The sequence below is a fragment of the Sinocyclocheilus grahami genome, unplaced genomic scaffold (genome assembly GCF_001515645.1).
Source record: "Sinocyclocheilus grahami isolate Dianchi unplaced genomic scaffold, SAMN03320097.WGS_v1.1 scaffold1180.1, whole genome shotgun sequence".
NCBI classification, from domain to species: domain Eukaryota; kingdom Metazoa; phylum Chordata; class Actinopteri; order Cypriniformes; family Cyprinidae; genus Sinocyclocheilus; species Sinocyclocheilus grahami.
Window position 1 is genome coordinate 122,998 of NW_015506359.1, and position 70,826 is coordinate 193,823.

Consider the following 70,826-nt stretch of genomic DNA (forward strand, 5'->3'; position numbering starts at 1 on the left):
GTGAGAGTGTGTTTGTGTGAGTGTGTGTGTGTGTGTGTGTGTGTGTGAGTGAGGGAGTGTGAGTGAGTGTGTTTGTGTGTGTATGAGAGTGTGTTTGTGTGAATGTGTGTGTGTGAGTGAGTGTGCGTGAGTGTGTGTGTGTGAGTGGAGTGAGTGGGTGTGCGTGAGTGAGTGTGTGTGTGTGTGTGCGTGAGTGAGCGTGTGTGTGTGTGTGTGTGTGTGTGTGAGAAATAGGCCTCTGGACAACCTAAGAAAGAAAATCTCTTCTTGAATGATTTTCTTCAGTGATTGGCCTGCTGAAATCCCACAGTAATTAGTATTTAGTTTCTCTGCTCTAGGTGGCTTCATCAGTTTCAGCGGCTCATGGCGTGTGCAGGGCGTTCTTACCATGTCACGTTCACTCGGCGACTACCCGCTGAAGAAGCTGAACGTGCTGATCCCTGACCCCGCGCGTGAGTGAGCGTGTGTGTGTGTGTGTGTGTGTGTGTGAGAAATAGGCCTCTGGACAACCTAAGAAAGAAAATCTCTTCTTGAATGATTTTCTTCAGTGATTGGCCTGCTAAAATCCCACAGTAATTAGTATTTAGTTTCTCTGCTCTAGGTGGCTTCATCAGTTTCAGCGGCTCATGGCGTGTGCAGGGCGTTCTTACCATGTCACGTTCACTCGGCGACTACCCGCTGAAGAAGCTGAACGTGCTGATCCCTGACCCCGACGTGCTGACCTTTGACCTGGACAAACTACAGCCTCAGTTCATGATTCTATGTATTATTTTACATATCGATGTCTCTCTGAGACGAAGAATAACAAAATGAATGTTTATATTAAATATTAACACAAGATGAAATGTAAATGATGCATCATACTCTTCTTTAGTTCATGACTGAAAAAAAGGCTTTTATGAGCAATCCATTAAAATGCTGTTTGTGCTGAAGAATGGTTGAGTACAGTTTTTTCGTTGCATTAATGAATGCAGTGTGTTATCTATTCTATGTATTTTTATATCCATATGTTGAGGTTTGCTTACTATGCTCTATGGTCTCCATCCGCTCTTACAAGAAACACAGTATTTATCATTTTATTTGGGAAGTTATCAAACGACTTTTTTTAGACTTATTTAGTTTAATATAGGCTGTACAGACAAATATAACTATGTATTTACATATTACAACAAGCATTTAATGCTTTAACAGCACACTTGAATCTTCAGTTTAATCAGCGATGTAATTTCCTCATTATCTTCAGCTGGGATGTTCCCGTGATAACGCAGCACGGTGTCCGTCATATATATATATATGTGTGACCACCCTGTATGTAAACAAGTGCATACCTGAAGTGAAACTGAAGGACATTTCTGAGGCAACAGAAGCTCCAGATGGCCTACAGCTTGTGGAAGCCAATGGGACCAGTATGCCTTATGTTGGATGGGTAGAGATAACTTTCAAATTGGCTTCTCCTGGTGATAGCATAAAAGAGTTAGTCATTCCTGTCCTAGTCTTAAAAGATCAAAGGTTATCCAAACCAATCATCGGCTACAATGTGAATGAACAAGTGATGAGATAGATTGAAGCGAATGAAGACAGTGAAGTGAGTAACGGACGTTTGCACGAGATTGTCAAGTATGCCTTCCCTGGCATGAAGAAAAATAAGATACAGACCTTCATTAATCTTGTGACTACTGAGAATCCGGGTGAATATTTGGAGATAACGATGAAAGACCCTGTGAACATACCAAAATGCACAGTTATGCAGATACCGTGTCAAGTTAAAGTGCCATATATGAAGCAAGACACTGTTTTCTTGTTCGAACCACATGTAAACCCACAGTGTCCAGATGGTCTGGAACCTCTGGAAACCCTAGTAACTCTCCAGAAAGGAAGTCGTCCAGTGGTCAAGATCAGCGTACAGAACATCACAGGGCATGATATCAGGCTTGCAGGGAAAATTGAGCTTGGGACAATGCAATCAATAAAATCTGTACTACCAGCATCGCATTGTCCAACAACAGCCATGATCAGTGAGGTTAAAAAAACCCCACCAATGCTAATGAAAGTAACAGTGAAGGTCAAAAAGTAGACCTTCTTCAAAGCAGTGGCGGTCAGCTAATCCCACAGTTAAAGGTCTAATTCGTGAGTGGGACAAGTTGGTGTTGGACGAGTATGGCATACTGCACCGCAAAACATCACAACGAATGCAGCTAGTGTTGCCTGCCCAGTTTAAGAGTACTGTCTTAAGGGAACTGCATGATGTGATGGGTCACCAAGGTCTTGACCGCACAACCAGCCTCATCAGAGATCGTTTCTTCTGGCCCTACATGCAAAAGGAGATCGAACACAATGTGCTGAGAACCTGTTCATGCATAAAACAAAACAAAAAAAACATGCAGAGAGATAAGGGCACCCCTCAAAGAGCATCAAGACGACATATCCATTTGAGTTAACATCCATTGACTTTCTTCACTTGGACAAGTGCAAAGGGGGTTACGAGTACATCCTTGTTATTATTGACCATTTCACTCGATTCGTGAAAGCATATGCTACAACTTCAAAATCTGGAAAGACTGAAGCAGATCGAACTCTTCGATCAGCTCCGAAAAATATAGCGACATCGCTGGCTCTAGAAAGACCCCATACCACCCGCAAGGAAACGGACAAGTAGAAAGATTCAATCGGACCATTCTGCAAATGCTCAAAACTCTCACAGAGAAACAGAAATAGAATTGGAATTGAATAAGCTAGTGTTTGCCTACAATTGTACTAAAAGCGAAGTCACTGGATTCTCACCTTTCTACCTAATGTTCGGGCACTCTCCAAGGCTTCCAATTGATGCATGGTTTGGCCTCAATCCAGACAAGGGCTCCATTGACCACAATGGATATGTGGAGAGGTGGACAAAGGGTATGCAAGAGGCTTATGAGATTGCCAGTGAGCATGCAAAGAAGTGTACTGAGAGAAACAAAAGAAATGATGACCAAAAAGTCAGATGTACTCATCGTGGGGGAAGTCGTGGCCTAATGGTTAGAGAGTCGGACTCGTAACCTCGTGCCGGCAGGGATTGTAGGTGGGGGAGTGAATGTACAGCGCTCTCTCCCACCTTCAATACCACGACTGAGGTGCCCTTGAGCAAGGCACCGAACCCCCAACTGCTCCCCGGGCGCCGCAGCAGTGTGTTCACCGAACCCCCAACTGCTCCCCGGGCGCCGCAGCAGTGTGTTCACCGAACCCCCAACTGCTACCTGGGCGCCGCAGCATAAATGGCTGCCCACCGCTCCGGGTGGGTGTTCACGGTGTGTGTGTGTGCACTTTGGATGGGATAAATGCAGAGCACTAATTCCGAGTATGGGTCACCATACTTGGCCACATGTCACATGTCACGTCACTATTTCCTGGCAATAGAGTTCTGGTGAGAAATCTGACTCAAAAAGGGGGCCCAGGAAAAGTTAGAAATTTCTGGGAGGATGAAGTCCACATTGTCACTGAGGATACTCCAATCTATGAAGTGAAACCAGAGAAAAGGCAGATGAAGAGTGTAGCATCGCAATCATCTTCTACCCTGTGATCACTTACCTCAAAATACTACACTAAAGCACAAACACCAACAGAAAAGCACAGCTGCTGAGAGGAACATGAGCCACAGAATGACAGTGAAAGTGATGAAGAGTACTATGTACAAGTTGATCCCCACCGGTTCAGAATACAGCCGAATAGTCATAATCAGATGGAAACCGAGGGGTTGTGACGTCATTAGCAGGCGACACTATGGACACGCTCCGTGTCACGAGTTAAAACTGCTTATTTCTCTGGATTTAAACATTTGGGATAATGCAAGTGCACAAGTCAGCAAAATATATAACACCGTTCTAGTGGTTTTGGGGTATTTTAATAAAAAAATTGTACATATTGTGCCTTTAACTGTTGCCAACTAAGGGACTGTAATACTCACACGGAATGAACTGTTGTTGGGCCGAAAAGAAAAAAGAGCATGCACTGTTTAAAGGCCTAGACAAATGAAATGAACTGAACAGTGTGAAGTATTTGTTGCACTTGAACTTGACTGTTTGCTGCGTGGACTTGATTCTTAATGAACATTCCTTAGTGCCTTGATTCTGGGACTGATGCTTGGGGCACTAGCTCATTGATCTTGAATTCAGAAGAGCTGATAATCAGCCAACAAGGACTGTCTGTGAAACAGAAACATGATGTGCGATTATTGAATGAAAAAAAAAATGTGTGAAAATTGAGAAGATGTATTGAAAAGCGATCACATGTGACCTGGTACCTTTACACGTGCACTGTAAAATCTAATTAGTTGGGCTTACTTAAAAAAAGCATGCAAACCGATTGCCTTGAAAAAACTAAGTAAAGTGAAATAGCAATAGTATGTTGTACTGACAGATGCTTAGTTAGTATAGCTTACTTACACGAGAGTTAGTAACTAAAAAAGAACAAGTGCGTGTTTATTAGCAGCCGTCAGAATGCGCGCTGGGAGCGGCTCGGGTCGGGCGGGATTAGTGATTCTGGACGGGGTTTGTGTGGGTGTGGTGTCCGAGTCCTCTCCGGGCACATCACGCGGGTGTTAGCATGAGCTCTGCTAACCGCTAGCATGCTCCAGACGCGCTTCTGCGGCGTGCTTGTGTTCAGACGCCCCAAGAGAGTGTGTGTGAATGAGAGAGTGTGTGAATGAGAGTGTGTGTGAGAGTGTGTGTGAATGAGAGAGTGTGTGTGAGAGAGTGTGAGTGTGTGTGAGAGTGTGTGTGTGTGTGTGAATGAGAGAGTGTGTGTGAGAGTGTGTGAGTGTGTGTGTGTGTGAATGAGAGAGTGTGTGTGAGAGTGTGTGTGAATGAGAGAGTGTGTGTGTGTGTGAATGAGAGAGTGTGTGTGTGTGTGAATGAGAGAGTGTGTGTGTGTGAGTTCGCAGTGAGCTCAAGTGCATGCATCACTTCAGCCTGTGTTGGAGACTGTTGATTGGCTTTCTGATGCACTCAGGTTTGGCTCAATGACACTAATTGTGGTATGTTTTTAATAGTCTTGCAATACACCGGTGTTCACCAGAGGCCTCGTCATTTGAAGCTCAATCTAAGTGAAGCACAATGTATACACGACACAGATTTTTCAATAAGGGCTGGAAACACTGCCTGACATTATCAGGTTAAATGATCTCTGTAGGTTGGGTGGGTCACTGTAGACTTGCATACAGAATTGAGTTGATGTTTAATCACAGGGCATGTGTGTGTGTGTGTGTGTGTGTGTGTGTGTGTGTGTAATTACTGATCATTCTGGTTTCTCCTGTACAGACGATGAGAAGACAGCGGACGGAGGTGGTGGTGGAGCTCAGAAAAGTCAGACGTGTTCACGCTTGCTGAGAGTGAGCCATGGGAACGCTTGCTAATACCTGCTGTGTTTCCCGCAGAATAAGAGAGACGAGCACCTGCTGAAGCGCAGGAACGTGCCGCATGAGGATGCCTGTGACGAGTCTGACGCCGTGATTGAGTTGGTGTGTTAAGAGTCTAATCTTTTGTTTTTGTCCCCCCCTCTGTTCTGTAGCCCGTCTCTGCAGTTTGAGGCGGCCTGGGCTTTGACCAACATCGCGTCGGGCACATCTGAGCAGACTCAGGCCGTGGTGCAGTCCAGTACGTGCACCTGATGCTCTCTGCACTCGCGCTCGTTCAGAATCCTAGTTCGTGCATTGTAGGACACAAGTGTTTTAGCATCTGTTGTGCTGGCTAGAAGTTTTCAGTGCTGCCTTCACTGTTTGAGTTCCTGCCCGCGTCTAATAGCAGAAACTGACAGGGGATCATAAGTCATGGTTGACTAGTCATCTAAAAAAAACAAAGTCAAAGCAGGCGATTAGGGTTCAGTTTGATTCATTTAAAGCAGCAACTTCTGAGTTTTTTTTATTTATTTATTTTTTAAGCTGCTTGTAATGTGCACTTATCTACTTTGACATTCACATAATTTCCAGCATTTTTGTGGATGGAAAATTACTGCATTTTCACCAGATTAGTAACGAGAATGTTTAGTATTATTATTTATATATATATTTTTTGTATGATTTAAGTGCACTCAAACCTTTTTTTCTGTACACAAACCACATACAAATTGCATGTCACATTTGCAGTACAATGTTTTTGGCCAAATTGTGCTACTGTTATTGTTATTGCAGATTTAGCTTGTCTGGGTTCCGAATAACAATCTGAAAATGGTAACTACAGTTGACCAAAAAGAGAAATATGTAAAATGTTAACACACAAAAAGTTAGTGGTATGTGTTAGTTAACTATCAGCCAGAGTGTAAGTGTGCAGTGTGTTCACCTGCGTGTCTTATTGTTTATCTGTGTGATTGTGTAGATGCGGTTCCTCTGTTCCTGCGTCTGCTGCATTCTCCGCATCAGAACGTGTGCGAGCAGGCGGTCTGGGCTTTAGGGAACATCATCGGTAAGTGATTAACTCTGTGAGTGTTACTCGATGTACTGGAGCATTATCATGAGCTGATTATTAAAGATCCAGCATGTAGGGTCCTATGAAATCCGTTCTATTTTTCCCAAATTCCAAATTTTTTTTTTCCGGTTAAATTTTTCTGGATTTTTTTTTTCTTTTTTTTTCTAGACTCTGCTTTAATGATTAAATAAAAAAATATAAATCAAAAAGCATGTCTAATGAATTGAAAACACAATTGAACCGCAATTTTAAGAAAAAGTTTAACAAAAATCAATTTTAAAGCCCTATGAAATACGTTTTATTTTTTCCTCAATCAGTTTTATGCATTTTATTTTTTTTTACCAAATTCTGTTTTCCATTATTGTCTAGATTCCATTTGAATGGTTTCATTAAATTTGAAAAATCAAAAGCATCTCTAAATAGATTTTATAAGAGAAAAAAAAATATATATTTTATTTCTTTTTTCAGAAATACTTTGTGTAAATTTTTTTCTGGTAAATATTCCTTAAAAGATAATGTTTTAATATTTGTATTACAAGTAGTATTATCATTACATTAAGGTATCTATTTCTGTCACCGTTTCATCAAGTTAAACCAAACGTTTATTTTGACGGGTTGCTGTTAAGACATTTAAGTTTAAGTAAAATACTCATGAAGTGACTCTCGGAGCAGTTCTAGAGATTGTTTGTTCATGTGCTCATATATTATTGAGGCGGCACGAAACGAAGCCACACGTCTGCGCCCTTCATTCACAGAGACACGCAGAATTCATATTTAAATAGTATTTAGTCCAAATTGCGTTTTGATGTAAGTGTACTGAGCTACTTTTGATGTATTCATCCAAAATTTGGCAAATTCCGTGACCTTCTGCATTATACGCTAAATTCCATCTTTATGACTGGAATCCTGTGCGTGTTCTCCACACCACAGAAATCACAGCCCTAAGCATGTAGCATTTTGAGTTTCTGATGGTAGGTCATTGTCACACCATTCATCTCAGCGGTTGTGCTTCTCATCCTGATTGTCATGTGGTTCGGCTCATGTTCACACTCATGGGGAAGCGGTTTGTCTGATGTCGAACACCGTGTGAAGCGGCGCTCTGTAGCAGCTGAAGGGGTTGATGGGTGCTCATGTTTCGCTGGTGGTGATGGGTGTCATGATTAGGAGTGCTGTGTCAGATGAATGGTCGCTGTGCTGTTACAGGTGACGGTCCTCAGTGCAGAGATTACGTCATCAGTCTGGGAGTGGTTAAGCCGCTCCTGTCCTTCATCAGCCCCTCCATACCCATCAGCTTCCTCCGCAACGTCACTTGGGTCATGGTCAACCTGTGCCGCCACAAGGACCCGCCCCCGCCCATGGAGACCATCCAGGAGGTATGAGAGTGACGCATCTGTGATCATAGTGAGCTTGTACCTGAGCGTCAGACAGGCAGGGTTCATACGGGTGCGCATATGTTTAAAACGTAGACTAAATCCTGGAGTAGCTTCCTGTAATGTCCGCTTTTACATCATTGGAGAGTGCGCTTTCAAGCCATGTAAAAGGTTAGCCGTAGAGTTTTATTAGGGCAATTACGTTTTTTTTTAAATTATGGGGTAATTTTCATTATCCTTTTGAGCACTCACCCTCAAGCCATCCTAGGTGTGCATGACTTTCTTCTTTCAGATAAATCCAATCGGAGTTATATTAAAAAAATGTTCTGGCTTATCCAAGCTTTATAATGGCAGTGAATGGGTGATATTTCTCAATAGTCCAAAAGTCGTCAAATAAAGCACATCCAACCGTAATAAAAAGTGTCCCACACGGCTCTGGGGGGGTGAATAAAGGCCTTCTGTAGCAAGGCAATGCGTTTGTGTAAGAAAAAAAGTCTTTAAATATTTAAAATGTTATAACCAGTAATCTCTAGCTTCCGCTAACTGTTGTACGCGCGTACACAATGGAACGCTGTTCCGGCGGATGACGTGGGATGTAGGCGTAGCGTAAGGTCCGGTGAGAATATGCTAGTCTTGTGAGAAAGCAGCAATTACTAATGCAAAATGTTATGAGTAGTGTTTTAAATATAATTTAGAAATATGAAATGCTTTTAAATGATACTAAAGCCTCCTGTAGGTGGTGGCAAGTGACTGCTTGCTTTTATGAATGGGTCATTGCATCATTCACTCAACGGAGTCATTCAAAAATGCCAATTCATACATGAGTGAACACGTGTATTGATCAGAGACGCGCATCGGTATTGCTGTGGTTGTTTTTGTTAGAAACCGAACAGACATTGACTATTGTTTGAAATTTAATTATCTTCCAGTTTATGTAAGTTGTACAATATCATAATCAAATTTGCAGTTGCATTTGAGGCGTTTATATTTGTTTTGGTGATATTTTGCTGTTAATTTCCATCCCTGATCTACATTGACCAGTGACACTTTTTTTATATATATATATATATATATGTGTGTATATATGTTGAACACATTGCCGTAATGTAAGAGTATTACTCAGTCTGTGAACAAAAATTAGTTCAATATCGATCAAAACTCAAGAGTTGAGCATCTCTCCCTGGGCGTTGTATTCATGCACTCAATGGATGTGTTTGCAGTAACTTATAGTACTGAGCGCTGCAAAGCACACAAAAAGCTGTGCAGTCAGTGTAGTGTTTAGCTTAGTGTAGTCTACTCTTCAGCACAATGGGAACCGCAAAACTTCAACGTAGCAGAAATTCTTATAAATGTCAAACATAACTGGATTGAACACTAGCAGGTCTTTCCCTTCACTAAAAACACAATGTTTATTCTCCTTATCCAGTCCTGTGCAAAGCATGCAAAGGGAACTAGAAATCTACTACTTAATTCCTGGTTCAAGAATTACTATAACTTTTTTATTTTTATTTTTTTTCTGATCTTGTGTCTGTCTTCATACAGATTCTTCCTGCGCTGTGCGTGCTCATCCACCACACTGATGTCAACGTAAGTGCTGCTCTCGCTCCTCGTGTGTATATGCACCGCTCGGGTGGCAGATGGGTTTAACTGTGTTCTGTGCAGATCCTGGTGGACACGGTCTGGGCACTGTCTTATCTCACCGACGCTGGCAATGAGCAGATCCAGATGGTCATTGATTCTGGGATTGTACCTTACCTCGTGCCCCTACTGAGCCACCAGGAGGTCAAAGTTCAGGTACAGAAGAGCCTTTGGTATTGATGTCACTTCAGAGACGTGCCCTGCGCTCATTTAAGTGTTTAGCGTGATGAGTGGCCTCTCTAATGTTCTGCTTTATGCCTCTAGACGGCAGCTCTGAGAGCGGTGGGGAATATTGTGACGGGAACTGATGAACAGACTCAGGTGGTGCTCAACTGTGACGCTCTGGGTCACTTCCCAGCCCTCCTCACGCACCCCAAAGAGAAGATCAACAAGGTAACCAGTGCCCATGCTGAATCTCACAACATCCGCCGGTCACGTTTCACCCCCAAATCTTTAAGAAATGACTTTGCTTCAAGTAAATGTAAGTGTATTTTTCGGATCGATGAGGGTTTTTAGTTACTTTTGGTTACAGTCATAAGTGTTTTGAGGGTTAATTTAACAACGCTTAAGCTTGTTTTTAGGGGCCAGTACCATTTTCTTTGTGAAACGTTTGTATTTATTTTGGGGTGAAATGCTGATCTTTGGATGCTCCCAAAAGTAATATCAAGGCATAAATTATGTGCTTTGGTGTTGGATATGATGACAGCTGAGCTGTGGTGCTGGTGTGAGTGACAGCTGAGTAGAAACAGTAACATGGTGTTTAGATTAATGTGTATTTTAAAAAGTGTATTTTAGCTCGGTATAGTGTGTGTGTGTGTGTGTGTGTGTGTGTGGGGCTGATGGGTGGGGGTGTCAGATATCAGTGCTGATACAGGAGTGCATCTGAGGCGGGCCGCTCACACAGAGGCTTCTCTGCGGTCTGGCTGATGATTAGAGCCTCAGTATCATCCTCACCCTCAGCCGCCGGCGCCACAATCTCAGCAGGGCCCGTGATCCGTCACAAAAGCCCTGTGATCTGATCCGACCGCCCGTGTCTCTCTCACAACGCCATCAGCTCTGATGCTGAAGTAATGAGTCTGAATGCTTTTGCAGGAGGCTGTGTGGTTCCTGTCCAACATCACAGCAGGAAACCAGCAGCAGGTTCAGGCCGTCATTGATGCCAATCTAGTGCCCATGATCGTTCTGCTGCTGGATAAGGTGGGTGACCTGAAAACAGTGGCATGTAGAGCTCTTAGAGTGCTAGTAATGGCGTATACAGTGTTAATGTAGCAGTAACAGTTTAGTTTTTGCTGTGCTATTAACATGGGTAGAGAATGGTGAATGTTAACTGGTATTGATTTAAATGTTGATGACACTAGTGCTCAAAATTACATGATGTGTCTCTCAGGGAGATTTTGGCACTCAGAAGGAGGCGGCGTGGGCCATCAGCAACCTAACCATCAGCGGCAGAAAGGAACAGGTGTGTTATACATTCATACACGTATTATTGTGAGCGTAAAAGAGGGCCATGTTCAGATGTTGTGGTCTCGTCCTGTAGGTGGCGTACCTGATCCAGCAGCAGGTGATTCCTCCCTTCTGTAACTTGCTGATTGTCAAAGATGCTCAGGTGGTGCAGGTGGTTCTGGACGGACTCAGTAATATCCTCAAGATGGCTGATGACGAAGCAGAGACTATTTCCAACCTGATCGAGGAGTGTGGAGGTGAGCAGAGGATGAGACGGGTGTAGCTGCTGGCGGCGACGAGAAACGCTGCTTTAGTAGACTTATGCATGATGAGCTGTAGTCTAACTTAACTTGAAAACTGCATGCAACACTTGAGTTTTTTTTTATTTATTTTTTTCTCATTGTGGCAAGTGTTTTTGAGGATGGCAATCATTTGTTTGCTCAGGTTTGGAGAAAATCGAGCAACTGCAGAACCATGAAAATGAGGACATCTACAAACTGGCTTATGAAATAATCGATCAGTTCTTCTCATCTGATGATGTAAGTTTCTGGATGCGTTTCCTTTTTGACATGCATGCTGTAACGGAGCAGTAGTTAGAGGAAAATGTATATCTTTTACTTAGCTGTTAATGTAAACTTTTTTTTAATTTTGTTACCTCTTCAGTGATTCTTCAAGTGATCTTTTCATGAGTAGTTAGATCGGTTCTTGCAGGCAAATGCAGGTCTTGATGGCGTCGTTCTTTACATCCGTTGGCACATTTCTTTCTTTTAGATTGACGAGGACTCCAACCTGGTTCCCGAAGCGATCCAAGGAGGAACGTACAGCTTCAATTCTTCTACCAACGTGCCAGCAGAAGGGTTCCAGTTCTAGACGCGACGGGAAACCTGGAGTTTTGTTTGTGATGCAGCACTCTGTTCAACATTAAAAATAATTAGAGAGAAAGCGAGCGAGAGAGAGAGCGCGAGAGAGTGTGAGAATTATTAAATCCGTTGTGCTTGGCTGATGGGATCCAGCTGCATCTGATCCGAGAGAAATTGAGTGGAGCTCCTTCTGAAGGAAGCGTCCAGACGGCTTTGAGTGGATGCGAGTGAGAGTGAGTGGCTGACTACTACGTTTCAAAACATGATCATCTAAACCGAACGCGTGTCTTTTCAACAAAACAAACCGAACCAATGGGAATAACGAAGACGTCTCGCGTGAATAATCTGAGGTAAGAACGCAAAAGGAGAACCTCACCGCCAACAACAAAGAGACACGAACACACTTCTGAGGTGGCCTGAGGCGCACGTGTGTGTGTGTGTGTGTGTGTGTGTGTGTGTGTGTGTGTGAGTGAGTGGCCCCTGAGCTGAGGGGCCGCGTTCATCTGATGTGCTGGAGAATGGACCCAGCAGACCAGAGCCCTCTCTCTGCACTCTAGCGGCACCTCATTGTGCTGCGTGTGCGCAAGTGAATGGACGTGAAGGTGTGTGTGCTTGTCTGACTGACTGACTGGTGAAATGCAGGACTGAATGTAACGAACGCGGCGAGTCGACATCGTGTGGAAGGTGACCGATCTGGGAATTCAATGGGAAATTGTGGAATAGCCTGGAAGAGGAGGCTAAATGAATAATAATAAAAAAAAATAAAAAAATCACCTTCAATGGAACGACTGGACATCAGTGATCTAAAGAAGACAAATGTCATGACTTTAATTTTCCCTTTTAGATATTACTTAGTGTTGATGACACTGGACTGAGCTTTGGGTGTTGCGTCGAGGAGATCGTTTGGGGACGTGCATTCTGTCCCAGTGTGCTTTGTTTTTCCCTCCTTTTTTCTTTTGGTCCCCACCCCCCTGTTTCAGCTTTTATTTTTCAGTGCTGGTGTAAATACATGTAATACACATTGTGCACTGTTGTACCTTTGCAGAAATATGGGCTGTTGTACATTTAGACCTATACCGCTTTCTGCTTTCATGATGAGTTTCCCCCTTTTCTGTTCTTGGGAATAAATCCAGCTCCATCTGGGGCCCGATGGCTTTGAGCCGTCACGTGATCATGTGAGGAGGTGTTTTATGTGTGAGAGGTTTCAGACATATCCTTTGCATGTGCTAAACTGCGGCATAGTTCATTTTAGTGGGTTTTAGTTTTGAAAGTGTAAGCTGTTTTTTTTCTTTTCTTTATTTTTACAAGTACCTACTGTAATGTTTGTGACTTGTTTTTTTCTGTCCATTTATGCCCGTCACCGTTAATGACCGACAAGCAATTCTCCACCGTTTTGCTCACTGCAGCATTGGAGGAGTGTAAACAATAGCAAGATGGACAAAACCCAGAACTCCTACTTGTAGTGCAAATACAGAGTCCATCTTTATTTGTAGATATTCGTGTTCCATGTTGAGCGTGTTTCTGGTGGACTGTGCTGTGCCTTTCATCTTAAAGCACGTACAGGTGACGGTATAAAAGCGCTGTTTTCTACTATAGGTTTACCATCCTTTTGTTTCTTAATTTTAGTTGACTGTAGAGCTGTCTCTGTTTTGCATAACCTCTTGATGGCTACATTATGTTTTATTTACAGCCCACCCTCCCCAACAGCATTCCTTGTTTGCAAATATGTAGTTTCAAAAGAAGAAAAACTAGATGGTATACCTATCCTGTTGGACATAGACTACAGGCTCTGTACCTATTCAAATAAATATTCAAATGTGTCACACTGCTGCCTCTCTGTTGGTGATCCGATCTGAAAGATTAAGAAGCGCCTGATGGTGGGTTTTAAAATAATTGCTGAAACAAGGAATTTTTTTTCCTTCTCAATTTTAATGCATTTTCTTTATGGAGGGCCAAATCTATGAAATGGAATTATATATTAATTATAAAAGCATTTGCTTTTATTTTCATTTTTTCTGGTCATGAAATCATTCATAATGACTGAACAGTTGTGCACGGAAGAAATGAGCAGTAGTGTGTAGACGAGCACGTCTCATAGACAGAACTTGGAAAACTAAGCAGTAGTTAAGTTTTATATTCATGTTTTGATCTGAAAGATTTTTAAGAAGCGCCTGATGGTGGGTTTTAAAATAATTGCTGAAACAAGGAATTTTTTTTTCCTTCTCAATTTTAATGCATTTTCTTTATGGAGGGCCAAATCTATGAAATGGAATTGTATATTAATTATTATAAAAGCATTTGCTTTTATTTTCATTTTTTCTGGTCATGAAATCATTCATAATGACTGAACAGTTGTGCACGGAAGAAATGAGCAGTAGTGTGTAGACGAGCACGTCTCATAGACAGAACTTGGAAAACTAAGCAGTAGTTAAGTTTTATATTCATGTTTGAGTCTCGTCTTTTCAAAGATTTGATGCCACAAACTCCACACCTGGATCTTTTCCATCGCTGATATCTGAAACTGAACCGCACTCACAGGATGCCAGAAATATAGGTGCGTTTATGTAGTACTATTGAATTGGTTTACAATCACAACACGCTGGGCTAGCTAACCAATCAGAGCCCATCGCCTATTTCTGAGGGCGGGGCTTCATAAAAGCAGGAAATGATCAGAGAAGGGACAGAGCGGTGTGGAATAAAGCTAAATAATGTGACGTTTTTTTTTTTTTCTAAACGAAGCATTAACACATGTTAGACTGCACCCCATAGACACAATCAAGCTTAGAAAAAAACTGTGAACCACCCTTTTAAGTCATTTGTGTTCTACGCTGAATTCAAGCACTTCAAACTGGATCTCACAGCGCCGTTTAGTGTCGTGTGACTGAGTCTCATCAGCGCATAAATGCATCTGCTCTAGTGAGCTCGCGCTGCGCTGCCATTTGAACTTTTACCTGAGGGGATAATGGTGTAAGGCGCCTGGCTGGACAAAAGTGAAGTGAATGCAGAGAGCGAGACCAAAACTGTGCGTGAAAGAGGTATAGTGTGCGAGAGAGACCGAGTGCATCCGAAAGAGAACGACTGTGCGTACGAGAGACCAAAACTGTGTCCGAAAGATAGCGACAGTGTGCGAGAGACCAAAACTGTGTACTAAAGATAGTGACAGTGTGCGAGAGACCAAAACTGTGCGCTAAAGATAGCGACAGTGTGCGAGAGACCAAAACTGTGCACTAAAGATAGTGACAGTGTGCGAGAGACCAAAACTGCGCGAAATATAGCGACAGTGTGCGAGAAACCAAAACTGTGCACTAAAGATAGTGACAGTGTGCGAAAGATAGCGACAGTGTGCGAGAGACCAAAACTGTGCGCGAAAGATGGTGACAGTGCGAGAGACCAAAACTGTGCGCGAAAGATAGTGACAGTGCGAGAGACCAAAACTGTGCGCGAAAGATGGTGACGGTGTGCGAGAGAGACCGAAATGCGTGCAAAAGAGAGCGACCAAGTGCGTGCGAATGAGCAACAGTGCGTGAGAGAGACCAAGTGCATGCGAATGAGCGACACTGTGCAAGAGAAATCAAAACTGTGAGTGAAAGAACGAGTGTGAGAGAGAGACAGAGTGCGCGCAAAAGAGAGACCGAGTGTGTCTGACAGAGTGACAGTGCGCGAGAGACCGTGTGTCCAAGAGCAATAGTGCGCGAAAGAGAGCGACAGTGTGCGAGAGCGAGACCAAAACTTTGCGCGAAAGAGAGCGACAGTGTGCGAGAGAGAGACCTAAACTTTGCGCGAAAGAGAGCGACAGTGCACGAGAGAGAGACCTAAACTTTGCGCGAAAGAGAGCGACAGTGCACGAGAGAGAGACCTAAACTTTGCGCGAAAGAGAGCGACAGTGCACGAGAGAGAGACCTAAACTTTGCGCGAAAGAGAGCGACAGTGCGCGAGAGACAGTGTGTCCAAGAGCAATAGTGCGCAAAAGAGAGCGACAGTGTGCGAGAGAGAGACCGAAACTTTGCGCGAAAGAGAGCGACAGTGTGCGAGAGAGAGACCGAAACTTTGCGCGAAAGAGAGCGACAGTGTGCGAGAGAGAGACCGAAATTTTGCGCGAAAGAGAGCGAGTGTGCGAGAGAGAGACCGAAACTTTGCGTGAAAGAGAGTGACAGTGCGCGAGAGAGACCGAAACTTTGTGCGAGAGAGCGCGAGTGTGAGTTGTTCTGTGAGAACTTGTTCTGTGGTGTAGAATGCAACACTATATTATCCTGCAATTTCCAAGATGTTTAAGGAACATTTTATATTAAATTATATGATTTTGTTGCACTGCATTAGATGTTAGTGTAACAATGTACAGAGATATTGCACAGATCTAAACGCTTGTGTGACAGTTTATGAAGAAAGTATGCTTTCAAGAAATTTTAACAGCATGGACCATTGTCATAGGTTATTGGAGGAACATTCTCGTATTCTGTCTAGGATGTTGGACCATCTGAGACACTCTCAGGTAATTATTAGTTGTAGACATGACTAATCAACTGTATGAAAAAAATGATAGTATCAGTTTAACATTCTCTTTTCATAGGATAATCAAATTACGTCCAAGCTATCAGAGTTGCATGACAGCCTCTCAGAAATGTTATTGCAACAAAATAATCCTCCACCCCAACTCTCACCAGCAATTCAAATATCTATGTCTAGGAATGGAGGGCGACCAAGGTAACATCTGGTAAGGTGTTTGATAGGGTTATTAATTAGTGTGCAATAGATTTTATGAGTAGTGTTAGATAAAACAGAATTACAATGTAATGAAGATTAATTCTAAAGTGCATCTGACATAATTCCACACAAGTACATTCAATACTAAAAGTCTGCATTTCCTTTCCTTACACAGGTATGATGTGACCAGAGAGCAGCTGACCAGCTAAGAGGAACAAGAATGTCATGGACCGCTATCTCTACCTGTTTGAGCGTGAGCGGTCAAACCATTTGTAACAGGGTGATGAATGAGTTCGGGACTACACTTCCCATAAGTCCGTGGGGTAGCCTAATTAGTCTGCACGTGCTATAAATAGACGCACAGTAGTATAGCATTCTCTCATCTCATTCATCCATTGATGTTACAAGCAAGCGTGCGCTAAGATCAGGTCATTTGTGCTCAACTGTGTTTTAATAGTGATTTATTTTGATGATGTTCATTTAATTAAATGTGGGTAGGAAGTATCTTCATGTATGGGTTTTTATTATGAGGAAGGTAGTGAACTATGTGGGGTAAAAAAAGCGGTTTTATTTTGTTGTGTTTCAGAACCCAGCTTGTATTGATTGGCCTGGCAGCACAGTCTTCAGAATTAATGAATGATGTGTGAGCGAATTATGTTCAGAGGTCTCTTAAAGGAGAACCATCCGGTTGGTTTTTAATTCCTCTTTCTTAGATCCAGTTATTTTAAAGGACTAGCACGATTATAGTTATTATATTTTTATTGTGGTGAATTGCCCAGTGCTCTTTTTGTATACAGTGTGAATTAATATTATTGTGATTTTTGTTTTCTCTTTTTTAATTATTTTTTAGTTGTCCTCCTTCCTGATTTAATGGCGGCTGCAGGGTCTCCTCCATGGGTGTGACTGGCACTGGTGAGGTGGCGGGGATACGTCTGTGGTTTCTGGTGATCCGTATCTTCTTTCGAGTGCTGTGACTGCTGTGCTGCATTGGGGTTTGAGTTTCAATTAGTGGTTGTATATTTTCACTCTGATAGTTGTGCCCTGTTGGAGCCCTGTGGTGTGTCAAATGTTTTATTCCTTTTCCTTGTTTTCCTTGAATGAGGTCAGTCTTAGTGTTTTGGATATTATTTTGTGTGAAAGTTGGTATCTGTGAACTGTAATAAAACTGGTTGTACAAGCGATTAAAGCTTACACTACAGTTTGTGGCCAGTTATTAGCCCTCCCTGATTTGGTGGGTTACACATTCAAAGACGATGCCTTCAGTTTGGAAATGAGCCTAATTTCAGCACAATTTCAGATCTTGAAATGGAGTCGTGTGGAGATGCAGCCAATGCGGCCTACCGAGTTTGTAAACATTTGGCGAGTTAAGCACATGTTCGTATGCAGTGGCCTCTTGCATGTGCTTCAGGGAAGCTTTGTGGGTATCACCGCTTTGGATTACCAGTATTTTTTTTTTCTTTGACTGCCATCGACACCATTGTTCCCCTCGAACTTTGTCACATTGACGGACATCAGTGTTCATCAATATCTTCATCTTCATCAACATTCAGCTAAGTTTGTTCCTTCTACAACATTCTTCTTGGTCTAAAGACAGAAAACCCATACTTACTGGCAGTCATTCATTCCCTCATCTGTGGTTGTTTACTGATGTAAACTGCATCCATATAAAATGTATTCATTCTTTATGCATTTTGAGCCTTAGCAGTTCTGATGATGATTCTGAGCCTACATTTACCAAAGAAAGTTTTAATCGTACTTTTTGGATCCCCCTATAGATGTATAACTCGAGCCTAAATTGGGTAGTGGTTATATAATTTTAACCCTTACAATCACACAGGTGTGAGTAGAATGCTCAGTGCGTCACATGATCAGCTGCTAAATACAAATCTGCTTTCGTGCTTTGGCTGGCGACAATGAACAAAACCGTTATAGTTTGTAAAATATACATTGATGTATATGGAAGTGGCAATAATAATCCTTTCATATATATTTTGACGACATGCTTTATTCATATCAAATACGCCTTGTGTAGGTAACGACCAAGTTTTCTTTATTCTTCTCCCAATTCACCAGCCACTTACTTTCATGTCTTTCTGGAGGAGTACATGTCCAACAGCTCTGATTCATTTAGTCATTTACATTTAGTAATTTTGCAGATGCTTTTATCCAAAGCGACTTACAATTGGGGAAGTGATTCTTCTTAAAGAGGCAAACAGACACAGGAAGTGCTTGAAATACCAAGTTTTAGGCATTGTTCAAATAAGTACAAGCTAGAAAAGGGAAGGAATAAATAAAGAGAGACATTTTTTTTAAGTCAAGTAGCGTTTAAAGAGATGAGTTTTCAGCTGTCGCTTGAAAATTGTCAGGGATTCAGCATTCTGGATAGGGGTGGGAAGATCATTCCACCAGCCGGGAACGGTGAACGAGAATGTTCTGGAAAGTGATTTTGAGCCTCTCTGTGATGGTACCACGAGGCAGAGATAGGATTCAAACCAGCGAAGTGGAATCCCTGTGATGCCCAGTGATGAGGGCAGACAGGAGGATCGAATGATTGACAGTGACAAAAGCAGCAGAAAGATCCAGCAGAATAAGAACTGATGATTTGGAATCAGCTTTTGCCATTCGCAGGGCTTCCGTGACTGACAGTAGCGCAGTCTCAGTTGAATGGCCACTCCTGAAACCTGACTGGTTAGCGTCCAGTTTGTTGTTCTGTGAAAAGAAACAATGATACCTGGTTGAAACTCGTTCGAGAGTTTTCGCTATGAACGGAAGGAGAGAGACAGGTCTGTAGCTATCTGTAAGTGAAGTGTTTAATGTAGGTTTTTTGAGCAGTGGGGTTATCCGAGCCTGCTTGAATGCAGTGGGGAAAGTGCCTGTGAGGAGAGATGTATTGATGTGTGTGAGTGCTGGTAAAAGTGTAGGAGAGATTGCTTGGAGAAGGTGTGAGGGGATTGGGTCTAGATGGCATGTTGTAGGATGGCTGGAGAGAAGTTTTGATACTTCTGCCTCAGTGAGGGGACAGAAGGAGAAGATGGGAGTTTTTGCAGTGGGTGTGGTTGGTTTGAAGTCCTGTGCGTGTGGGGCTGAGAATTGGCTACTGATTGTTCTAGTTTTGTCTGTGAAGAATGTGGCAAAATCCTCAGCTATTATAGAAGTGGTGGAGGGGGACAGAGGAGAGAATGGAAAGTTTTGAAGAGATTACGTGTGTCTGGAGCGCTGTTGATTTTGTTGTGGAAGTATGAAGATTTGGCAGTATGGACTTCAGCAGAGAAAGATGAACGCAAAGACTGATACATACTCCGGTCTGACGGATCTTTTGATTTGTGCCATTTTCTCTCTGCTGCCCTGAGTTTGGTTCGATGCTCACAAAGAACATCGGATAACCAGCCATGTTTAAAAATAAAAAAATAAAAATAAAAACCCCAGTGAAACAGAGCTATAATGGCTGCAGTATGTCACTTGAAAAGCATGATGCGCAGCATGGAAACAATAAGGCGATATGTTCCACAATAATGGTTGACTTTAAAATGCTGGGCCCAGCTAGAATATTTTAAACCACAGAACTTTGTAGTTACACTGTGGTATTTTGTACTTAAAGCGCATAACCTCAACTAGGGCTGGACAATAATTCGATATCAATATATATCGCGATATAATTTTTTTCAATAACGGTGATATGATTTTTAAACCCATTTCCGATATTTCGATATACATTAGCATTTGTCACTGAATGACGTTCAAGGCGCAGCCGTCAGAAAGAGCAGAACAGAATTAGGTACTTGCGTGATGACGTACATCACAGACACACAGCCAGCGCTCAGCAGTAGTTGGTTAAGCTCCGGCGCAGCAAGTTTTAGCTACAAGATGAGTACCCCCGACTGCAATACAGATGTGACTGAACGGGAACACGTCAAATCTGTTTCACCATTTGAAGCAGTTCCACCCGACAGAACATTCTGAGAGTCAGAAGATGAGGCACCATAAAAGTTTAAGCCAACCTATCCCCGAGCCATCACCACCCCCCCCCTCCCCAACACCAGCTATGTCAAAAGAGAAGTCCGTGCAGCAAACACAGATGGCTGCATTCATGCCTTATGACAAACAGTCTAAACATCATGAAGACATTACTAAGGCTGTTACAAACTTCTTGGCTAAGGACATGATGCCGTTTAGTACGGTGGAAAACGTGGGCTTCAGGAAAATTATGTCAGTCATTGACCCCAGATACGAGCTCCCTGGTCGAAAATATTTTTCACGCACAGCTATACCTGCACTTTATGGTGAAGTCAGGGACAGGGTGGAGGAGCAACTGAAGTCAGTGTCGTATTTTGCGACCACAGCTGACCTCTGGTCTAGTCGAACCTCGGAACCATATTTGAGCCTGACAGACCACTTTATTGACAAAGATTGGAATCTTGTCAGCTTATGCCTCCAGACGGTCTACTTTCCGGAGGATATCACGGGCGAAGCAATTGCAGCCGGACTTGTAGATGCGCTCGCCTCCTGGGGACTCAGCGAGGACCGCCAGGTCTGCATCACCACAGATAGCGGGACCAATATCATCAAAGCCGCTGAGTTGAACGGATGGACAAGACTACAATGCTTCGGGCACCGACTGAACTCTGCCATTGGTAAGTTATCCACAGTTAATGTAAATGCTCGCCACAGTATCAACACTGACCGCCACAAATAGATTTTCAAAAAGGCTTTGACTTCGTTAAATAAACATGAGAACTGTACGTTTCACAGTCAAAACGCGGCGCGGGGTTTTTTTTTTATATATGAATGTGTCTGAAGGAAACCGACTGTCTTCAGAAAAGTTTCTATGTCATTTTCATATAATCTTTCCTATAATGCCTTATAAAGTAGTTCATGACCACTGCGCCTCCTGCTGGCAGAGGATTAATAATTAGTTGACCTAGTGGCATAGTTTTTATTAGGTGATTTCTTTCCCCCTTTTTAAGTGATTTTATAGGCAATTAATTTGGTCTTTAGTCAAGACATACATATTTGTATGGATTATACATACAGCAGTTCTCTCAATTAAATTCAAAGGTGTTTTACTGGCATGGGGAACAGATGTTTACTTTGCCAAATCAGGTGTGAAAAAAATTATGTAAGCAGGAGAATTGTGAATTTTTCCGTAAGAATAGTATTATTAATAATAATATAAATTGAAGTTAAAATATAAATACAAATGATAACTATATTGCGCAATCTGCAATATTTTCTCTCTCTCTCTCTGTCTACAGAGAAAGTTAACCAAGACAAACGAGTGGACAGAGCAATTGGGGTCTGTAAAAAGGTGGTGGCTGCCTTCTCCTATTCCTGGAAGAAGAAACGGGACCTTGCAACTGCTCAGGAGGAGTATCACTTGCCAAAGCACAAACTCATCAGTGAAACACCAACAAGATGGGGCTCCCGTCAACAAATGGTGAAGCGGGTTTTGGAGCAGAAAAGGGCCATCACAGAGGTCCTCTCAAAGGACAGGAAGACCAAGCCGCTGGTTCCTACCTGGCAAGATGTGGATGTTTTAGAGTCTATAGATGCAGCTCTAAGCCCACTCCTCGAATTCACTGATGCATTGTCCGGTGAGTCCTATGTCAGTGTATCATTCCTAAAACCGGTGATGCATCTCTTCAACACCTCCATCTTGAAGGAGGCAGAGGATGACACCGAGCTCACCAGGACCATAAAGACAACAGTGATGGGATACCTCAATGAAAAGTATGATGACCCAACCATGGATGATCTACTTGATATGGCATGCCTTGTTGACCCAAGATTCAAGCTTCAGTACACTAAGGAGGAGAAGAGAGAATACATCAAAGAGAGAGCTGTGTTGGAGATGCTGAAGGGAGAGAGAGCTGATGTGGTAAGGGAAGAGGAGTCCAGAAAAGAAGCCATGGGAGATGCTTCTGCACCAGCCAAGAAAACAAAGCAGTCTCTGGCTAGCTTTTTTTCAAACAGGCCCACCACTACTACAGTTTTTAAGTGATTTTATAGGCAATTAATTTGGTCTTTAGTCAAGACATACATATTTGAATGGATTATACATACAGCAGTTCTCTCAATTAAATTCAAAGGTGTTTTACTGGCATGGGGAACAGATGTTTACTTTGCCAAATCAGGTGTGAAAAAAATTATGTAAGCAGGAGAATTGTGAATTTTTCCGTAAGAATAGTATTATTAATAATAATATAAATTGAAGTTAAAATATAAATACAAATGATAACTATATTGCGCAATCTGCAATATTTTCTCTCTCTCTCTGTCTACAGAGAAAGTTAACCAAGACAAACGAGTGGACAGAGCAATTGGGGTCTGTAAAAAGGTGGTGGCTGCCTTCTCCTATTCCTGGAAGAAGAACAGGATCTTGCCACTGCTCAGGAGGAGTATCACTTGCCAAAGCACAAACTCATCAGTGAAACACCAACAAGATGGGGCTCCCGTCAACAAATGGTGAAGCGGGTTCTGGAGCAGAAAAGGGCCATCACAGAGGTCCTCTCAAAGGACAAGAAGACCAGGCCGCTGGTTCCTACCTGGCAAGATGTGGATGTTTTAGAGTCTATAGATGCAGCTCTAAGCCCACTCCTCGAATTCACTGATGCATTGTCCGGTGAGTCCTATGTCAGTGTATCATTCCTAAAACTGGTGATGCATCTCTTCAACACCTCCATCTTGAAGGAGGCAGAAGATGACACAGAGCTCACCAGGACCATAAAGACAACAGTGATGGGATACCTCAACGAAAAGTATGATGACCCAACCATGGATGATCTACTTGACATGGCATGCCTTGTTGACCCAAGATTCAAGCTTCAGTACACTAAGGAGGAGAAGAGAGAATACATCAAAGAGAGAGCTGTGTTGGAGATGCTGAAGGGAGAGAGAGCTGATGTGGTAAGGGAAGAGGAGTCCAGAAAAGAAGCCATGGGAGATGCTTCTGCACCAGCCAAGAAAACAAAGCAGTCTCTGGCTAGCTTTTTTTCAAACAGGCCCACCACTACTACAGAAGGCTTGAGTGCACAGCAGGCAGTTGAGAGGGAGCTCAGCAACTACCTTCTTTCTCCAGATGCTGACAATGATTCAAATCCTCTGGACTGGTGGAAAGTCTATCAAAAACTTCCCCAGTGTAAGCCAACTGGCACAACATTACTTGTGCATTCAGGCCACAAGCTCCCCCTCTGAGAGGGTTTTTAGTACAGGTGGCAACATTGTCACATGTAAAAGGGCATCCCTGAAGCCAGATAATGTAGACCAGCTTGTATTTCTTGCCAGAAACCCCTAGAGCCTGTCATAGGGTGTTATCAACACTCAACAATGTTCCTGCCAGAGCAATATGTTTTTGTTGTTGCTCACTCTTTTTTTATTTAATTTTATTTTTATTTGCTCACTTCTTTATCCAGGCTGAAGCAGTTTGTTGGTTGTTTCAATCTATAAGAATAATCAGCCTGTTATAGTTTAAATGAAAATATATTATTGTTAATAAGGTGAGTCTGAGAGTTTTATTTATTTGATAGTTTGTTTATTTCACATTTCTTGCTTGTGAAGGCTAAATACAAATAAAAAGTGAACATTAATTTATTTGTATCGTTTTTATTTCTAAAAATTATATAGTTTTATAGGAGGAGGTATTATATACTTGGCAAATTAAATTTTCAGACGTTTGTAGGTACAGACATCCATTGTGGCTTTTTTTTAATATTCATATCGATATCGGAATTATATCGTATCGACCGAAATTAAGAAATATATCGTGATATAAATTTTGGCCATATCGTCCAGCCCTAACCTCAACCCTTACCATGCTTTTGATGCAGTAACGGTAGTTTTACCCTGTTATGAGTAGTTAAAGCACAGTAACCATAACTATGGTAACTCAACACTGGCTATGTTCAGACTGCCAGTCCAAATCAGATTTTTGTGCATATTTGAAATCCGATCAGATTTAATACATAGCAGATGTACAGCTACATACTTAGAAGATGTGAACAACGCGCACATAAAAAAACCATGAAATTCTATTTTTACAAATCCTGTTTCAAGCTACATTCATATGTGGTTTAAAATCCTGTTCAAATTGCATTTCTGGAAATCCGTTTCAGTCTCACCACTCAGATCTTGATAGATGGAAGGCAACAGAGTTCAGGCAGTTTTTACTGTATACCGGACCTGTCATGATGAAAGATCTACTTAGCACAGAGGTGTACAAAATCTACTTGCTACTTTTTTGGGGGAATCTTCATCCTGTTCAACAAGAGTTTGATTGAATATCACTGTGATTATGCCCATGACGTACTGGTTCTCTTTGTCAACTGTATGGTCCGCAATTCTTGTCCTACAATGCACACTGCCTTATACATCTTGCAGATAATGCAAAAAAAGCATGATGTCCTTGACAACTTCAGTGCTTTCAAGTGCGAGAATCACCTAAACGAACTCAAAAGACTTCTGAGGAAACCAACATGCCCTCGGAGTCAAATAATAAAAAGATTCTCAGAAATGCAAATTTTTTTTTTTTTGACTGTCCCCTACCATCCTCTACACCCCGGCATTCATTTAGTGGATGACCTCTCAACAACAGTCGATTTCTGCAAGTTTGAGGAAATAGAGAGCAAGATGTTTTCTTGTCCCCCATCACGATCCATTTGTTTCAATTCCTCTTTTACATACTGAGTAAGTCTTTATCAGCAATTTTTGTTTCATAGTTCATGCATTTCAATTACATAGTTGCCGCACCCATTTAGTGCAGATGTGTCATTCAGAGAACTTGTGCTCATGTAAATTTATAGAATTGGACATTTGTATCAGTGGTTAAATCGGTTAATCCACCTACTCTGTTTCTTTTCTCTTTTTTGGCTCAAATTTGTCTCACCATAGCAATAAAAAAAAAAAAGCTTGACCTTTTTATTTGAGTTTTGAGAACAAAATGTATTGTTTTGACTGACCCAAACAGAGTTTCATACATACACGTACAGTACATGTATGTCCAAATGAATTTGCCATGCAGAGGACTTCTGGTTTCGGTTCATATGGAGTGAGCTGTCTTGACCGAAACTGTTAAACCTCTAAACAATTTTATGTATAAGAACCTGCAAATTGACAATTAACTCTCATGGCTTTGTTTAATATCAAGTTAAGTAACAACCATAAAACGGCAAAACTATCAGGAAAAAAAAGAGGACAAGGACTATGATTAGTTTTCAACACAATGCAAACAAAATATCCAAATGAAGAAAAACAGATGAAAATATTCAAAGTCTCAAAAGGTCAAACAATCAAATGAAGACTCAAAGTACAGGCACAAGCTGAGGCTGACTTGCAACTGCCTAATTAAAGGCTGAGCTAATAGCAGTTTTAAACAAAACTATAGGCACAGATGAACTGATTACACTAATCAAACTGAGTTGATAAAGTTCTTAAGGTCATTATGGCCAGCCAGGGTAATGTCCCACAATGGGAGTCACTCTGTGTGAATGGGGTTTTACACCATCTACACTGTAATCAATATCTAATCAATACCAAGTCTTAAATCATTACATTATTCAACCGTGAGTTCAGGTCCTCCAGCAGTAATTCAAAATCGCTGTGTTTGCAGTCTGTTGATTGTGTGAATCTGACATCGCTTTCATTCATCCTTGGACTGCCATCTAAATTACTGTCCTACAATAAAACACACACACTGTCAAATCCAGGAGATCCATTTCAGAGAGAAAGAGAAAAAGATATTGCCATATTGATATTACAGCCAGAGATATGAATAAAAAAATTCAAAAAGGGTCTCCATTGCTTAAAGATTAATAAAAGTAAATGATAAACAACTCCCTCTGAGCTGGAAAATATGCAGTGGCTTTAACTGCTCATTTATCTATTCATATTTTTATGTGTTCATGCATTATTACTGATTTAAATAAAATGATAAATTAAAAGCATCCTGATATTAAAATATGCACTGACCCAATTTATTTTCTTAATGTAATTAATGGTCTTATTCTGAACAATTCATATAATTTATTTTGACTTTGTGATATTTAATCAAAATGTCATAACTTGTTTTTCCTTTGATATGATTCACTTGACATCTATGATGTATTTAAGTCTGTGCTTCAGTTTTGGTATGCATCACTCACGTTTCACAATCCAATTTCACTTGGAAGTACAATATGGTAGTAACTTCCTATTGCAACTTCTGTTTCTTGCCGACTTTAAAGTCATACTAAAGTGTGTGAACTGTAAGCGTAACTGTTGTCCTGCAGGTGAAATGAATCACTATCCCCATGCACTTTAGCGTGTTTGAGCACTCATGAATCTACAATGATTTTCAAGCAAGCAAGTTACAATGGTTTTTGGAAACGGCTTATAATTCTATGATTCCAATCTACTGATTTGTCAATCCACCACTTACCAAATTCAAAAGCATAAAAAAGTATCATGCTTTCTGTTGTTAAAATCATGGAAAATCAGTTTAGCAGTTTGCAACAGACTACAAAACCGACATATGGCTTAATCCAAGTTAATGGGCTCACGTACATCCCGTAACAGGTATTTATATATTTAAATAAGAATATACTCACAATATTGGCCCAGGCTCTCCAGTTTACAACATGGATCATTCTTTAGATCATTAAGCAGCTTCCTTCCAGTATCTCCTCGTTTGTTTCCAGTCAGATTCAGTTGTCTCAGGTGTGAGGGGTTTGATATCAGAGCTGAAGCTAGAGCAGCACAACCTTGATCTGTGACACCACACTCACACAACCTGCAGGCAACAATGACAAGCTCTTCACTCACACAGTTCAAGACACAAATCAACAGGATCAATAAAGAAATAATAGTTTTCTCAAACAAAGCCACCTTCGGTGTTTTGTTGCTCTTTAGTCCAATATAGATGCATGATGTTTCAACAGTTTGTGTTCAGGGAATATGGAAGCATTTAATCATTGCAAAAATATATTCATTTTTATTTATATACTGTGTATGAGTGCACCCCCTCTGAAACTTAACAAATTCAGCAATTACTCTTCATTTAGAAAACACGTTGGGGTTCTTTGGAGATATAATGTTCCAGTAAGTCTGCTTGATCGGTTACCAAAGAAGCATGTTAAAATTATTCAGGAAAATTTGTTTTCCTTATCAAAGTGATAAAATGCTGTATTGCAAAAAATGAGTACACCCTCCAGAAAGTTACTAAAAAAAAAAATGAAGGCAGTTTTTGATCAGCAGGTGAGTATGTTGAACCAAAACTAAAGATAAGTCATTTCTAGTTGTTTAAAAGTGTTATATGGCCCACTAAATCATTCTTAGACTTAACGCTGACAACAATGGATGCACTTGGGACAGACTCATCAAGAGCATTTCTTTGCACAAAAGAGGACAGTATGGCCCAAGAGGGCATATGACTGACAGGTAAAGTAACCAATCACGTTTCGTTTTGTGCCGTGTCGTGTTAAGAGGCGTGGAAAATGTCCCCACAATAACAGACCGGTGTGTAAAACTCTTGGATGTATTTTAAAGAGTATATGCCGTGAAGTTTACATATTTCACATAGTTTTGAAAATCTAGCATTTAGTTGATCCTGATAAGTGCTCATCGTCACAGTTGTAAACCCAAAGGCATTATTCTACCTTTGTGGGATCAGTTTGGGGACGGCCCTTTTCTGTTCCAGCTTGACTGAGCCCCAGTGCACAAAGCAAGGTCCATAAAGACATGGTTGGATGAGTTTGGTGTGGAAGAACTTCACTGGCTGCACAGTCCTGACTCCAACCCCATCAAACACATTTCGGATGAACTGGAATGGAGATTGAGAACCAGGCCTTCTTGCCCAACATTAATGTCTGACCTCACAAATGCTCTACTGGATGAATGGTCAAACATTCCCACAGAAATACTCCAAAATCTTGTGGAAATGCTTTCTGGAAGGGTGGAAGCTGTTATAGACATTAATATGAAGTTGGTTCCACCTTTGTAGCTATGTTTTTAAAACACAATGTCATTAAAGTTCTTGTTGGTGTAATGGTCAGGTGCCACAATACTTTTGTCCATTTTGAATATATATATACAGGTGCATCTCAATAAATTAGATTGTCATGGAAAAGTTCATTTATTTCAGTAATTCAACTCAAATTGTGAAACTCGTGTATTAAATAAATTCAATGCACACAGACTGAAGTAGTATATGTATGTGAAATATTGAAATTGGTTGGGTTAACAAAAGTTTATTTGATACTGTAGATTTATTTTGGCTGTTTCAAAAACAAAGCTTGCATCTTTTCAACTATAATAATGTGTATATATGATGTTTATATTGGCCGTGTTCTGAAAAAAAAGAGGCACTGTAAAGTTTTGAGCAGCATGGAGGAAACTTTTGCCACGACAGGGTGCATCAAATAGGTCTTACGAGAGCATAGTATGGATTCAGAGATCTTTATTTAGTCAATACAAGCCTTGGAAAAGGCTACATGCATTTCTTGTGCTTAGGATACAGTAGGTACTCCTGTTTTGACAACAACCTTCACTTCAACAGACTGTCGTACTGTGTCAGATGAAACAGTCACTCTTCTCATAGCTTTTGTCAGCTCTGAGACACTCTTTGGCAGTGCTCCTGCTCTTTTGTTAGCAAAAAAGTACTCATCACAGAATAAAAACTTAAAGTGAAGGCCTGATTATTTCAGGGACCTTATAGCAAGTCCATACTTTTATACTATGTTCACTCTTAAAACAATGATTTGGTAATCTTCTTGTACCATTGTCTTATTTTGTACAAAGAAATATGTCCTAACAGTCCTCTTCCAAGTGGTTCCATTGTTGTCCGCATTAAGTCAGAGAATAATTCAATGGGCTATGTACAATTTTTAATTGTCAAGAAATTACTTAAAGGTTTTGGCTTAACATACTCACCTGTTGATCAAAACTTGCACCAGAACATTTGTATTTATTTATTGTAGTTTTATTTTGTAACTTTCAGGAGTGTGTAAACATTTGATAAGTTTGATAACAACATCTTATATTCCTGATTAATACTGATGTGTGTTTTTTCTTTTCAAAGACTGAACTCCTTGCACTCTCTGCAATCCCATCAGTTGACCACAATATTATTGTGCAACTTGGATCTACAGCACTAACACTGTACGGCCTGATCATTCCTATCCGAATGTGCAGCACAGTTTGTGTAATTTCAATACTGGACTATTGTAATTCTTTACAGGCAGGCCTTCCAACCAGCAGCAGTGTGACAATCCAGAACGAGGTAGCACATCTGGTCTTCAATCAGCCAAAGAGAAACCACGTCACACCCCTCCTGATCTCACTGCACTGGCTCCCAGTTGTGACCAGGAATCAAATTTAAAGGGGTCATATGATGCTATTTTAAAGATCATTATTTTGTGTATTTGGTGTAACAGAATAAGTTGACATGCTTTAATGTTCAAAAAACACATTATTTTTCAAATACTGTACATTATTGTAGGTCCTCTATGCCCCGCCTCTCTCAAACGCTTCGTTTTCTACAAAGCCCCTCCTTCCGACAAGCGCAGTCTGCTCTGATTGGCCAGCTGACCCAGTGCATTGTGATTGGCCGAACACTGCAAGCACGCGTCGGAAATGTAACGCTTCTTACCATAATCGCGAGCGTCAGCTTTCAAAGTAAATATCAAGACAGTTAATAATGTTGTTAGTTTTAGCATCAGTTCAAGCCCTGAAAGGGGAACAGAGTCGCGTGACAGACACAGTGATGATGCAGCACACAAGCCGCGATTAAGACAGCTGAGTCCTGTCCCTGCAGCTGAAAAACACCCCCACAGCATGATGCTGCCACCACCATGCTTCACTGTTGGGACTTGATTCAGAAGCGCCAGAGTGTCATAGCAAAGTTGGAATTTACCCTTTTTTAATTTTTTTTTATTTTTAGAAATAGCCTTTGTGCACAGCCAGCCTTGTACTCTTCTAGGTAAAAAAAAAATGTCGTCCATAAAATGCGTCATCTGGGTTGTGCTGTTCTGTTGTAAATAAATCTTAACCAATGATTCCTAAATGCATCTACTTCCGGAAGGCCAAATAAAGTGCTTTTGCTTTCGCACTGAAACACACAGCTTCTCCCTGACATGCTGCTTCAACACTAACTGCTGTTCCTGAAACCACGCCTTTCTTTGCTGCACGCCCATTTGGGCGGCACTATGCTAATATTTCCATATAGTGACGTAGATATGTGGGGGCGTGTTAGAACGAGCCGTTTTAGGGGGGCGTGGCAGAGTCTTAACTTTGATAAAGAATATCTCTTTGGTTTTGAGACTTTAGTCTTTGCAACTTCAGGGATCTTATCTATGCACAATCAGCTTGTAACACTCCAAAGAGAAAGGAAAACTTGAAATCGCATCATATGACCCCTTTAAAGCCTGGTTAAACGTTTCATTCATGTGCTGTTCTGATGAGCGCTTTTTCTGAGCACACCCAAAGCGTGCGCATAAAAACAAAAAAGCCCGAAAAACAGTGCCTGATTACTGAACTAAGTTACGTTGTGTGTATATTGTATATTAGATGCATGCAGGTCTTAAAGGGACAGTAGACTACATGCTGCCGACTGTCATTAAAGGGATAGTTCACCCTAAAATTTAATTTCGGTCATTATTTGTGCACATTTGGGCGGCGTTATGCAAATCTTCCCACATAGTGAGGTAGACATGTGGGGGCGTGTTAGAACGAGCCGTTTTAGGTAGGCGTGGTTAACTCTTAACTTTTATAAAGAATATCTCTTTGGATTTGAGACTTTAGTCTTTGCAACTTTACAGATCTTCTTTATGCACCAAGAGCTTGTAACACTCCAAAGAGAAAGGAACAATTTAAATAGCATCATATGACCCCTTTAAGGTTTTGATGCTGGTTTCTCTTTTGTAAAGTTGCTTTGAATAAATGTGTCTGCTAAATGCATATATGTAAATGTAATTCATAAACCAGACTGACTGGAACATTATATCTTCAAGGAACCATCATTTTATTTATTTTATTTTTCATAATTATACATAAATATATAGTTAGCAGAAGAAATTAAACCTCAAGTAATAATTGGTGGGGACAAAAACAGGAATACTAGATCATGTGATGTGATGGAGATGAATTAAATTAAATTTCATCTTCAGTTAACAGTCATCTGTGCTGAGATTTACCCCCGGTTTCACAGACAAGGCTTAAGCCTAGTCCTAGACTAAAATTTAATTGTGAGCTGTTTCAACTGAAAGAAACTTGCACTGACTGATCTTAAAATATATCAGTGCCTTTGTTTTGTCTCAAGATGTACACCAGTAATGTTTTTTTCTAAGGCATGTTTATAAAAATTACTTAAATGTGCCAACTGAACTATGGCCTAATCCTGGTTTAGTCTAAGCCCTGTCTGTGAAACCAGGCCTTAGTGTTTACTGAACTTTTATTTTACAAGCTGATTTTACATCAAAGGAAGCATCTTAATAAATATGTGTATAGAAAATATCTTACCACAGTTTCTCCAGTTTACAGTGAGGATCTTCCAGTCCAACAGCAAGCAGCTTCACACCTGGATTTCCTATTTTATTCTGAGACAGGTTCAGATCTCTCAGATGTGAGGGGTTTGATTTTAAAGCTAAAGCCAGAGCAGCGTAACCTTCATCTGAGACACCACAATTAATCAACCTGTAGAGAAGCACAATAAATATTTGATAATTGATGGATCAATGGAATGAGATTTAAAAGTTGACTGTGATGTAAACTTTGTATTTCAGTGTGACTCTGTTTAGTATCATGTTACTAAAACATAGCTCATGTGTTCAGTAATTTCCAGCTCAATCACCTGAACTCAGAGCAGCAGAATGAGGTTGAACACTTCAAATATACTTTACATTGTGTTTCATATGTGCAATCCAGATACAATCTTACCACAGTTTCTCCAGTTTACATTGAGGATTCTGCAGTGCATCAGATAGCTGCTTCACTCCGGAACCACTTATATTTCTATTATCAGTCAGATCCAGTTGTCTCAGGTGTGAGGGGTTTGATATCAGAGCTGAAGCCAGAGCAGCACAACCTTTATCTGTGACACCACAGTTCCTCAACCTGCAGTTAACAAAGACACACTCTTTACTCTTTCAGATCAGATCATTTAGCAGGAAATCCATTAATAAAGAGAAAGTACACACTTACTATTGTAAAAAAGATGTGTACTTGATTATACCGAATGTGCACTTGTAGTGTACTGCAAATCTCAAAAGTTTATTTTTAAAAAATTGTACTTGCAGATAATATTGATGTCACTGTTGTCACAGCCATAACACAAAAGATGGTCGACACAAAATGGTCGATCCAATAGGGGAATTTATTTGAAGACAATAAACATAAAATGTGGGAAAACTTCTTCTTCTTTAAAAAAAAAAGCCTCAATTTCAATAGCTGGATAGAGGTAAACATCTTTGAAAAATAACATATGGGGTGTTCTATATCATTAGCACCCCTCAGATCCCACACCGTATCACTGGCACCTACAGCAAGGCTGAACTATCTTGGATGGTGTGGCGCGGTCAACACTGGTGCTGAAATCAACAAGGACTTGATGTTTTAAAAGCATGCTGACACCCTCTGTAATTGGATCCTGGACTTTCTAACCGGAAGACCTCAGTCAGTCCGTGTCGGCCACAACACCTCCAGCACTACCACACTGAGCACAGGTGCCCCACAAGGCTGTGTGCTCAGCCCGCTGCTCTTCACACTGCTGACCCACGACTGCACTGCCAAGTTCAGCTCCAACCACATCATTAAGTTTGCTGATGACACAACTGTGGTAGGTCTCATCAGCAACAATGATGAAACACCCTACAGAGAGGAAGTGGCACAACTGGTTGAATGGTGTGGTGCAAACCGTCTGTCCCTCAATAAGAGTAAGACAAAGGAGGTTGTGATGGACTTCAGGAGAAACTCTGTTGACCACCCCCACTGACCATCGACAGCTCGACTGTGGAGAGAGTCAGCAGCACTAAAACCTGGGGGTGCACATAACAGAAGACTTCACCTGGACCACCAACACAACATCACTCTCCAAGAAGGCGCAACAGCGGCTCCACTTCCTGCGCCGACTTAAAAGAGCAAGTCTCCCTCCACCCATCCTCACCACATTCTACAGGGGAACCATTGAGAGTGTGCTGACCAGCTGCATCACTGTCTGGTACAGGAACTGCAGTGCTGCTGACCGCAAGACCCCACAGCTGCAAAGATCATCGGTGCTCCTCTCCCCTCCATTCTGGACATTTTCCTTGCACGATGCTCCAGTAAAGCCACCAGTATCATGAAAGACCTCACCCATCCCTCCCACAGTCTCTTCCAGCTCTTGCCACCAGGAAGACAGTACCGGAGCATCAGAGCCCGCTCTGCAAGACTGTCTCTCACCCCCCACCCCACCCCACCCCACCACACCACACCACATGCACCACATGAAAACTGTTGAAAACCTCAAGAACATTGTGCAATTCTGAGTGTGCTACACACAGGTGAGTGGGCTGGACAAACCACATGTAGAAAAACACAATCTTTCCTCTCTATACGCACCAGACACTTTCTTATAAACACTCCATGTTACAAGGACTTAATAAGATAACACAAATGTTTACTTGTGAATGCACCACAAATCACATTGCACTACTTCTTAACCTTAAATACCTCCTTTGCACAATATCATGTACAGTTATTATGTAAAGTACTTATATAGTCTGTCTTAGGTTATGTTGTGTGTAAAGTCAACTATTTATGGTATATGTATAGTTAGACTACTGCTTCAGAAAGTTAGCTATGTAGGTCTAAAAATTGTTCTTACGTCTAGTGTTGTATGTTTATATTTATGTTTATTTATATAGCACCGTGGTCCTGCTAAGAAGGGCTGCGCAAAGAAAACAACAATAATGACTTTATTCAACAATTTGTTCTCTTCCGTGTCAAGTCTTCGACATGTGTTCATGAGATTACCATTACACATGTGTGTGATGCTGCTGACGCAGGAGCCGGCTTTCTCACGTAGAATTTACTACCTATCTGGGCCTTTAACGTGGTAGTTACGTTGCTGACTAAGCAGGGTCAGAAAGCACTCGGATTTCATCATAAATATCTTAATTTGTGTTCCGAAGAGGAACAAAGGTTTTTGGATGACATGAGGGTGAGTAATTAATAACAGAATTTTCAGTTGTGGGTGAATTATCCCTTTAACGTCTAACTTTAAATTAGCTGACACTTGCCTCTCAAATCATAGTGCTTTAATGTCAAATATGTCCCTCTTTGTAATTACAAAAAACAATATACAGTACAGAATACCACAGTGCTTTATCAATTAGGCTAGTGATGTTTCCTTGCAGCCTAATTTACCCAGAATTCAAGATACGGTGGACAAATCTCCATAGTATGATTTATTTTGTTATATTTGATATTACGCGTTGTTTCCAGAATTTCAGCACCATTGTCAATGATATTGAGTTTATACAACAGTTCAGTACAGCCACAGCCTTAAATAGAGTTACACATCTACACATCTACAAATCAGTTGAACGAATGCTTCTGTGACTCTCTCATTAAAGGATTAGTTCACTTCCAGAACAAAAATTTCCTGATAATTTACTCACCCCCATGTCATCCAAGACGTTAATGTCTTTCTTTCTCCAGTTGCAAAGAAATTAAGGTTTTTGATGAAAACATTCCAGGATTTTTCTCCATAAAATGGACTTCAATGGTTGTCAACAGGCTGAAGGTCCAAATTGCAGTTTCAGTGCAGCTTCAAAGGGCTCTACACGATCCCAGCCGAGGAGGAATAAGGCTCTTATCTAGCAAAACGATCAGTTATATACTTTTTAACCACAAATGCTCGTCTTGCACTAGCTCGACTTCACGCATGACATAATCACATTGTAAACATCATGCGTGGTTAGCTCTTCGTCTCTGTACTCTGGTTCAAAAAGGTAGGGTAGGGCGAAAAACTCTCTCATCTCATTTTCTAGTAAAGTTATCAGGAAATTTTTATTCTGGAAGTTAACTAATCCTTTAAGATAGGGATTTACCGCCACCTACTGGTGGTTTTAATTTCATAATTAAAAGAATAATTTTATTTAATATTTCTACATTCAAAATGTATATTTATAATATATATATTTAAATATATAATTAAGTAAGTTAATTTCTGAGGGAAAAATAAATAAGGTTGTGGCAAAAATAAAATTTACTTGTTTCTGTTCTTGACTTGATCCTTAGCAGGACTCAACTTGACTTGACAGAACCTGGGGAAAAGGTAGGGTTTCTGCTCCCAACGTCTACAAACCAACTGCTGATGAAGCGACAAGGACCCTACAGCATCTTTTGCAAGATAGGACTGGTGACATATGAAACTCGTCACCCCCACAAAAGGCAAAGCTACACAGATTTACCACATCAACCTGCTTAAAGAATGGAAAGAGCAACCAAGAAAACCAAAAACATCTCTGCTGATTCATAAAGCGGATGTGCATCAGGAAGAGGAACGACCAGAACCTAAGGCTGGAGGGCTAGCATAGCCAGCAGACATTGATCTGGAAGATCATCTGGAAGAGTCCAAAAAGGTGGAGGAGCACCATGATGCTGGAACTGGCAGTTATAGAAATCTCCAAAAGTAAATGGAGTAGCCCAGTTGTGACTGTCCCAAAGAAAGATGACATCCTGAGCATCTGCATTGATGCATACCCAATGCCACACATCAGTTACCTTTTAGAGAGGATTGGCCAAGACATGTATATTACGACCTTGGATCTATGCGAATGGTACTGGCAAGTACCCCTGGAGGAGGTGTCCAGACCGAATAATGCATTCTGGACCCCAATGGGGCTATATCAGTTCATAGTCCTACCTTTTGGGCTGCATGGGCCACATGGGGAACCTGCAACTTTTCAATAGTTAATGGACCAACTCCTCTGAGTCTGTGAAGCCTGGTCAGCGGCGTACCTGGACTATGTTGTCATTCTCAGTGCAACCTGGCATGACCATCTGCAACACCTGAGACAGACCCTGCAAAATATGCAAGAGGCTGGGCTTAACCTTCAAAGTGTCAGTGGGTGAAGTCAGACACGGAGACCTTGGGTACCACCTGGGAAATGGAGAGATGAAACCTCAAGTAGACGAGGTAGAAGCGGTTCGACACAGCCCAAAACTGAGGACTCAGAAGGAGGTCCCTGCCTTCTTGAGACTGGTGAGGTGGTATTAATGCTTCATTCCCAATATCTCTACAACTGCCGGTTTATTGACCAACCTGCTCTGCAAGAATATCAGGAATCTGGACTGAGGAGTGTGAAGCATCCTTCAACAGCCTGAAGGAGCAGATGTGTTTTGGCCCAGTCCTCAAAAGTCCAGATTTCACAAAGGAGTTCATTGTCCAGGTAGTTGCTTCTGCTGTGGGAATTGGAGTAGTCCTGGTCCAGGGTGAAGAGAGGCCCATTACGTACCCTGAGCAGGAAGTTGCTGCCAACGGAAACCCGGTTCTCCACAGTAGAGATGGAATGCCTGGCAATCAAGTGGGCCTTGGAGAGCCTCAGATACTCCTTGCTAAGGAGGGAGTAATTCTCGTGTGGCCAGATGGTACCTCTCCCTGCAGCCTTACCAGTTTAAAGTGACACATCGACCTGGACCCTAGAATCTTGGTACCTGAGCAGTTTGCTGCCTGGGGAGGGGAGAGGTGATGTGAAAGAGTGACATGTGCCTGTTGGTTAGCACAACACACAAACCATCCTACATCATTCCTCCTCCTCCGTTATCTGCTGTGGCAATGTGGGTGCACACGTACACCATTAGCACACTGGTTTCACAAACGCAAACATATCCACTCCATTTCCATCCCCCAACAATAATTTGCACTGCACATAACACAAACAAACCTGACTTGTCTTTCTTTTTTTAAATATGTTATTATTTATTTATTTTTTAGATATGAGCAATATCACACAAGTAGACGTGAGATATGGCTGTATATCAGCACGGCTGTGATTCGGCCGTAGGTACGAGGCTGCAGGCACATCGACCTGGACCCCAGAGTAAGATAGCCGACTGCCAGTGTGTGTGTGTTGTACTAGACAATTCAGACAAAAGTACAAAGGCAGCGCTCTGATATACAGCATTAAATTTACATAAAATATAACATGATGAGATTTTGCCCTCAGCCAAAACTATTTGCTCTGGAACAAATAATAGATTAATGAGACCAAAGACTGGCCGTTAGATTTACCCAAAACAAATTATATTGTTTAACCACTATAGAGACATCAGAGTCAGCGGCAAATTCCAGAAGATCTGGCCGAGATGAGGCTACTCTCGGCGGGTTCATGAGTGCTGAACGCCACTGATGCCCTGGAGCTCACACCACCGAAAACATTGAAGGAAATTTTCAAATAGTTGTTATCTTTGTCAAGAAGCCGCATATGTGAAGTCTAAAAAAATATATTATCGCCTAAAAACTCTTAAAACTACATTCTGTGACACAAAAACAGTATAATTTTTAAAGTACAGTGGATTTGGCCATCCGCCATGACACTCGCTGTGAGAAATATACAATCACATTCTCCAGTTCTGGACAAATGAACAAAAAACAATGGAGCAAGAGTAGAATCTGCCCTTTGAGCTGCAATGAATTTATCAGGAGACAAAGACAATTCAACACGATCTTTAAAAGCTTCCTTTTCGGCACAAAGGAATCGGACAACAGGGAACAGAAGACACTTAAGTTAAACCAGGATTTAACATGAAAGTGTCACATAAATCCACTTCATTTGAAATAAGAGCATCTACAGATTTGGCCATAGAGCATGTAACTGCGCACGCTAAGAAAACGTCAGCGGTAGCAACACGCGACACAGATACCACCTCAGGTGACACATTAGAATAACTCCACACTTTATAATCTTTTGTCATGGTTTAAAGAAGTGCACTTATGATGTTTTGACTAACATAATAAAGTACATGTAAAGTACTTAATTATAATTTATAAGAACTGTAATGTGTTATTCGGTATTACATTTAATACGTATAAACAATTTAAATGTACTAAATTGCAACTTCATTCTAAATGTGTTATTACAAATATAATTAAATAGATGACATACAAGTTTCAATAAAAATTATATTAAAGTATATTTTATTTTCCTATAAATGCTTATTAGTAAATATAGCAGTACACTTAAACCATACAGAAGTAATTATGAAATTACATATAAAGATGTATTTAAGTCCTAATTAAGTTGGTCACAAAGACACTCTAAAGGCCAAATAAATGCATTACAAATAAATTTAAACATTTAATTGCAGTTAACATGCTATTAAGTGTCCAAAAACATTACACTGAATTAGCACTTAAGTATAGTCTTTTCAAGTATATTATTTCTATAATAAGAACTCTTTTTGAAATTATGCTAAAATGTACTTTTTTTTACAAGGGTATAGTACAAATCGATATGTCTGATGGATCACTGTATCTCTTTAAAAGTCCAGAATTTTTCAAATTCCTCTAATGCAGGATTAATAATACTGTTTTATCATTGCATTGACAAGCCCTTTGAAAATGGTCACATCATCTCAGTCAGCTCCAAGATCAATAAAACAAAGCTAAGCAAACATTATTTCTTTGTTCTCAGATCTCAGAGCTAAAGCCAGAGCAGCACAACCTTTATCTGTGACACCTCACTCACACAACCTGTGGAGAATAATGATATACTCTTCACATGCTGTCATTATCCCAAACTGTGTTCCCCTCTCTTGTGCTTAAGACTCTTGTTTTGTAATGTTTTTTTCCCCTATTGACTCCCAGTTCACTTCCTTTGTTCAGTTCCTGTCCCTGTTGGCCTTGCCTTGTTTGTTCCTATGGTTACCCATCATTTGTTGTCATGGTTACTGATTAGCTCCTCCCCCTTGTTACCCTTGTTAACCTGTGTATTTAAACTCCTGTGTTTACCTGGTTCTTTGTCTAGTCTTATGTCTGTTTACTAGCTGTTCCCTGCTCATGTTCCCCCGTTTCTGTCATCCTGGTTCCTGTCAATTACTTCAATAAAACTCGTCTCCATTTGGAACCACTTGCCTTTGTCCTTGAAATCCACCAAGCATAACACTTACACAGTTCAGGATAAATCAACAGGATGAATAAGAAACAGTTTTGTGGGGTGGTCTTCTCAAATAAAGTAATCATTTCAACATGATACCACTTTCTTGGCTTGTATCTCTCTTATTGTTCATCTGGGATTTACAACACTTACACCAACCAGGACAGCAAGGAATGTGGAGGTTGTGCTTGATAACAAGCTGAGCTTTTTCACCCACATCTCAACAATGGTCCAGTTATGTAGGGTTTTGCTGTACAGCATTAGGAAAATCACACCCTGCCTGTCAGAATGTGCAGCACAGCTACTCATCCAAGCTTCTGTAATTTCAAAACTGGACTACTGAAATTCTCTACTGGCAGGCCTTCCAACAAGCACCAATGTCACTTATAAACTGACCAATGAACTGACTTTAGCTGGACAAATGACTCTGTTATTGCCTTCTTACATTATTGACAATCTATTTTTCTGTTTAACACTGTAAAGCTGTTTTGACACAACCAGCGTTGCATAAAGCATTATACAAATAAAGGTGACTTGACTCCGCTCTAGAATGATTTAGAATGCAGCACATCTTGTCTTCAATTATAAACTTGAATTTATGTGTAAATATATATATAAAGTGTCATTACTTCAAGTTTATAATTGAAGACAAGATTTGCTGCATTCTGGATCATCTCCAGAGGTTAAGTCAAGTTGTCACGCCCCTGGACTGATTTTGTTGTGTTTTTGTTCCCCATGTGCTCCATGACCCAGTTTCTGTCTCCCGTTGATTGTGTTATTTGGTCCAGGTGTGTGTCAGTAATTATCTTCATTTGCCCTAGTATTTAAGTCCTAGTCTGTGCAGTCTGTCTCTGTCGGTTCTTCTCGTTACGTTGATGTGTTTCCTGCTGTCTCCAGTGTTGATGTACCCTGTGTTCCACGGATTAAAGACGGTTTTGTTTATTCCTCGTCTCCATCGTTCCTCGCCATCACAGATTGTGACACAAGTCAAGTCACCTTTATTTGTATGACGCTTTATACAACACTGGTTGTGTCAAAACAGCTTTACAGTGTTAAACTGGAAAATAGATTGTCATTAATGTAAGAAGACAATAACAGAGTCATTTTTACAGCTAAAGTCAGTTCATTGGTGTAGCGTCTGGACCAATCAAACACACAATATATATTTTGTTTTTATATTTAACAAATACTCTGTAACCCCCCTCAGTTAACAAGCCATACAAGGACCCATGAACCCTTCCCCCCGGAATGCGTAACACCCCAGGAAGTCGAACAGGCCTCTTTGTTGCATGGCAACCAACGCTGATATCACTGGGTTTATTGGCCAAAAGTATGTAAAGCAGGGAAAATCCCTGCATGTCCCAAGGAAAGGCAGAGTAGAAATGGACTATGTTCTAGTTATGGACTAGTTCGATTTAAGTCCATTTGCAAATTACCATGCTTAGAGAACAAAGGGGTCATAAACCCTCCAGCAATTGCCACCTCCCGCTCGGAAATTTCCATCTCTCTCATTGGACAAGCCCATAAAACCTTACTTGTATCACACTTGACGTGTTCATTGTTTGCTCATAATCACTAAATAGTCACTAATCATGCAGATTTACGCTACAAGCTTGGTAGAATTGTACAGTAAGAAAGTTATTTCCTTTAACCAGGAAATTAACGTTCTTAGAATTGACAAGACAGTGACCCTGAGAGGTCAGCTAAATATCTACAGCGGATCTAAAATATGAATAGTTAATTATAACTAGTTATGGTTAATTATTCATATTTCCTGTCATGAGCTGATTCGTTACATTGGTCAGTTCATATATATCTATATATATATTTATAGTAGGTACAGGAGTACTAGGTCATGTGATGCGATAGAGATGAATGAAATTAACAGTCCCTGTGCTGAGATTTAGTGTGTACTGAAAATGTATTTTACAAGCTGATCTTAAAGATGCAGTATGTAATAATGACAGCTAGTGGTTGAAATGGGTACTACGGTCTCATTTCGAAATATTGTTTCTCCCGCCCGCTCTTCGATGCTCACACGGGATGTCAGACTGAGGACACACAACATGAACGAGCGCAACTGACAATGGAAGGTGACGAACCTTACGCTGTAAACTGATGAGTTGATTTGTCTGCATTTTAATATGCCTGTGGTCACACAGCTTTTTAGATTGATGCTAAGGGTTTTTAGGTCGGGTACAATCTGCGATTTCTGTCCCAGTTCGTTTCCTCGCTTCCATGACTGCAGTATGCAGCATGTGTTTTTTGCAAATTTGCAACCCAGGCTGTCGAAATATTATTGGGTAAACTGTAAGTGAACAGAATCACACAGACCAAATCAAAAACAGACGTGCCGACACAGAATGCACATTTTCAGTATTGTTTTTCGGAAGAAACAAGAATGCGAACTTAGCATGTTTCCTGAATATCTGCAAATGTATTATGATGTTTTTATGCTTTAGTACTGTCAAAAAATTACACACAGCACCTTTAATAAATGTGTGAATATAACATATCACATATCATCTTACCACAGTTTCTCCAGTTTACTGTGAGGATCCTCCAGTCCAACAGCAAGCAGCTTCACACCTGAATTTCCTATTTTATTCTGAGACAGGTTCAGATCTCTCAGATGTGAGGGGTTTGATTTTAAAACTAAAGCCAGAGCAGAGCAACCTTCATCTGAGACACCACAATTAATCAACCTGTAGAGAAGCACAATAAATATTTGATAATTGATGGATCATTGGAATGAGATTTAAAAGTTGACTGTGATGTAAACTGTGTATTTCAGTGTGTTTCTGTCAGTTTAGTATCATGTTACTAAAACATAGCTCATGTGTTCAGTCATTTCCAGCTCAATCACCTGAACTCAGAGCAGCAGAATGAGGTTGAACACTTCAAATATACTTTACATTGTGTTTCATGTGTGCAATCCAGATACAATCTTACCACAGTTTCTCCAGTTTACATTGAGGATTCTGCAGTGCATCAGAAAGCTGCTTCACTCCGGAACCACTTATATTTCTATTATCAGTCAGATCCAGTTGTCTCAGGTGTGAGGGGTTTGATATCAGAGCTGAAGCCAGAGCAGCACAACCTTTATCTGTGACACCACAGTTCCTCAACCTGCAGTTAACAAAGACACACTCTTTACTCTTTCAGATCAGATCATTTAGCAGGAAATCCATCATTAAATAGAAAGTACACACTTACTATTGTAAAAAAAAAAAGTACACTTGCAGTGTACTTAAAATCTCAAAAGTATAATTTAAAAAATTGTACTTGTAGATAATATATTAATGAAATAAAACTTACTGTAAGTGTTCTTATAGACACTTTCACGACTGTTTCTTAACACACTTAAGAACTTTTAAAAGTGCATTTTTTAATCATGTAAAATGTAAAGTTTGATCACAAACTACATTTAAATCATTTTTAAATAAATACATTATGATGTCTTGACTAACATACTAAAACACGTGTAAAGTAATTGATTATAATTTATAAGAACTGAAGTGTGTTTATTTATATTACATTTAAATTAATACATTTTAAATGTACTAAATTTCAACTTCATCATTACAAATGTGCAATTACAAAATATATTTAAATACATGACATATAAGTTTCAATAGAATTACATTAAAGTATATTTTAGTTTAATATAAGATTTTTAAACTACTCAATGCAAAAGAGCAAAGCAAAAAAAAAAAAAAAAAGCACATACTAGATATTTAATAATTATTAAATATGAGATATTTAATAAAACGCTTGTTTTGTTTACTCTGTTGAGATGTGCTGAAGTGGCATTTGGTCTTGTGCAGTACTGTGTTCCTTGTCAGTGCTTGCTTGGCCCTTTGCTATTTTAAATCAGTAAAGCATGTTCAGCTGAATTTAATTACAGTTTGTTAGGCAGGTATAAAAAAGGTTAGCATACCGCGGCTGCCCTCGTGTGAAGACCAAAGAGTGTAAAGACCAGCAACTCTACCTGTGCAACTCCACCGAGCAAGAGACATAAGTATTGCTTTTTATTTATCCTCTTTCCCACAACTTGTTTCACTTCTGTTTCAGTTTTTATGACCGATAGTGACTATCTGTTTCCATATCCCTAATATTACTAACATTCTCAAACCATGCATCACACACTGTAGGCAGCGCAATCCTGACAACCTGCACATTTTGCCTATGTCCACTATTACACTACTTTCTTTTCCTATTGGTCTCTGGAATTGTCGGTCTGCAGTAAACACAGGAGATGTCATTACATCTATTACTAGTCATTTAAGGCTAAACCTCATGGCCCTGACAGAGACCTGGATCAAACCAGAGGACACTGCTACGCCTGCAGCCCTCTCCAATAATTTCTCATTTTCCCACTCCCCCCGTCTGACTGGAAGAGGTGGAGGTACTGGTCTGCTTATCTCTAATGATTGGAAATGTATTCCTTTACCATATCTGGATATCAACAGCTCCTTTGAATCACATTCAGTTACTATCACCCAGCCTCTTGAAATCCATTTTGTAGTTGATTATCAACCCCCAGGACTGCTAGGTAACTTCTTGGAGGAGTTAGATGTGTTGCTCTCAACCTTCCCTGAGGATAGTATACTCTGGTTATGCTTGGAGATTTCAATGTCCACCTAGATAAAACTCAGGCTGCAGACTTCCACACTCTGCTTGCCTCTTTTGATCACATACTCCTCCACATGGCACCTTTCGACGTAACCTACGCTCACTCTCACCCTTCCAGCTATCTGCTATGGATTCATCTTTGTTTGCTCCCCCTAAACAATTCTCATCACTTGATGCTAACAGTGCTACTGACACTCTCTGCTCCACTCTGACGTCTTTAGACACTGTCTGCCCCCCTATCATCCAGGCCAGCCCATACCACCCCTTCTGCCCCTTGGCTATCTGTTGTTCTCCCCGAGCATCGTTCTAAGCTCAGGGCTGCAGAAAGGGTGTGGCGCAAATAAAAAAGTCCTACTGACCTCGATGTGTGTTGTTCACTCCTCTCTTCCTTCTCCGCTAATGTCTCCACTGTTAAATGGACAAACTACCACAACAAAATTAACAATTCGTCTCTCACATGCTCTTTAAAACATTTTGTCACCTTTGTCCTCCCCCTCCCTTCTTTATCAACTCTTACAGCTGACGACTTTGTCACATTCTTCATTAATAAAATTACAACCATCAGCACACAACTCTCCACACTACAAATGGTCAAACGCATCTTACCAGCAAACATACACTCATTCACATCTGCCTCTCTACTCTCTGAGACAGAAGTCTCCAAACTCATCTTTTTCAGTCATCCTACTACTTTTCTGCTTGATCCAATTCCATCTCATCTCTTTCAAGCCATTTCTCCTGCAGTTGTAACTGCACTCACTCATATCATTAAAGGGATAGCTCACCCAAAAATGAAAATTCTGTCATTAATTACCCACCCTCATGTCGCTCCAAAGCCGTAAGGCCTTCATTCATCTTCGGAACACAAATTAAGATATTTTTGATTAAATCTGAGCGTTTTCTGACCCTCCATAGACAGCAAGGGTCCTACCCTGTTCAAGGCCCAGAAAGGTATCAAGAACATCAACAAAATAGGGCATGTGACATCAGTGATTCAACCGTAATTTTATGAAGCTAGGATAATACTTTTTGTGTGCAAAAAAAAAAAACCTATTCAACAATTATTCTCTCCCGAGTTACCATCTATCGCCGTTATCGAGAGTAACACAAGCTTTGTAAAATTACGGTTGAACCACTGATGTCACATGGACCATTTTAACGATGTTCTTACTACGTTTCTGTGCCTTAACCATGGTAGGACCCTTGCTGTCTATGGAGTGACAGAAAGCTCTCAGATTTAATCAAAATATCTTAATTTGTGTTCCCGAAGAAGAACGAAGATCTTACAGGTTCTAAATGACATGAGGATGAGTAATTAATTACAGAATTGTCATTTTTGGGTGAACTATCCCTTTAACGCATCCTTTCACACTGGTGTCATTCCCACAGCATTTAAACAGGCACTGATAACCTCACTACTTAGGAAACCCACTCTTAACACAGCACTTTTAGAGAACAGAACTGTATCCCTTCCATTCATTGCAAAAACATTTGAACGAGTTGTGTTCAACCAAGTCTCTGCCTTTCTCACACAGAAAAATCTTCAACAACCAGTCTGGCTTCAGAAGCAGACATTCAACTGAGACTGCCTTGCTCTCAGTTGTTGAAGCCCTAAGACCGGCAAGAATGGCTTCCAAATCTTTAATACATATCTTGCTGGATCTGTCTGCTGCTTTTGACACGGTTAACCACCAGATCCTCCTGTCAACCCTCATGGCAAAGGGCATCTCAGGAACTGCACGCCAGTGGTTTGAGTCTTACCTCTCAGATAGGTCCTTCAAGGTAACTTGGAGGGTTGAGGTGTCCAAGTCGCAACATCTAGCTACTGGGGTGCCTCAGTGCTCAGTTCTGGGACCACTTCTCTTCTCTGTCTACATGGCATCACTAGGTTCTGTCATTCAGAAACATGGCTTTTCATAACACTGCTATGCTGATGACACTCAGCTCTACATTTCATTCCATCCTGATGATCTGATGATAGCTGCTCGCATTTCAGCATGTCTGACAGACATTTCTTGCTGGATGAAGGACCATCTTTGACAATCATCTTCAACTCAACCTTGCCAAAACAGAACTGCTTGTGGTTTCAGCAAACCCATCACTTAATCACAGTTTCACCATCCATCTTGGCGCATCAACCATAACACATTCAAGGACAGCCAGGAACATTGGAGTTGTGATTGATCATCAGCTGAATTTCACTGACCACATTGCTAAAACTGCCCAGTCATGCATATTTGCTTTATACAACATTAGGAAGATTAGGCCTTTTCTATCAGAACATGCTACACAACGTCTTGTTCAAGCTCTTGTTCTGGCCAGGCTGGACTATTGCAATGCTCTCTTGGCAGGTCTTCCAGCCAGTTCTATCGCAGATATATTTGCATACCTCAAAATAAATGATATAGTAAAATCTCTAACAATAGACATTTTATACCGTGGTTACGATATTTACTATCATACCACCCAGCCCTAATTTGAAAGTGTGTATTTCAGAGTGATTATCAATTATCATTGTTTTTTTATGTGTGAGAGTCACATATGATCTTACTTCAGTATCTCCAGTTTACAGCGAGGATTGTGTAGTACACCAGAGAGCTGCTTCACTGCTGAATCACCTAGATTATTGTCAGACAGATTCAGTTCTCTCAGGTGTGAGGGGTTTGAACTCAGAGCCGAAACCAGAGCAGCACAACCTTTATCTGTGATTCCACAATCACTCAACCTGCAGAGAGATGAAAGTCATGCTCGTTAAACACTTGTTAATACTTGTTGAACTGTAATCAACAGCATTTTGCAGCAATAGAAAAATTCCAATTACACACAAACACACACACACCAACATGTATAGTTTAAGCTTCATGGTTAAACTTAAAGATTAATTTAATAATAAGTTGTTACTTTATGCTTGTTTGTTTAACAATAATCAACAAATGCATATGTAGATTAAAATTTTCTTCAAAACGGTGTAGGATCTGTCTCACAACAGACCCACCTACATGATGGAGACACACACATCAAACCAGCACATTCCATGGAAGGTTTTTGAGGTTCGTTTCCCCAGCCATCTGCAGTCGTAAAACTCATGCTCTATCAAGTAAGGTGAAGAATTCCCTGGACTGTTTGGCTATATCTCAAGATAAGCTAAAAAGGACAGTACTTTAACGGTGCTTAAAGTTGTTTTACGGGCTTGCAAAGAGCAGATAGAAATACCCTCATGACCAGTGGACGCATAAATTGCTAAACTCCGATCAACAAAAGAGACAATTTTATAGCTCCCTGTCCCGCAGGAGAGATGATGACGGGGCGACAAATAACACTACCGTTACACCTGCTCTCCCAACCTGGTGACCGGAACCTCGTTACCGCCTATACCACTCATCAATACCTGGAAGAGTTGCGGTGTTTCTCAAATATGCTGACATATTGCTCCATTCATTGATAAAATAAATGTTGTTGTTGATGTTGATAAGATTTGTAACCGTTTTTCTTTGAATTTCTTCATCTTTTAACAAGGAAGTGATTGTACTCAGTGATACTTACTGTACTGATCTGGATTCTTTAATCACAGGCAGCAGCTTCTCAGTTACTTCCAGTTTTTCCATTTTATTGTTTCCTCCAAAAAAATTATTAATATTAAATTCATCCAGCTCCTTCTCTGATGTCAACAACACAAAAACTACAGCCGACCACTGAGATGAAGAGAGTTTGGCTCGGTGCATTCTTCCAGATTTCAGAAACTGATGTATTTCCTCCACTAGTGAATAGTCACCCACTTCATTCAGACAGTGGAACAGATTGATGGATCTCTCTGGAGAGTCAATGGCTCTGATCTTCTTCTTGATGTACTCAACTGTTTTCTCATTGCTGTCAGAGCTGCTTACTCTCAATGATATTAGTTGTAGTAGTAGAATCTGATTCACCTTCACTGACAGCCCCAGAAGGAAACGGAGGAAAAGATCCAGATGTCCATTTTTACTCTGTACAGCCTCATCCACAGCTCTCTGATGCAGCTCAGATAAGGAAACATGTTTTGCTGGATTATTCTGAAACCAATCCAAAACTTTAGTCTCTGGTTTGTTGCTCTGTCCAAACCCATTTATGTCTGTAAAGCAGAGATGCACATATAGAGCTGCTAGGTGTTCCTGAATGCTCAGATGAACAAAGCAGAAGACTTTCCCCTGATGCAATCTCAACTCCTCTCTGAATATCTGAGTGCACAATCCTGAGAACACTGCTGCTTCTGTCACATCAATGCCACACTCTCTCAGGTCTTCCTCATAGAAGATCAGTTTGCCATTCACAAGCTGCTGAAATGCCAGTTTCCCCAGTTTGAGGATCATGTCTTCATCTGTCACCTTCTTCTCATAGTCCTTCTCACGTTTGATGTTGGTCTGAATGATCAGGAAGTGTGTATACATTTGAGTGAGAGTCTTGGGAATCTCTCCACTCTCTGCTGGACTCAACATCTTCTCGAGAACAGTGGCTGAGGTCCAGCAGAACACTGGGATGTGGCACATGATGTAGAGGCTCCTTGATGACTTCAGGTGTGAGATGATTGTATTGGCCAGACTCTGATCACTGATTCTCTTCCTGAAGTATTCCTCCTTCTGTGGCTCATTGAAGCCTCGTACCTCTGTCACTCGATGGACGCATTCAGTGGGGACGAGATCAGCTGCTGCTGGTCTGGAGGTGATCCAGATGAGAGCAGAGGGAAGCAGATTCCCCATAATGAGGTTCGTCAGCAGCACGTCCACTGAGGCTGATTCATCTACATCCCACAACCTTACATTGCTCTGAAAATCCAGAGACAGACGACACTCGTCCAGACCATCGAAAATGAAGAAAACGTTATATTCTCCACTGAATGGTCTCATTTCTTCAGTTCCAGGGAAAAACTTCTGCAAAAGATCTGAAAGACTCAGTTTTTGGTCCCATAACAAATTGAGCTCTCTGAAAGGAAGAGGAAATATGAGGTGGATCTCCTGATTCTCTTTCCCTTCAGCCCAGTCCAGGATGAACTTCTGCACAGAGACGGTTTTTCCAATGCCAGCGACTCCCTTTGTCAGCACAGTTCTGATGGCTCTGTCTTGTCCAGGTAAAGGTCTAAAGATGTCATTGCATTTAATCGGCGTGTCCTCGGTTGCTGCTCTCCTGGATTGTGTCTCAATCTGTCTCACCTCATGCTCATTACTGATCTCTCCACTCTCACTCTCTGTGATATAGAGCTCGGTGTAGATCTCATTCAGGAGTGAATAAGATCTTTGTTGCTCTGCTGTTCCCTCATACACATACTGAAACTTCTTCATCAGATTTGATCTAAATTTATTCACATTATATTAAAAGAAAAGTTATCATGAAAACATATAATCAGATTCATGAATTATGTCAGTACTTAAAATATGATGACCCATTTTCTTAAAAAAACCCAGCATAATTTATCTGACCTGAAAACATCTGGCTCACTTTTTGACTGCTTACGGATGGGTTCTGTTTCCTCTGGTCTGGGTGGCAGGAATGACCTTAAATATCATGAAGAGAAATTGGAGAAATTCTTATCATTAACTTAATAATTCTAGTTATTCACTGTTGTGAATGAACTTATCAACCAAGAAACTTTAGTTTTATTGTTCTTGACTTTTAATTTATAATTCCTCAATATAAATTCATCTAAACGGCCCTACTCATTTCTTAATGATTTCTCAGGAGTGACAAAACAAAGACAAATATTTTCACAGTATTCAAATAAGTAAAAACACACATTTTATGATTTCAAGGGGGTAAATGCTTATGTAAGCACCTGTTTTGAGTCCTTTTAACATTTAAAATTAATATAAAAATATAGCTGCAAGCAGCAAATGAGGGGCCAAGCACTACAGAAGCATGCAAAGCAGCAAACAGTAATTGAAACCATTTTAAGATGATTTTAGACAAAATGGCTGAAAAATCATAAATACAACCCCTAATAATATAATTTAATGGCTTATCACTTTTGACCAATAGGTGGCGCTGTTATCAAATCGGTGAGTTGTGTTCTGTGTGAGGTGACAATGACCCACACAAAGTTTGGTGTCAGTATGTAAAAGCTTTGCATAGATACAGCCTCGGATGCAGTTTGGCATCATTCCAGCAAATTTGTTGATGCGTTAAAAATGCATTACCTTTTTGTATATCGACACAAAAATCTATAACTTTTTGCCAGCCTGGTCTGAAGATGATCTGAGTCAAATTTGGTGAAAATCAGACAAACGGTCAAGGAGGAGTTAGAAAAAGTAGGGTTTTAACATGAAGCAAAATGGCGGACAGGAAGTTTGGCTGACTATGGCAAAATTGGTATCTTTGTTCTCGGCATGACCTAAAGAATATATTGAGACCAGTTTCATTACAATAGGTTAATATACTCAAAAGTTATTAGTATTTTTGGATATTTTGTTATAACTTTTGTCCACAAGGTGGCGCTGTCCAGAACATTTTTGAGTACCATCAGGGAATGGTGCCAAATGGGTATGGTATGACTCGGTATTCTGCACTGAATCTAAAGTGACCAGTTTTGTGATTTTTGGCCAAACTGTTCAGAAGTTTTAAGCAAAAATAAAAAAAATGCATATCTCCTGACCACTAGGTGGCACTGCACCGAAACTGTGCTGGTAGCCTCAGGTCTTGGTTATTTTAACACACACCAAGTTTCCTCTCAATACGCTAAACCATTGCTGAGATATAGCCTCACATGCATTTTTGCGTGCTCTTTGTCAAATTTGTTCACGTGTTATTTGAGAATGTCTTGACTAATCAAGTTGAATTCCATACATTTTTGCCAACATGGTCTGAAGATGATCTGAGCCAATTTAGGTGAAAATCAGACAAACCGTCCAGGATGAGTAAGAAAAAGTAGGTTTTTTGAGCTATTAAAAATTGCAAAAAATCTTGACCTGTAGAATTTTACATTTTGGTGTTCATTCTACTCTGCATGAGCCAAGGAATTAGAGGGAAAGAAATAATTTTGCTTCTAAATTGTACGGTTCGAAAGTTATTAGCATAAACATAAGTGAAACTTTGGACAAGTGGTGGCGCTAGAGAGTTTGAGTTAGAGACTCCAAACTTGCTATGGTTAATGTTGAGACTGTCCTCTATCTGTGTGCCAAATTTCATAACTTTCCGGCAAGCGGTTCTATAGGCTGCCATAGACACAAAAGTGAAAGAAGAAGAAGAACTCCAATGGATACAATAAGTGCCTCCGCACCTTCCGTGCTTGGCCCCTAACAAGAAAATGGTTAGCACCATAAAAACAAGAAAACACCATTGAAAACAAGACAGGAAAAAAACACTAAAAGCATCTCCATATTCTTATTTCATATATCCTCTCTGTATGTTTTAAATTTTCACAAATCTTTTCAAACTCTGACTACTCAGAAACCACTGGTTTAAGTTATTTGTACAAATGTATAAGAAAAGATCAATTTCAGATGCGAGATTTGCAAGCAGCCTCTGCATCAGCAATGAAACTACTAATATTGAATGTTAATTGATGTTGTTTATTGTCTAATTCAACTAAGGTGGTTTAATTGATTTATTAAAACTCTTGTTCATTGACAAGCATGCAGTCTGAAGTTTGTTCACCCAGGTCCACTAAGCTTTAGTGGATGATCCATAGACCAGTCACTCTTCACAGACACACAGCTGGACGAATCTGATATTTTCTGCTGGACTGAACTGAAACAGAGAAAAATAATATGTACTTTATATGTACCTATTATAAAAATGCCCTAATATTTTAATATCTTTTTACTAAATATCATTGATTATTTTCAAGTTCAACTAAGGTAGTCAGTTGATTGATTCAAAATGACTACTGTCCATTAACAAGAATGCTTTCTGAGAATTGCTCACCCAGGTCCACTAAGCTTTAGTGGATGATCCATAGACCAATCACTCTTCAAAGATACAAAGCTGGGTGAATATGATCTCTGCTGCTGGACTGATCTGAAACAGAGAAAAACAAACTTCATAAGAATGTTCTAATTACAGTTTTTCTGAATTGCTAAAACACATTTAAAACCTTAAACACAAATCCAAATACTAAAACTAAATTCACAAAACCTCTGACTCTTCCATCAAAATGAAACAATCACCGCAAAACCATTTCACTTGCACTCAAAATCAAACGGTGCTCTCAGATCACACACACATGAGTCAATAAAATAAACACTACAGAGCATTCATTAGACACTACAGAGAAAAATGGAGAACACAGCATCCAGAACATTACAGAAAAAAACTATATTGTATTGAGTAAATTTTGCAATTCTGTAAAAAAGTATAGTAATTGCAACTGAGTAAGGTGAATATATTGTATAGGCCTACTGTATGTACTGCAAGAATAGTATTGTGCTGAATATTGAATAGTACTGAATGTTTGTATATATTCAGCACTTGGATACTGCAAAAATATTGCAGTCCAACTGCAAAGGCCAAAAAGGTCAAATAAAACTCTAAATTAATAGATTGTTGCACTCAAATACTGTGTACAATCGTAAAATCCGGGTCAATGAGAGATTCATTCTGTCTCAGCATCATGTCTTTGTGCTTGAGTCCGGCCTGAGCACTTTGTCCACATCACAAGTAATGTAGTTTTTTTTGCTAAACAAAGAGAAAAAAACCCTCTGGTGTGACAGATCCAGCCTCGAAAACACTCTCTAAACCTTACTCTTTCTCTCCTCTCTCCAGTTTTAGCAATTCAGAAAAACTGTAATAGTGAGAAGTGGTCCCTATACTAAAGTGTTACCGTATTTATTACTAAATAGCAGCTGTTTTAATCTTGTAGAAATGGCAATTGATGAACAAATGTATACAAATAGATGCATTTCAGAGTTTAGATTTGTGTGTCCGCATTCAGCTGAATATTTCAATTGAAAATATGTAAATAAATTATGAGTAAAGATGGAAGAATCACTGTGTACATTGGGTTTGAAATACAAATGCATCAACAACAAAAATAATAATCTTAAAAGTAAACATTGATAACTGAGGTTTTTAATGCCGAGTTCACACTGCATGATTTTCAAACTCGTCGGATCGCCGTTGTTTTCACACTGCGTGATTATCTGGGGTAGCATTCAGTTGTTGCTGTGTTCACACTGCACGATGGATCGGCAACAGGGGGTTTCACATTGCATGACTTCACAATAGGAAGAATCGCCGACAGCTCTGTCTGGTGCAGGGTTGCCAGGTTTTCGGGACAAAACCCGCCCAATTACTACTCAAAACTAGCCTGAAAATAGCCCAATTGCTTTCGAGGGGGTCCCCCAGTAAAAATCATGTTCGGGGGTAAAATACATTTTTTTTGGCAGGGTTGTCCTGGTACAATTCACATTCCAGGGCCTAAATATCACGTTATTGGGGTCGCTTCAACCTGCTGACACAAAAAACAACCGGCAATTTGGCAACACTGGTTCGCAAACTACTTTTCATATAACTCCTCCCCGAACTTCCCGCTGCCTTGTATCTTGGTCTCTCATTGGCTGTAGGTAATCGCCGATGTGTTTTTCAGTCAGAACTAATTTCACACAATGTGATTGTGAATCGCCGACAGCTCCAGATATTTAGCATACCGAATATTTCATGGGCTTCGGCGACGTGTCGGCAATTCCCTCAGATCGCGTCTTTGATCATTCACACTGCGTGATTTTCACTCGCGTGAACGAGCACCGATTTGCCTCCGATTTCGGGCATTTGTTGGCGATTTCGCAAAACCTGTCGGCGAGTAAAAAATCGGGCTAAAATCGTACAGTGTGAACTCGGCATAAGGTAGTCAATTGATTTATTAAAACCGACTACTGTTTATTGACAAGAATGCATTCTGAAATTTGTTTACCCGGGTCCACTAAGCTTTAGTGGATGATCCATAGACCAATCACTCTTCACAGACACACAGCTGGACGAATCTGATATTTTCTGCTGGACTGAACTGAAACAGAGAAAAATAATATGTACTTTATATGTACCTATTATAAAAATGCCCTAATATTTTTATATATTTTACAGAGGTGCCATATTCCTGAGACCTGCTGGCCATGTGCCTCTACTAATTTTAGTGGATCATTCATAGATCAGTCATTCAGCACATAATCTGACCTTTTCTGCTGGACTGAATTATTAGAGAACAGATTCAGTTTCTTCATTTATATCACTGCAACCTAACAATACTGATGTTGCAAGACAACAGCGAGGACGAGGAGGATGAGAAAGACAAAGACAAGTAATATCAGATGAAATGTGTGCCACCCTAGTCCATCATGTGCTCATAAATGGGAGGACTATGAAAGAAGCTGGACAGCTAGTGTAACCGAACTTAAGCTGTTACATGGTTGCATCCATTGTACATACTTTTAGTAGGGAAAACAGGTAATTTGCTTTATTACTCTGATACATGCAATGCTGAAGTCCATATAGATAAAATCTCCAATTTGTTTTCAGTTTAGTTTATGCCACAGTTAAGGATGACCATAATTCAGTAATGGTCATTTCGTTTTTGCAGAACTGAGAGGTGGCCATCTATTGAGGTAGGAGAAGACTTCTCACAGCTGAGCAGGAGACTGCCCTGCTGAATATGGTGATTGCCAATAATTTGGGAAATTCAAGCTCAAATAGTTGGAAGACCAGGTAGTCTTCCAAGGAAATTACAGCATCAGCATTTCCACCATTGACCCGATCATTCGGAAGAACCAAATAAGGACAAAGCAGCTGTACTATGTGCCTCATGAAAAGTAACGTCTCGGTTACGTATGTAACCCTCGTTCCTTGAAGGAGGGAATGGAGACATCATGTTGGTGACCAACGAATTGGGATCTCACTTAGAGAGACCAATCTACTTTGAGTGTAAACTAAATGAGCCAATGCACATTGGCATGCGATGACTGCATCCAGCTGCCGCTGATCGCAGCGCGAGCATAATTAAAGCAACAGGTGCAACGCATAGTTTTTGTTGAGGAGCCAAGCCGGTGACCCGGCTGCTCAGCAGTAGTACAGCAGCTGTGGCGACTGATGACGTGATCGGTGACCGATGAATTGGGATCAGTACCAAAGCGCCATGGATGCTGCCCCTTCCAGTGTCCTGTGTGAGCCTCCTGCACCCCTCTTTTTGGTGTAGGCCGGCGCTCGCAACAAGAAGACCAGTCACTGTTGTCGTAGCACTACCCATTCAGTGAGATTGGATAACACTGGGAAAACGTACCCGTTCCACTTGGAACAGGAATGTTGTGGATGCCCCATCCTTCCCAAAGGAGGTTTCGGAAGCACTTACACATAGGAAAACCATTTAGGTGCATATGGAAGATTTAGAGGTGATTGCAACCCTCTTGGAAAATGGCAGAAAGTCTGCCGGGGAAACACGGCCTCTGAGCTATACCGTGGAATTTACACATATGGGATCCACTTAGGTCTCTACATATGGAACTCAGCCCTCTAAAGGTTCTCACAGATTCATCGAGTGACGGCCTGGTGCCGGACGTTCCGCCACGTCTGGCTGCCGAGGAGATGGAGGAGCTCGACAGGGTCGCCCAGCCTGCAGCTCTACAAATTTCTGTCAATGAGGCACCACGGGCCAGTGCCTAGGAGGAAGTAACACTTCTAGTAGAGTGGGCTCGCAAACCTGAGTGGGTAGGGCACACCTTGTGCCTGATAAGCCAGGGTGATGGCATCCACTATCCAGTGGGCCATCCTCTGCTTAGAGATGGCATTCCCCTTCTGACGGCCTCCGAAACAGACAAAGAGCTGATCTGAGGTTCTGAAGCTTTGTGTCCGGTCTACGTACCATCTCAAGGCTCGGACGGGACAAAGCAAAGCTATGGCTGGGTCTGCCTCCTCTGGGGGCAGCGCTTGCAGGTTCACCACCTGATCCCTGAAGGGAGTAGTGGGAACCTTGGGCAAATAGCTGGGCTGGGGCCTCAGGATTACCTGGGAGTCAGCCGGCCCAAAAAAAAAATTTTTCGACCAAAATCAGGTCCCCTACCCTCTTGATGGAGGCCACTGCAAGCAGGAGCAGAGTCTTCATTGATAGAAACATCAGCTCAACTGACTGCAAAGGCTCAAAAGACCTTGTACTGAAATGCTCGTCCTCCGAACGCAAACCGCAGGAAAGGTCTGTGGCACGGAAGGATCGAAACATGAAATCACGTGTCCTTCAGGTCGATCGCTGCAAACCAATCCTGGGGACAGATGCACCTGAAGATGAGCATCTTGAACAGTAGCTTGTGAAGGGCATCTGCAGGATGGACACCCCTGAACTTGGGAGGACGCCAGGTGAACTGAATCGCATAACCGAGTCTGATGGTCTGAAGGAGCCAACGAGACAGACTGGGCAGCACTAGCCAGGCTCCCAGATACCGTACAAGTGGCACCAACAGAACCACCGATGTACTAGCAGTGGGGCAGCGAAGAGGAACGCAGGGACCCGGCCCGGGCATCTCGTGGCCGGTCCGAAACAGGGTCTGAGAGTGTGCAACACTTACCTGCGTTCGGGCAAAGGGTGCGTGAGTAGTACATTTGATAGCACTCTTGAACCGCCCACTGCTGCTCACTGGTGAGAGAGTAGGGTGAGTGCGATCCAGGACTGGCCCGTCCACAACTCCCCGTCTCAGTCTCTGGGGACCCAGAGATAGAAGAAATTGCTCTTTTGCCAAGGTTTTGAGTACCACTGACCGTGAAGTCAGTGGCGGGGAAAAATGAAACAAAAGATTCTCTGCCCGGCCCTCCTCCGGGAGAGGGAGTGGTGTTTTCACCATCTCCCGAAGAGCAGCTTCCTCCATCTCTGGGTTGCCTGTCTCAGGGCCTCTTGCTCTTCCGCTTGCCGCCAGGTTTGGCGGGGGCCTGGACAAGCGGGGCGGCTGCCCTGGGACCGGCTCCACGGCGCTGCTTGGCTGGAGGCTGCTGCGTGGGAGCAGGGGTGGAGGCAGGGGGCCATCCTCGGCGACGAGCATACTGAGGCGCTGCCACCGGCAGCCAGGTGGAGGCAGCAGCTGCACACCGGGGCAGGATGTGCTTGATGGCCTTGGTCTGCTTCTGTGTGGCAGAGAACTGCTGGGCGAATTTCTCCACATCTCACATCACATTCTCCACATGGACACATAGCTCTGTGTAATTCATACATGACAAATTACAGAAAACCTTAAATACAAAACATTATGAATAAAAGCATTAAAGATAGCACTACACTTTAATACAGTCCATGATATACTGGGAGAACTTGAGTGCTGTAATTATCACAGTATCCATTTACACAGATTCCACCACACTTCTCTCCAAAATGCTCAAGTTCGATAGAAACATGAGCAATGTTTAGTGATGCGTTTATTGTTTATTAATGTTTAACTGCTGATCAAGCATTTTAAATGACAGAAAAGGTGCTATCTAAAATAAAATTCCCAATATTTCAATCTTTGTGTTAATATGGAATTCAATGGATAATGCTTCTCAAAAAAATCTCTCATAGCGTCATGAAGTCTCGTTACACATCAACATATCTGTGTTCCATGAATATACTGTATATTTGCTTTCATTTTTCAAGCTCACTTGCACTCTGATTTTTAAAATCTGTTTAAATATTTTACATGTATGTTGAATGTGTCACACTTAATAGACAGTATACGCTTAAATATTGAAATTGACATTTTATGTGCTTTCTCTTCACTCGTCAAATTGCTCTGACAGTTTTTATACCAGTGGAGCCCATTTTCATGATCTTGCCTGGGGCCCCACAACCCTACAGGCTGGCACTTACAGTACATAGTAGCAGTACTATAGATGAGAGAACAGTCACTAGTCTATGTATACTACAGCACAAGTTGTACACCCTCAGACTCGTAACTGTTTGATTGATTTGTAGCCAAGTACTTCTTACATGTATTTTTGCAGAACTGAGAGACAACTGTCTATGGGAGGTAGAGAAAGCCATTTGTCAGAAGACTAGGAGGCTGCTATATATTATTGCAAATAAGCTCATTACCAATACTGTAATGCAATTTGGTAGAGGATGCTGCATTTATTTATTATATCTGAGGCCAAAGCTTGATTCTGACAAAAGAGAACTAATTTATTTCATTTTGACCTGGAAATTTGAAGTTTGTACAAGTTGGTGTGTAGTTTTGAGATTGTGTTTATAGTTGCAAGAAAACAGTGAATTGTTCCATGAATTGTGTGTTAGCAATCAAGAAAAACTGTAAATTTGACTGCTGTCCAATGACAAGAATGCAGTCTGAAGTTTGTTTACCCAGGTCCACTAAGCTTTAGTGGATGATCCATAGACCAGTCACTCGCCACAGACTCTGAATCTGATATCTTCTGCTGGACTGAGCTGTAACTGAAAAAAAAGAAACTTTATAAGAATTTCCTGGCTCATGCACAAAATGTCATAATATAAAAATGGAAGTTATCATATCATTTATCGAAATGTTGTACCTGAAACCAGCCCATGTGTCTCTACTAAGCTTTAGTGGATGATCCATAGACCAGTCACTCTTCACAGACTCTGAATCTGATATCTTCTGCTGGACTGAACTGTAACAGAAGCAAAATTAACTCTTAGGAATGTAACGGATTCACAATTAAACTACCTTAACAATTAGTTTGATTAGTGCTATTGGTTAAAAATCATTGTTTAAAAAAAAAGAGGTACTTTGATGGGATGATGATGTACCCCAAGTTGCAGACACATGAGAGTGCTATTTCTATAACACGTAAACCACTGTCTCCCACTCAGAAAAGTGAAGATAGTAAAATATGAGGCATTCATCTACAAAGAGTACTATGTGACCCGTGCCCATGTCTAGTAGACTTAATGGTACTGCTGGTCAGCACTTGGAATACTGGTCTATTAAAGATTTTATTTATATGCTTCTGCCTTTCAGTCACTTTGTATTAAGTAAATGTACTACAGCACAAGTTGTACACCCTCAGACTCGTAACTGTTTGATTGATTTGTAGCCAAGTACTTCTTACATGTATTTTTGCAGAACTGAGAGACAACTGTCTATGGGAGGTAGAGAAAGCCATTTGTCAGAAGACTAGGAGGCTGCTATATATTATTGCAAATAAGCTCATTACCAATACTGTAATGTAATTTGGCAGAGGATGCTGCATTTATTTATTATATCTGAGGCCAAAGCTTGATTCTGACAAAAGAGAACTAATTTATTTCATTTTGACCTGGAAATTTGAAGTTTGTACAAGTTGGTGTGTAGTTTTGAGATTGTGTTTATAGTTGCAAGTAAACAGTGAATTGTTCCATGAATTGTGTGTTAGCAATCAAGAAAAACTGTAAATTTGACTGCTGTCCAATGATAAGAATGCAGTCTGAAGTTTGTTTACCCAGGTCCACTAAGCTTTAGTGGATGATCCATAGACCAGTCACTCGCCACAGACTCTGAATCTGATATCTTCTGCTGGACTGAGCTGTAACAGAAAAAAAAGAAACTTTATAAGAATTTCCTGGCTCATGCACAAAATGTCATAATATAAAAATGGCAGTTATCATATCATTTATCGAAATGTTGTACCTGAAACCAGCCCATGTGTCTCTACTAAGCTTTAGTGGATGATCCATAGACCAGTCACTCTTCACAGACTCTGAATCTGATATCTTCTGCTGGACTGAACTGTAACAGAAGCAAAATTAACTCTTAGGAATGTAACGGATTCACAATTAAACTACCTTAACAATTAGTTTGATTAGTGCTATTGGTTAAAAATCATTGTTTAAAAAAAAAGAGGTACTTTGATGGGATGATGATGTACCCCAAGTTGCAGACACATGAGAGTGCTATTTCTATAACACGTAAACCACTGTCTCCCACTCAGAAAAGTGAAGATAGTAAAATATGAGGCATTCATCTACAAAGAGTACTATGTGACCCGTGCCCATGTCTAGTAGACTTAATGGTACTGCTGGTCAGCACTTGGAATACTGGTCTATTAAAGATTTTATTTATATGCTTCTGCCTTTCAGTCACTTTGTATTAAGTAAATGTAAAAATAATATACAAGAACACATAAAGTACTTACCAACCAAATCACATTTATGCATGATATGAGTAAAGATCTGTACAAAGTAAAATAATTGTAATGCTTGCGTTGCTTTCAGAATGTTATTTTATATAATCTCTGTGCATGTTTTAATTTTTCTTCTAGACACAATCTTTCTAGATCAAACAAAAGCAAACAAACCAACACTGGTTGAAATTATTTAAATAGTAGAAGTACATATATTACTTCTAAAAAGCAATTGTTTTCATCTTTTTGTTGTTAATTAATTGTAGTGACTGGAGAAATGTTCATCTGTGAGCAAAAGAATATGAAAATATGAACTGCATATGTTAGGTGGGTGTCCTCATTCATTTAAAATTTGAATGTAAATATACAGTATAGGTAACATATGAGTAAAATGAATAATTATGAGTAAAGATGGGAATGTCACTGTATGTGCATTAGGTTTGAAATACAAATGCAAGATAGCATGTAGCCATTGTATGAACAATCAAAATACTAAGATTGTTATGCATAATGTGAGTAAAGATTGTACTAACTAAAATAATTGTATTGCGTGTGCTGCTTTCATATTGTTATTTGATATAATTTCTGTGCATGTTTTAATGGTTCAGAAATCTTTCCAGAACAAAAACAAAACAAAACACTGGTTTAAATGATTTAAATAGTAGTAGTATTTATGGTCTCACTTTATTTTAAATTCCAATTCTCGCTATTAACAAAGCATTAACTAAGACTTTTGCCTCACTAAACTCATAATTTGCTTCTTATTAATAGTTAGTTAGGTAGTTGTTAAGTGTAGGTATTGGTTAGGATTAGGGATGTAGAATATGGTCATGCAGAATATGTGCTTTATAAGTAATAATTAACAGCCAATATGTTAATAATAGGCATGCTAATAAGCAACTAGTTAATAGTGAGAAGTGGTCCCTATACTGAAGTGTTACCGTAATTTTAGTGGATCATTCATAGATCATAGATAGTCATTCAGCTTTATTATTAGAAAACAGCTTACATTTCTTAATTTTAATCACTTCATCTTTATGATGGAAATCATCAAACAAATCAATACACTGTTTTATGGTTGAAAATAATTGTTTATTTTTTTCAGGATAGAAAGGGTTATTTTTTTCTATAAAACAAAATTTATTTAAGTGTTTATTTATACAGTAACTACCTGCATCTTGGTGAAAATTCTTCATTGCTGAATGTATGTTTGTCATCCATGATGGAGAAGTATCTGAAGAGCAGGCTGATCTCCAGCACTGACTGATGAAAATGACAAACAAACACAAGAATGAAATAATTAAACTGTCTTTGTTCAGCTGAATAGTTTGAGATATAACGTCATGCAAGAGCTGTGTTCATAGGCCTAATGTAAAATCGTATGTTAACAGAAATGCTTTTTAGACATTTGACGAATCACACAGCACTGAATAGGCAACTCAAGAAATCACGTTGTTTAAGATGAAAATATCACATTATTAATATGTTAAAAAAATCTTCAGAGAAATATTAACACGGAAGTAACCTGTAAAGAGTCTCGAGACGAGAACAACACTCACCTTAATCAAAATGTGACTACATACAGATTCACAAAATCCAACCTAAACTTTATGAACATATCTGTTAAACTCTATATTGCAAAGATTATGTTCTGTCTGTTTAAAATGGCGAAAAATGAACTCTGAACATGTACTTTGACTTTTGTTTTATTTGTGACGAGGTGAGAGAGAATGATTATTATATGACGTTACGCAACTCGATCTGAGGACAGATAAACATGCACGGCGGTGAATATGTTATGATTATTAGGCTATCCATCACTTGGCCGACAACTTAGTTATGCAATACTTATGGGAAATGTTTAAAGTTATTTTTCTTTCTTTCATTCATTCTTTCTTTCTTTCCTTTATTACTCGATAATAATAAAGTATTTTACTACATATACTTTTATTATTATTTTGAGTGAAGCGATCTTTTTATCTATCTGATTGCAGTTTGCAGTGTTTAATTTTCTCAGATTCATCTTCCAGGATTAGTGGAGACATGGAGACAGCGCTTATTGCTTATTATAACAGACAGATTCTGTCAAGGTTTGTGTCTCCAGCATTGCGGACAGACATCAGAGTGCTGTACGTGGTGTAATTATTACTTTTCATTTATCTGTGCTTGAGGTTATTTATTTTATGCATTCATTTTAAATATCTAAATAAAAGCAAATTTAATATTAATGTGATTTAATATCTTTATTAAGCGTAGATGTATTTTTGCAGTGGTCATTGCATACGGATCAGGACTTGTAATCTATCAAAATGAAATGATTCTCAAGTTTTTGCGTTTGGAATCCAGAGTTAATTCCAAATTCCAACTGCACTGCAGGTTGGGTGCTAAGCTCTGTAGAAGAGCCTCACTCAGGTAACTAATTCACTATTACAAAAAGCTTTTTTTTGTGTATTTTCAAGATACAAAATACTGTATTTGGATAAATGTTTTCATGAATCTTGAAAAAAAAAGTTTTTTATCCTTCCTGCTACTAAAATTTGTGTACATTATCACAATATTGTGACATTTTTCATTTACATTATCCCAGAACCTACAGAAGCTGTATTTTTCTTGGTTTTCCAGATTGCTCGATTCATCCAGAACACAATAATTCTGGTCCGTCTGCATCAACAAACCTAAACAGCATTTTCAGGAACTACTGTATAATAGATGATTCACATTTCCTGTCTGGACCACTAGAGGGCGAGTGTTTGAGAGGTCAGGCGAAAACCTCTGGTATGTAATATACTGTAGGTCCACACAACATAACATTTAAAAAATATAACATTTTCAATGGTAAGCTAAGCCTTAAAAAAAAAGGCCAAACAAATGTGGCAATATTGCACTGCCACTTTTTCTAATGTCCTATTATTTTATAAGGCTGTTATTGACATATGTCGTATAAGTACATGTATATTGTGAAGAGTTGATCTTCAGTGCTGGAAACGGCAGTACGGGAGTAGTCAGCGTGGGAAGTAGTCGGACTATGATCGCATTGCGCCGGCATGGCGCGGCAGTGATGTCATAAGCGGGTGCCGCCCGATCGTTTGGTTTGGCCGGCGCAACGTGGAAGTCCGACTACTCCCCACGCACACACAAGACAAAACGAACTAAAAATAAACTTCAAACTAACAGCATGGTGTCTGTGTGGTTGATCCGGGGTATGTATACTGTAAAGGAGGTAAAGAGTGTGTGAAAGGTCCGTGTGCCATCCAGATTACGTGTGCACCCGCTCTCTGATAGCTAAACAGCAGGGTTAGGAATGAGGTAAGAGTGTATGTATATGTATTTAAATATGTGTGCCCGTACTGCCGTTTCCAGCACTGAAGATCAACTCTTCACATCACCTTCCCCCTCTCCAAGCCGCGTACTGTCCGGATACCTCGACAGGTAGTCGGCAACCAGGTTCAGCCTCCCAGGCCGATGTCGTACCTTGAAACTGTAGGGCTGGAGAGCTAGGTACCACCTCGTGATGTGGGCGTTATGATCTTTCATTGTGTGAATCCACGTCAAAGTCCGATGGTCTGTCTCCAGTTCGAACTCTCTCCCCAAGAGGTAATATCGGAGGGATTCCAGGGACCACTTGATTGCAAGACACTCCTTCTTGATCGTGGAATACCTGGTTTCTCTAGGCAACAGCTTCCTACTCAGAAACACGACTGGCTTCTCATCTCCCCCAGTCCCCTGGGCTAGTAATGCTCCAATTCCCTTCTCTGAAGCATCCACTTGCACCAGAAACCGCTGATTGAAGTTGGGGCTTTGTAGGACTGGGCTGGAGCACATCCTCTCTTTTAGGGTGCTGAACGCTTCCTCACAGGCACCAGTCCATGCCACCGGGTTCTTCCCAGTTTTGGTTAGCAAGCCGGTTAGTGGTGTTGCAATGTTAGCAAAGTCTGGGATGAATCTGTGGTACCAGCCCACTAGGCCCAGGAAGGATCTCACCTCCTTTTTCGTCCTAGGTCGGGGACTTACTTCCACCTTACATACCTGAGGTCGCAGCTCGCCATTGCCTAGATGGTATCCTAGGTAGCTGGTCTCCTGCCTAGCCCTCTCGCACTTTGCCACATTCAAGGATAGACCCGCTGCTTGAATCTTCTCCAGAGTCTGTCACAGATGTTCCAAGTGGTCTGCCCAGGTATTGCTGTAGATCACAACATCGTCCAAGTATGCAGCCGACCACCCTGCGCAGCCCTTGAGAACTTGATCCATGAGTCGCTGGAAGGTCGCGGGCACCCCATGCAGCCCAAAGGGTAGGACCGTAAACTGGAACAGTCCCACTGGCGTCCTGAATGCGGTGTATGGTTTGGAGTTTGGATCAAGGGGCACCTGCCAGTACCCCTTACACAGGTCCACGGTGGTGATGTAACGAGCCTGTCCTATCCGCTCCAGCAAGTCATCAATTCTAGGCATTGGGTAGGCGTCGAACCTTGACTGGGCATTAAGCTTACGAAAATCGAAGGATCCATCCTTCTTCGGGACGATGACAAGGGGGCTACTCCATTCGGTGTTCGATGGTTTGATTACGCCCAGCTGCTTCATCATTTCAATTTCCTCCTCCAAGGGTTTCAGTAGTCTCTCTGGTATTCTATATGTCGTGAAGGGGTTATATCTGTAAGGTAGATGCTGTGCTGTACCAGTTCTGTCCATCCAGGCCTCTGACGGAACAGTAATGGGAAGCAGTCCAGGAGGTCTTGCATTTCAACCCTTACGGGGTCCTTCAGATGGTTCAAGTTCACCGTGGCAGGATGTCTCTGAGGTCTCACCTCACGAGCAGGCTCATCCTCTTCCTCATCATTCACCTTCCTTAACATTAGCGACCGTTCTGGTGTCTTGTTGGGTATTTCCTTCCATTCCTTCAGCAGGTTTACGTGGTACGTCTGGTGCGATTTCCTCTTGTCAGGGTGGTGAATCTCATAGGTTACTGGCCCCATCTTCCTTACCACAGTGTATGGCCCCTGCCACTTTGCCAGGAGCTTGTTTGTGGAGGTGGGTAACAGTAGCAGCACCTTTTGCCCCGGTTGTAGTTGACGGAATCGTGCCTGTTGATCGTACCACTTATTTTGTGACGCTTGTGCCTGCTGTAGGTTTTGCATTATTTTCTAATAATCCAATAGACCAGAGTAAATTATTCCACTTTTACTACAGTTACCACACCTCAAGACATTGTTCAGACAGGGGCGGACTTACATATTAGGCGAAGGTTGGCAACCGCCTTGGGCTCCAAAAAGTCAAGGGCCCCCTAAAATGCTAACACACACACACACACACACAAATTAAGCGCTAGCATGTGAACGATTGCTGTTTACGGTGTTTATTACCATGACAACTGACAGCTTGTACGAGTTCAATGTGCTTCTTGTGTATCCTGCTTGTAGCAAATTAAAATCATGCATCTGAAGCTGTATTTAAATATTGAGCAGTGCGTATTATATGTTTGTTGTTTTAAATGTCGCCTACTCATTTATGAAAAGGAGCTAAGTAGAGGACGCATAGGCTACGTAGTTACTTTTTTAGTTGATAGAATCCTTAGGTGTGTAAATGGATAATTTCCTTTTCATTATTTTTTTTAGTTTCATTTAAATTTGTAGTTAAAATAACTAAAAATAAATGTATTCTAAAGTTTACACTGCAAAAAATTGCCAGGAATTTACAGGATTAAAGAGTATTATTTTACAATAAATTACCATAGTCAGAAATTTACTATGAAATCGATGCATGCTGGTCATTTTCTTACAAATGACTGAACAGCAGAATGATGCTAACATCACACTCATTAACTGCTCTTGTTTTACTGTGAATTCACATTATAAAGTTGTCTTTAACTGTGCCACTGAGAGAAATTTAGTTGTTTACTGCTGTAATTGTTTTGAAGTCACCATAATGGTGATTGGTGATTAGCATTTGTTTGGGCTCTTTGACCTTGTATATTCATATTCAAATGTCTGATCTAGTCATGTAAGAAGTGTGACAAATAAAAACATTTGTTAAAATGGTGACAAGCTAGAATATGAAATAAGCAAATTACCTGACTTTAAAATAGTTAAATTATTCTTAGCATGAACATGAAGATTTTTTTTAGCGTTATTTAAGCATGACGATTAATCAATAACTTATTTCATATGCATAACTGTTTGTGGATGAATCTTTCACGAGAGTGAAGTGACTGCTGAGAAACGTCTTTGAAAGATGTGACTTCAAAACTAAAGACAACAATGGTAACACTCAACAAATAAAACCAACATTACAACATAAACCAACAACACAAACTGCTAAAAGTGAACCAAAAACAAGTTTAATGGTACAAATAAAACCAACAAGAATTAAAAAACTCTACAGCATGATCTATTCATGCTTTATTGCATGCTGAGAACCTTCAGAGTTCTGCACTGTAGAACTGAATGCTTACAAGAAATTTCTGAGAGTGCAGTTAGATACAAGATAAGTCTCACTGTGAAACTACAGTGAAAGTCATGCAATTATTAACCTGGAAAATACTGTAAACTTGAGCAGTTTAAAAAATGACTTGTTTTTAAACTACAAGTCTTAAAGGGATCATATGATGCGATTTCAATTTTTCCTTTCTCTTTGGAGTGTTACAAGCTCTTGGTGCATAAAGAAGATCTGTAAAGTTGCAAAGACTAAAGTCTCAAATCCAAAGAGATATTCTTTATAAAAGTTAAGAGTCAGCCACACCTACCTAAAACGGCTCGTTCTAACACGCCCCCACATACCTACCTCACTATGTGGGAAGATTTGCATAATGCCACCCAAATGTTCACGCAAAGAAAGAAGGCGTAACTTTTATTCTCGCTGTAGTATTGTTGTTTCTGCCATGTCATGAAGGTGCTGTGTGTTTCGTTGTAAAAGCGAAACTACTTTGTTTGGCCTTCCAAAAGAGGACGATATCTGCTTTGTCAAGCCTGGAGCTGATCCGTGCTGGTCGCTGAGGAATACATCAACTTCGTGCTGTTGCCGCAAGCCCTCCGGACGCTCCTTCGTCGAATCAGCCGGCCAACTAGGCCGCCGTGTGTGACGCTGTGTTTCATTGTGAAAAGCAAAACTACTTTGTTTGGTCTTCCAAAAGAGGACACGACTAGAAATCAGTGGTTAAGTTGTATTTACTACACTGTTCCAGAACACTTCAACCCAAATATCCAGATGTGTGCAGCACATTTTATGGAGGACTGTTTCCTGATCCTGGGAGAGTAGACTACAATGCCGTCTTTTATATTTAAAGAGTTTTTATATGTCATATATTTAAAGCGAGTTTTTTGAGCAGTGTAGAGTAGCTCTTGTTGTTTGTCATTTCTCCGATCACAAATGCAGACAGAGTTTTATGTTTACGTCCTTTAAAACACATTAAGAAACACACATTGGCAACAGACCTTTTTCTTTCTGCTTCCCTCCGTATTTTGCACCTTCACCCTCTGTTGAGGCAGGGGTATCAAATGACCAATATAAAAATGTTAATGAAATGAACTGTGTAAATGTCAAGCTTATGAAGTTTATCATATTTGTTTGAAACTTTTTTTTTTCACAAGTGCACCCTAAAACATATTTTAAATGGTCACCTATCCTTATGCACTTGCTCAATCACGACTCACAGGTGAACCGCACACCTGATGCAATCAAATGTGTAATACCTTTACTGCACTAATAAGGCAAAATATTCTAACTACACATCTTGTCAACAATTAGTGATAATGGTCATTCCTGTCCATTTTTATATAGAAATTCAGAGAAAACAGATTGCAGGTATTTCAAAATCAACACTGAGGTCAAACTTTAAGTTTTAATAAATCTTACTTTAGTTTGTAGTTGCTTGAATTGTGAGTAGTGTGTTTTTGGTATTTTGGTATTTTTATTTTTATATGATGTTGTTTGGTATTGGTATTTTGCAAAATATTGTATACTTTAACATGAAAATATTAAATATTCATATAAGAAATTACACCTAGAAAAATAATAAGTTATCCCATGTAAAAACATTGATTAGTTATAAAACATGATAGTTCTGTTGACAGTTTTACTAGCTAGCAGATTACACTGCTGCCGGTACTTTGAGGTTTTTAATATTTTTGATCAAATAGTTCTAATATTTCTGAAGTGACAGGATCGCTCAGTATAATAAAGTGTTTGAAATGTAATACTTTATTCTCAGATCACATCAAAACATTGCTCAACGCATATACTTATATAATTAAATAAAAATGTTTTTATGCTGTATAAAGGTTTTTGGGAATTAATGCAGTGACATTGAATTCAGATTCAGTGGAAGATATACGAGAATGGCACAAATAACCCAGTCTCGTTGGAGGAGGAAAATGAAGATTCAATCAAGACCCAAAAGATACAGAAGGCAAATCATCCTAGTGAGAACTATTAATATATCTTTTTTTATTATATTTTCGTGAATATTTGAAACATCTACAGTGTGTGCAGAATTATTAGGTACACATGTTTTTGAGGTTTACCCTTGCCTTAATTGCTCACTCAAACCTGTTTGATCATCTTAATTGTTCACAGCTGTGACTGTGAACATACATATAGGGTGCAAGTCCTCTTTGTCAGACAACCAGAAGCTGAAATAAATAAGAAGTTGCTTATATTGACTGCAGAATTATTAGTTACTTTTCCAGTAGGCACCTTGATGGGGCAGAAAAAACTTAACTTAACATCTGATAAAAATAATAAAATAGTGAAATTGCTAGCTGAGGGATCAAACATAAGAGAAATTGCAAAAGTTTTTAATAGAAACTGGAGAACCTTGAGGCATTTTGTGAACAATTCTCAAGAAGGGCGGAAGAGGAGAAAGGAGGAGAGAAGAAGAAAGCTGAATCAGAGGGATTTACAAAGAATAATTCAATTCAATTCAATTCAAGTTTATTTGTACAGCGCTTTTCACGATACAGATCATTGCAAAGCACCTTTACAGCAAATTAAGTTTCTACAATATTTAGTAGTAGCTTATCAGAAGTGGATTTTTATTTTTATATGATGTTGTTTGGTATTGGTATTTTGCAAAATATTGTATACTTTAACATGAAAATATTAAATATTCCTATAAGAAATTACACCTAGAAAAATAATAAGTTATCCCATGTAAAAACATTGATTAGTTATAAAACATGATAGTTCTGTTGACAGTTTTACTAGCTAGCAGATTACACTGCTGCCGGTACTTTGAGGTTTTTAATATTTTTGATCAAATAGTTCTAATATTTCTGAAGTGACAGGATCGCTCAGTATAATAAAGTGTTTGAAATGTAATACTTTATTCTCAGATCACATCAAAACATTGCTCAACGCATATACTTATATAATTAAATAAAAATGTTTTTATGCTGTATAAAGGTTTTTGGGAATTAATGCAGTGACATTGAATTCAGATTCAGTGGAAGATATACGAGAATGGCACAAATAACCCAGTCTCGTTGGAGGAGGAAAATGAAGATTCAATCAAGACCCAAAAGATACAGAAGGCAAATCATCCTAGTGAGAACTATTAATATATCTTTTTTTATTATATTTTCGTGAATATTTGAAACATCTACAGTGTGTGCAGAATTATTAGGTACACATGTTTTTGAGGTTTACCCTTGCCTTAATTGCTCACTCAAACCTGTTTGATCATCTTAATTGTTCACAGCTGTGACTGTGAACATACATATAGGGTGCAAGTCCTCTTTGTCAGACAACCAGAAGCTGAAATAAATAAGAAGTTGCTTATATTGACTGCAGAATTATTAGTTACTTTTCCAGTAGGCACCTTGATGGGGCAGAAAAAACTTAACTTAACATCTGATAAAAATAATAAAATAGTGAAATTGCTAGCTGAGGGATCAAACATAAGAGAAATTGCAAAAGTTTTTAATAGAAACTGGAGAACCTTGAGGCATTTTGTGAACAATTCTCAAGAAGGGCGGAAGAGGAGAAAGGAGGAGAGAAGAAGAAAGCTGAATCAGAGGGATTTACAAAGAATAATTCAATTCAATTCAATTCAAGTTTATTTGTACAGCGCTTTTCACGATACAGATCATTGCAAAGCACCTTTACAGCAAATTAAGTTTCTACAATATTTAGTAGTAGCTTATCAGAAGTGACTGTCAGTTAATGTACATATGGCAGAATTGTACGGAAAAATTAATTAAAGACATAATCAATTAAAGACGTAATCAAACAGACGATGGACACTATTAACAGCAATTATTATATGATGCAGTCAAACTTATAGCTAAATGTGGTAGTTCTGTATGTTGTTTTCCGGGTTTGGCATCATCTGAGGTCCTCTGAGGGGTTGGCATCATCTCTTCTCAGGTGTTCTGGATCCAGACTGAAGCTTGTGTAAATCCTAGTTACCACGGGATGTCAATCCCAGCAGAAACAGAGAAACACAAGACATAATTAGCGTAGCTGCTGTTCCAACCAAGCAAAATTTATTTGTTTAACCCAAACTAAAGAATAATAATGTGCATTTGATCAGATATAACTGCAGTAAAAGATTATGAGATGCATTATTTGAATGCTTGGCCAAACAGATGTGTCTTTAATCTAGATTTAAAC

The 70,826-nt window shown here is 40.2% G+C and overlaps 3 protein-coding genes across 3 annotated transcripts in view; 2 read left to right on the forward strand and 1 right to left on the reverse strand.

Moving 5' to 3' along the window:
- The window catches only part of LOC107567676 (protein phosphatase 1L-like), a 20,416-nt gene extending 19,531 nt beyond the window's left edge, over positions 1-885 (forward strand). The window contains exons 4-6 of the mRNA XM_016253388.1: positions 339-445; positions 709-763; positions 875-885. Of these exons, the coding sequence (XP_016108874.1) occupies positions 339-445; positions 709-763; positions 875-885 (173 nt within the window). The remainder of the gene's footprint in view (positions 1-338; positions 446-708; positions 764-874) is intronic.
- Positions 886-2,792: 1,907 nt separating this feature from the next.
- On the forward strand, positions 2,793-13,570 carry LOC107567677 (importin subunit alpha-3-like). Its single transcript, XM_016253389.1, has 14 exons — positions 2,793-2,922; positions 5,164-5,168; positions 5,408-5,487; positions 5,542-5,627; positions 6,345-6,431; positions 7,638-7,807; positions 9,347-9,391; positions 9,467-9,598; positions 9,707-9,835; positions 10,535-10,639; positions 10,830-10,901; positions 10,980-11,142; positions 11,330-11,424; positions 11,657-13,570. Exons 1-14 carry the CDS (start codon positions 2,793-2,795, stop codon positions 11,753-11,755), a joined length of 1,398 nt encoding a protein of 465 aa, XP_016108875.1. The 3' UTR covers positions 11,756-13,570.
- A 13,222-nt stretch (positions 13,571-26,792) lies between these two features.
- LOC107567689 (NACHT, LRR and PYD domains-containing protein 3-like) lies at positions 26,793-51,856 on the reverse strand. Its single transcript, XM_016253410.1, has 8 exons — positions 51,801-51,856; positions 49,631-49,705; positions 47,727-49,502; positions 46,735-46,908; positions 42,501-42,677; positions 42,080-42,253; positions 31,930-32,103; positions 26,793-27,205 (listed from the first exon to the last, which is right to left on the reverse strand). The coding sequence occupies exons 1-8, from the start codon at positions 51,830-51,832 to the stop codon at positions 27,004-27,006; spliced, it is 2,784 nt and encodes a 927-aa protein (XP_016108896.1). The 5' UTR covers positions 51,833-51,856; the 3' UTR covers positions 26,793-27,003.
- Positions 51,857-70,826: the final 18,970 nt, after the last annotated feature.

Excerpts from the sequence above, each read along its gene's own strand:
- LOC107567689 (XM_016253410.1), bottom strand. The coding sequence starts at position 51,832 with ATGGATCATCCACTAAAGCTTAGTGGACCTGG. Across the intron at positions 49,503-49,630 it reads AGTGAGCCAGATGTTTTCAG|ATCAAATCTGATGAAGAAGT; the intron begins GTCAGATAAATT and ends GAATAAATTTAG. Across the intron at positions 27,206-31,929 it reads TGTAAACTGGAGAAACTGTG|GTTGTGTGAGTGTGGTGTCA; the intron begins GTAAGATATTTT and ends TGTTGCCTGCAG.
- LOC107567677 (XM_016253389.1), top strand. The coding sequence starts at position 2,793 with ATGTTCGGGCACTCTCCAAGGCTTCCAATTGATGCATGGTTTGGCCTC. Across the intron at positions 5,488-5,541 it reads GAGTCTGACGCCGTGATTGA|CCCGTCTCTGCAGTTTGAGG; the intron begins GTTGGTGTGTTA and ends TCTGTTCTGTAG. Across the intron at positions 11,425-11,656 it reads AGTTCTTCTCATCTGATGAT|ATTGACGAGGACTCCAACCT; the intron begins GTAAGTTTCTGG and ends TCTTTCTTTTAG.